Raw genomic sequence first — 72089 nt, 5'->3', positions numbered from 1 at the left:
AGCGAAAAAAAAGTCGCCCTAAAGCTCAAAATGGTTGCCCCCCAAAGGTTCTACAGCTTTATAACCATTCCTGTGAATTTTACTGCTTTTAGAGAATGCAGAAAAGCATCAGAAGGCAGCCGAGGAATTGCTTATCGGATTCGTCGCTTTTACGTTTGCATAGGGAAAAACTCTTTGGAAAAGTTATCTTTGCTAGGGACACCAAAACTCACAGGAATGGTTGAAAACCTACCTACCATCTCTCATGTTTTCCAGTGCGAGCTCTAGGACAAAACTTGGATTTTGAATGATGAAAGTGCTATGAAACAAGGATTACTATTTTAAACATAGTTGCATTCAAACCAAAAGAATCAGTTCAGAAGTTTATTAAATTATTATTTACAAAGACATTTCGAGTTTGACCTTTAAATCATTTGTATCTATCGCGTTACTATTACCTGCAATATTATCTGTATAAATGAATGCATCAAGATTTTAGTTTTTAACATTTTTGATTTTCTCATCATTGTCGGTTTATCGATATCTGAATACCTACGTTACTCTTCGCCGACCAGGTAAGCACCTTGCGATCAGCTACTGAAGGGTACTTCGTTAGCGTACGCTCCAACGTTTCAAATCATTGTAATGGTATGTTTCAGAAACATTTATTTTATTTTTCGAAATTTCGCGAAATTTAGAGACCAATTTCGTTTCGTCTCGAGAACTCGAAATCCACCTTGATTTCGTTTCGACTAATTTGGCGAAACCGAAATTAAGGGTTAATTTCGTTTCGTTTCGTTTCGACACCAGAAAAGCCAGTTTCGCACACCCCTACGTGCCACTCGTGTTAATCCCCGCTCTCCTAATGACACCTTCCAGGGCAATGTTGAACAGTAGGCACGAGAGACCATCACCTTGCCTCAGCCCTCTTCGGGTTTCGAAGGGGCTCGAGAGTACCCCCGAAACACGAACTACACACATCACTCGATCCATCGTCGCTTTGACCAACCGCGTCAGTTTGTCCGGAAAACCGTAGTCGTGCATAATTTGCCATAGCTTGTCCGCCGCATCATACCATGCGGATATTGAAAAAAATATCGCTTCATAAAATATTGCAGAGAAAATTTTCCTTGGTGTATTAACTGCTCGCCAAAATAACTTTTGCACTGGGGAGGGGCATGGTTATGTGAAATAAGCAAAATAAAACACAAGGGATCCGCATCCGCGAATACGGAACATCCGCATGAAAATTGACATCCTCATCAACATTTGCATCCGTAATCACATATCCGCATCCGCATCCGCATCAGCAGATGTTTGAAAAATCCGTAACATCCCTGAACTATAATATTGAAAATTGTCAATCCTCGTTAAAACGCAAATTTTGATTGATCTGATTGGCCGTTATATGATTGCTTTCCCAAGCACGGTCGACAGATTTATAGACCTAGTAATCTGAAATGTACTATTTGGCCTATATAAGAGAACTTTTCAGCTAAAACCTCCAGGTACAGGTAGGTACATTAGCCGACACTTCCTTTTATGAAAAGTTGCCGTATTTTGACAACACACAAACGTTTTGGAATGCTGGCTCTCAAAGTATATGGGCCGTCAAATTTTCAGTGTGAATACAGCTTTTAACTGTGTTGTCAGAATGCCTTAATCTCCTCTGTCAGGGTAGCACATAGATGCGATGAACATTATATCCGATATGAAATTGAACAACAACAGTCCTTATAAGGACAACAAACAAATTATTGAAGATTTAATATTTTCTCGTTTTGCGCTGTGATTAAAAGTAGAATGTTATTTTAATTTGCATGCACTTTGATTGTTGAAACTTGTTTGCGTTATATAATGTTTGTTTCATTCCTGTTCAGTGATGTTTGTGCAAGCTAGAAGTCGATAGCACTTCAACTCCTCTTTTGCACAAAATTTTATATATATTCAATACAAGTAATGTAACAAACAACCTTACGTAGTTCTACGTCAAGCTTGCGGTCGTGGCTTTGCATACAACCCTTGTGATTTTTTTTTAAAATTTTAACCATGCACAATCGAAGTCTTACACGTTCACACTACACCGCATATTTCCTGATATCAGGCGATTCGTGCTATCGAGGCCATATCACCATCCATATTACCTGATATCCCATACAATCGAGCTGTCAAAGGATATCACCTCGGCTACATGCTATCGCGGATATTATGTTCGAAAACCAATAATAACCTCAATTCAAGCAGTTGGCAACACGACCAAAAGACTTTTGACGCAACCCTACAAATTTCGAACTTCGCGTTGCATGTGAGAAAAAAGGAAGGAAACATTTTTGCTATTTCCATCCTGCACATGTTGACAATTGCATATGAAAGTTTGCGTTGGTGCGAGCCAATCGCTGACATCTCTATCCTAATACCACTACTCTTGTTTTCTTGTTTTAGCTTTGACCTGTTTTTGTTGTCTTCTCTTTTCAATTACCAAAGCAAATGTCAAATCATACCAGCTCACTCTAATGTGAACGCTCGAGATGATATCCGATATCATCTGGCGATATCAGATGATATCCGGCGTAGTCTGAACAAGGCATTATAACAACTTTCAAAACTTGTAACAGGATGGAGCAAAATATATTCTAAACTTTTTGGAATAACAAACGTTTGCTCCATTTTTAAATCATATTTTCAATGCAATTTCTACGTTTTACCTACAAATAATATTTTTTGACGTAATATAGATTGAAAATGCTCTTAGTAAACACACCGGTAAGGGTAGCCGTTTTTAAGATATTTCAAAAAAAACATTTCCTTTGCTTGATTCTGCTTCAAGATCTGTTCGCGGTAATGAAACCCATTAATTTGCACATCCAGCACAAAGCACCGAGTTGTATTGTTTGAAAGTACGTCCTGCCCCCGAAAGTGGGTGCCAATGCACCTGCAAGCTCAGCAGCGTAAATTCAGGGTGTTTACGAGATCCACACTTCATTTTTCACAAAGGGAAAAAAAAATAATGTTTTGTTTGTAGAAATTACCTTCGCCGACATCGAAATTAATGCCGCCGGATTATGATTAATGCCATCGGCTGATCACTCGGTGTACAGACTGTTCGGTAATGTCCCTCCCAGTCTTTTCGTTTCGGTTCCATTTCGTTTTCATTTTTCATCTCCTCGCCCAGCTCCGGAGCCACTTGGCTGAACAGACAGAGCATTATTTGGGCAAATAATTAGCACTGTTCCCGGGAACCAGTCGTGCCGCAATGGGATCCGGTAAGAGTTACGGGTCAGCCCTGAGCGGCCGATGGTATGTCGGCCAGGAGTTGGACTTCTTGGGCTAATGAAAATCAGAGAAATCAAACACTTAAATACGTGTTAAATTATATGTTTCAACATCACATTAAAAGCCGGACGGTGCCATAAGCTCTGCTTGTAGTGTGGGATGCCACAAATGAGGAAAACAGAATCGTTTCAGGCAGTACAGATTTTACCACCTGCCAGTAGATGCACTTAATGATGTTGATATATGATTTGCTGTGGAGTGATACGCGAGTTCACACAACGTTAATCATTTTGTACCATCCGAAGGTAACTACATGTATTTATTACGAAAATAAGTTTTTTTTTCACTCGAATTATAGGGTTTTCAAAAGCCCGTTGGTGAAGTAAAATAACCCCAAGCAATTGTACGCAATGTGTAACTGATCACGCGAGCCAGTTTTCAAAATTTCATCCTAAAACATACAAAGCCGGCACGATGTTTGCCAAAGTCATCGGGCTGATTACAAGAACTTACAAACGGTTTATCAGCACAGCCTCGGCCAGATAATGGCAGGATACGAGTGATGAATAGCTGAAGGGAGTTACTTGTCGGAAAGGAGGCAGACATCAAATCCAGGATTTAAGAAAAAAAAAGCTTCCAACAAAATAAAAACAGAACATGCAACAAATCTAGCGATGCAATCTGTTTGTGATTTGAGAGCCGAGAGCCGCTCGCCGGCGTCTGTGTTACTTTTAGCACATCCAGGTATCGAATTTAACACAAGATCTCCCGCTGTGAAGCTGGAAGGAACTTTCCCGAGCTGGCTCCGACAAGAAAAAAAAGTACATAGTCATTTTTGGTTACTTTGGCAGCATCTTGCGTGTGGCGCGTTATTGATTCTAACATGCGAAATTCGACAAAAGGCAACACAAGGCTACAAAGTGCAAAAATTCGTGCTGACTTTAATTAGAGGGTAGAGCTGGCTCAAAAACAAACTTCCAAGGATTTCAATGTTCAGTCCAACCTTGTGATACCTACCAGACACATATCATGTGTGTATCTTAGTAATAAAGAAGTTTATTGCTCGAACAAGCCGCGAACCTTTGCTGCAGTCGCTCGAATAAATAATGGAGAGTGATTAATTCTAAGTAATTTCTCATTTCATTTTTAAATTATAGGTTTTCGAGCGTGTGAGGCAAATTTTACGACATTTACCAATTTGCTACGCGATTTTCCATTAGTGTCGGTAGCCAAATTTGTCCTCCCGAATGGAATGCGCGACTGAACATGGCAAAGGCGTTGCTGCCCTGCTGCTGCTGTCGTGCAAATAGATTGGCCCGACGATGTCCTGCCATGATCGAATTTGCCAAATTTGGTTATAAATTAGTTTGCTGCCAACGGAATGGGGCGAGTTAACAACAACAACAACAAAAAAACACACGATCAAGCTTCCAGTGCCTGAAGGCTGGAAACCGACGCGGTGATGGCGATGACAAAATTTGTAAAGTAAATATGTGAGCCGAAAAGGGACGATGAAAATATCTAGATTTATCACCGAACGGGGTGCAAGTCATTAGTGATTACGATGGCCCGATTCGTTGGGTATGGCGAGAGCAGGTCGAAAATTTACCACGAAGTTGAATCGATGTCACATCTGGTGTACCTCAAGGGAGCATCCTGGGGCCTCTAACCTTTATCCTGAATATAAACGTCCTCGTTGACCGTTTGTCATCAGGAAAGCTATTTTTGCAGACGCGTTCTAAATCTTCCTAGTAGATCAGTGTCTGATGTTAGAACGAGTACAAAAGCGTTTTATACAATTCGCGCTTCGCCAGCTCCCATGGGCCACGAAGCAGACGACCAGCGACTGGTTGGACGGGCTCATTTTCAGAGTCTATAAAAAGGGACACTCCTCAATTATTTCATATATTTCTTCGCGTCCTGTTTCATAGACTGAGGTCGTTGCAGGAAGCCTTTGTCGAAGACTACCAGTAAGGTTTCTGGGAAGGGCGATGTTCACTTTACCAATATTCCTCTTCCCTTCCCATGGATAGGGGTATCTAAGGTATCTATAAAGTACCACCCAGTTATAACAAGGGAGGGAGATAGGTTTCATGATTCATTCGCCAGAGGCGGCCTCTCGCGGTCTCCACCGCGACCAGCTCATTCTCAAGACTGATTGGTCTAAGTACGCTGAAGTCTTAAAGGCCAAAGGAGGCGATGCCTCCGCAAAGAGGCAGGCAAAGAGTAAGGGTTCTACCTATAAAACGGTAGACCGAAGGGTACTTGGCGAGGGTGTGTTAAGCTCGGGCGCTCACCCTGGAGGTGACTCTCCAGCCTAAGAACCTGGACTAAATTACCGAAGGGTGCGACATTGCACATACCTTCGACAAGCTGTTTGGAGTGGTGGTCACCACCTAGGCTATCCGCCGCCATAAAAGCCCAGTATGGGCCCAGGTAGCCACCATAGAGCTCCCACTAGATGAGGGAAACAAAGTCTTGAAGATGGCCTGACTGAAGTTCGGCTGGTCGGTATGCCCCTGGATACCTTCAAGCTCCTTTGAGGTGCTTTGAGAGTGGGCATAAATCCTGGTTGTGCAAAGAGCTTAACCGGTCTAAGCTTTGCAGAAGATGCGGTGGTGCAGGCCATGTAGCGAGAGGTTGCAAGGAGCCTTCCAAGTGTTTTGTATGTACCGGGAACGAGACGATAAATACACCACAGGGAGCAAGCAAGCCGGTCGCAACACCTCAGGCTTGAGGGTGATTCAGTTGAACCTGAAGTCAAAATTTCTTGGCCTCCAGCTGTTGAACCACCACAAACTGCGGGTGACGGTAGGCGTGCAGAGGTTGAGGAGGCGGTAAAGTTACGAATAGAAACTCTTTGATATCGCAAACTCGTTGAAAGCAGACGGAGCGCCGGGACTACACGTAATGCTGAGTCTGGCCATTAAAACGACCATAAAGGTAGCCCCTGGATTGTTCAGGGCGGTTATGCGAAAATGCTTAGATGATTGCCTCTTCCCGAATAAGTGAAAGCGACAGACACTGGTCCTGCTGCCGAAGGCCGGGAAACCACAGACCAACCTATTTGCTAGACACGACGGGCAAGGTGCCTGAGAAAATTGTCCTCAATAGACCTATGAGATTCACGGAGTAGGTCTACGATGGATGCTTTGATCTCTGTCACCAAGACAGCCGAGGTAGGACTCCAACATAAAAGTAGGGGCATCCGCTATTGCGCCATCGTCACACTCGACGTGAAAAACGCGTTTATTAGCGTCAGTTGGAACTCTATAGCTCTCGCGTTACATAGTCTTAACGTACCGGTGACATTGTATAAGATTTTGAAAAACTACGTGTTTACAACACATACAAGGGTAAGAGATGCGAAAATCCCCTCCGGAGTGGTGGTTGTTGGCTTTGTGGACAACATAACTCTTGAAGTCTATGGCGAGGCCAGAAACGAAACTGAGGTGAAAGCTGTACTTTCGATCGAAGTCGTAGAAGACTGGATGCGCTTCATAAAACTCGAGCTAGCGCACCACGAGACGGAGGTCATTGTGGTAAACAACCGCAAATCGGAGCAGCAGGCAAAAGTTAGTAGCCTCAAAACGATCTTCGAAATCCCTAGGAATGATGGTCGACGACAAGTTCACCTTTTAGAGCCACGTTGACTACGCCTGCAAGAGGGCAACGGCCACTGCGGAAAAATAGCTCAACGGGATACGGCAGTAAGGAAACATGCATGAATGACGTAGCATCCGAGGGGGGACGGGAGGTTTGCAGTTTTGAGACGAAATGTGACGAGGGGGAGGGTGGGGGTCAAGCCAACCTACGTAGCAAATATGAAATTAAGAAATACTACAAGGTATACAGCCCTAGAGGTTGTATGAAATGGTGACGTAGGACTTAATGTATGTATTATATGCTGCGATAAACTGTTCGTAGGCAACACTGCCATTTTTATTTGATGGTCGTTATTGTGAAACTAACGATGCATGAATACATGAAAATTTTACACTAGTAGTAGTTGCGAAAATTCTCATAACTCTCATCTTCAAGCATCTATAGCTTTGAAAAAAAAAACCGATTCCATAATCTTCAGCTCGAAATGTGTGCTACAGAACGCTGATGATCGCACCACCACCATATTTTGTTGGCCGCGCATAAAATTTGCTCTCCGCTGTACCCTCCAGCAGATGTGCCAGCAAAATATCCTGCAGCGTACGATGGTAACTGTTGCTGCCGTGTGCAAAATAAAGGTAACATGCTCCGCGGTGCCTGGAAGTTGACTCGTATGCAGCTCTCGTTTCTCAATGTCGCGTACCTCAAAAGCTATACTCCACTCGCTGTTGTGTGAAAAACTAGACTGAAGCTGAATTTTCTTCACGCAGTATTTTGTATCGAGTTCAGCGTAGATTCTTGCCATTAAGGCGGGGCCACACAGCTTAGAGAAAGAGGAACAAACCAAAACACTTTTTTGAGTCAAAATATGTAGGCAGTGGAATTTATTTCGTCCATGTTATTGTTATCTGTGCTCGGGAAGCAAACAATAACGAGGGAAATATATGGGAAAGCTTGACCGTGGAACTTTTCACCTTTTTCCACCATTAAGCAGTAAAGCAACAATGTTGAACATTATATCAAGAAATTGTTACACTTTTTATCTATCACCGACATATAAATGACTAAAATGCATTAAGTTGTTCGCTCGCTATAATCGTTTGAAATCTGACGCAACATTTGCCAGTTTCATTCTCAATTTCACAAAGTGTAATCTAGTATAGAAAACAAAGACGTAGTCCTACGTCAAAGAAATTGGACTTTTCCTTATTGTTTTTTTTATTACTGTTTTGTCTGTTTAGGGTCATTTTTATTACTTCCTTGTCTTTTCTTGTTCATTTATGACATCTGGAATGTTTTTGATAATAAAATTTGCTAAAAAAATAATCATGTGAGGGGGTGGAGTTGTTAAATTTTCCTTACAAAATTATAACATTCAAGTTCTTGAAGTTATGGAAAAAATAAGCTAAAATGTGATATAACTTTATAAGCAATAGTCCTGGAGATGTATAATCTTCGGCAAAAATGTGAGCTTTGTGTGCCCTAACAATTCCTCCGAACAACACTTTCGTGTAAAATGCAACTAACTAAATTTAAGTACAAAAAAACTAAGTTTTAAATAAGTTCCATATACTATACTTTATAACTTTGTACCTAACGAAGATAGGATTTCCATTTGTTCAACAAAGCTTCATATTTTCGATTTTTCTACAACTTTCCTAAATAAACCATTTCTCCATCTCTTAACACAAAAAAGTTAGTGATTTTATTTTAAGTGTTGTAAACTTTTTATAATTTTTGGCACTTTGCGATTATGCGGGTCATTCATACAAACAGCATAAGTTCCACTTATTGCCTTATCGGACCACTGCACATAGGAGTATTTCAGTCAAAAACCTGGACAAAATACGAAAACAAAAATATCAGTGTACCTCGTGCTAATGATCCTTTTTGCATTCTCTGATACTTACCACGTTGTATGCTGGCCATCTTGAATTTATCTGCATTGTTTACAAACGACTGTAGCTATCATAACCTTGGTGTTACTAAGAGCGCATGAATAAGTCACAAATTGTTCTACGAAAAATAAAAACTTCCACTGATGTTATTATAACTATAAAATTGATATGGGCGGTGACAATAAAGGTATGTTAAGTAAATTTATACTGGTAAAGTGTTGTATATGTTGGAAAAATTGCAGCGAAACAAGGCCTTGCCATACACGTGTTTTTCAGTCTGTGTTGCTTAACAAAATTTCCACAAACAGGGATTTTTGTTTGGATTCCCAGCAAGTCCTAGCAAAAATTCACCCACCATTGGAAAGGTTATGTGTTTCTGAATAAGAACCAGGAAGAAAATCTGCCCCAACCTCACCCATTCGTAATTGCGATCAATGTGAAGTTAGAACGTTCAGATTTGCTGATTTTTTTCTATTTAATGAGTGCATTTATCATGCCTTTGACATACATCGATTGTAAAAGTTTTTGTTTTTTTTTATATTGTGTGATAACTTGCCGTGCTTTCTTCAGAAATACCCTATTGGGGTTGATAAAGCACTCTAACATTCGATTAATAAATGGTTTCTGTTTCTTGAGGAAAAACTTGAAGAAACACTCAAATATTACCACAAGATATAAAAACTGATTCGCTTCAAAAGTTAGTTTAAACAAACATTGACAGCTTCGCAGAACGAAAAAAATTGTTGAGCCCAACCATAAATTTGTAAAGTTGGTCAGAAGCTTCGCATTCATGTCGTCCAAGCAAAGCATTGATTACAGTGACCGATTGCGTCTCTTGAGCAGAACGCAAATGCTAAGAGAAAATGTACCATTGGATGAATTGTGTTACGCAGTTTCCAATGGGAACTTTTCAAGACTCAAAGATCTGCTGGGAGTACCTACTACAATTTCCATCATTATCCAGAGCATATCAGACGATCCTTCCAAAGCGAATGATTCAAAAGACGCTTTAAGAGCAGCATAATCTATTACTAGCAAAAAAGTATACACCAGGACTAGCTCTTACTATATTTGTTGAACCTTTTTTTTTAATTCCAGAGTAATAGAGGAAAATTCTTATATCACCGCTAGGTGATCTAACTTGATGAAATTTTGTTAATAATAAGATTTTTTTTGTCTAAATATATAGCTAAAATATAACCACTTTTCGACGCATTTGCTATCTGAAAACTCATTAGAATAATTTTGGCCAAGTTTTTGTTTTACGTACTCCTATGTGCAAGCTCAGAGAGGGAAAAAACTGCAAGCGGTAGACCAACTAAAATGCAGTAAAAAACAGGGATACCAGGTTTACAGATTTATCTGTGAAATGCAGGTTTTCTGAGTCCTTGGGCGATTTTGTTTTTTCAATTTGCAAATATTTGTTGTTACTTTTTGCATAGCTTGCAAACTTTTTTCGAATCTGTTTATATTTGCGAATTTTTTTTCCAAAATGTGTGCAGGTTTTTGCTTGTTTAAACAAAATTGCTTGTTTAAATAAAGACATCGACCAACATACATCAGTGAAAAATACTTCGATGCAAATAAAACCGACGAAATAAGGCACATTGAGTTTACAATAACAAAAGCAAGCAACATTTTGTTAAACGATGAAAAATCTAATTTGCTGTCAACACTTGCGACTCAGACAACAACAACACTTGCGACTTTTCTCTCTTCCGATAATCATCGTCTCGCGATTCTTCTCTTTTGTTTTGATACCCCAGTAAGAATTGTCGGGCCGATGTCGGACTAATTCGCGTCCGATTCTCCGATAGATCGGTCCGACAACGGGTGGACATTTGGCTCAACATCGGTCCGATATCGTGCTCAAATGCAACAAAAATGTCGGACCAGGGTTCATTCGCTCCTAGGGGTTCATTCGTCTTCGTGCGTCGCGGGCGAGAGGGAAGTTTAGTTGTGTTTGTTTTGAAGCAAGTCCGGTGCGGCTGGCATGCGGACTTGGTCAAAACAAACACAACCAAACTTCTCCTGCCGCAAAGAGATCACGATGGCGGGGTGTGCGATTCAATCTTCATTGTATGCGACGCAGCAACGGCGGTGTGCAGGTTGCTTTGTTTTGATTATTTTGATAGCGCGGTTTTGGATTAGAGCGCTTCATTTATTTTAGGATGGTGCATGATTAATTATTTTTATCCACTATATAAAAATGGATTTACGTAACGCAGATTTTATTGATATTATTCCCGCCGTTACTGAGGTGCACAATAAGCACCATCATTTTAAATCGTTTTAAATCAAAAAAGTAAGTAAATAACGTTTTATTGCAAGAAAATATTTGTAGAGTTTGAAGCAATACATTTGTGAAACATTTAGGGTTTTTTAATAATGAAAACTGTGATATCATTCACATAATGTAAAACGTGGCGGCGGGGCTGTGCGATTCATGCCTAGTGGGGTGCGACGCAGCAGCGGCGGTGTACAGATTGCTTTGTTTTGATTATTTTGATAGCGCAGTATTAACCCTCCAGTGCCCAATACCGCCATTTGGCGGGCTTCAGTCGAAGTTTTGAAAAGCTCCAATATGTACTTAAAAAGTGTTTATAATGATTCATAGTGATTTTAGCGGGCCCGTTTAGAAATTAACTTGGGCACTAGAGGTTTAAATTAGAGGGCTTCATTCATACGTTGATTCATGATTAATTATTTTTATCTACTATATCAAAATGGAATTCCGTAACGCAGATCTTATTGATATCATTCCCTCCATTTCTGAGGTGCAATGGTAATGGTAATTACTTTAAATCGCTCTTAATTATAAAAGTAAGCTGTTACATGTACGTTTTATTGCAAGAAAATTTTCGTAGAGTTCGAAGCAATATATTTGTAAAACATTTAGGGTTTTTTAATAATGAAAATTGTGATATCATTCACATAACGTAAAACGTGGTGGCGGGGCTGTGTGATATAAACCTCATCGTGTGCGATGCAACAACGGTAATATGCAGGTTGCTTTGTTTTGATTATTTTGATAGCGCAGTATTGGATTGGAGCGCTTCATTTATAGGATGGTGCATGATTAATAATTTTTATCCACTATATAAAAATGGATTGACGTAACGCAGATCTTATTGATATTATTCCCGCCGTTACTGCGGTGCACAACAAGCATCATCATTTTAAATCGTTTTAAATCAAGAAAGGAAGCGGTTACATGTACGTTTTATTGCAATAAAATATTCGGAGAGTTCGAAGTAATATATTTATGAAACATTTAGGGTTTCTTAATAATGAAAACTGTGATATCATTCACATAATCTAAAACATAAATTAAACCTGACTTTTTTTCGTTCAACCTTCAATGTTCACCCTATAATTCGAGATTCAAAGCGATGGCATGTGTTTTTTTTCATATTGATATTCAAAAGAGACATTTGAGGAGAAATAATAGGTATTTCGTTACTAAAAATATAATTCACAGGTCTTCGAAAAACATGAAAAATCATGACTTTTCATGCTTGATTTACCTCTAAATCAAAATCTGAAGCGATGGTATATGTTTTTTTTTTCTATAATAAAATGTTTGTTATTGTTTCGGATAGACATGTGTGGGAAAGTTATGGTATTTTTTTTCTTTACTGAGCTTATCATGCAAAATCATATCTTTTTATGCTCAATTTTCTTTAAAATGAAAGTTCATAGATATGAAGATGATATGTGTTTTTTTTTCTACATTAAAATGTTCGGAGGGATATTTGAGGAGAAATATGGTACACGCATGTTTCACGTAGTTTTGTGATAAATGACTTTTAATGCTCAATTTACCTCTAAATCAAAATTCAAAGCGATGATATGTGATTTTTTTTTCAATAAGTGTTTGTTGATGTTTAGAAAAGACATTTGAAGAGAAACAACAGGTACCTGATTACTAAAAATTGAGATATTATTCACTACATAAAACATTTATAATGATGAAATTTAATGCGTAATTCGCCTCTAACGCAAAATTCAAAGCGATGGCTTTTGCTTTGAATTTCGCGTGCTTTTTTACATTAAAATGTTAGATAATGCTTAGGAATGGAATTTGAGGATATCTGGCAAATGAAGAGAATATGGAAATATATTGCAAATAACTCAATCTGATAAATAAATAAAAAATGAGATATTTTTCTTAAAACTACGTAGACATGTAAAATCATGAATGTTAGTAGCCCCAAAATTGATAAATTTCAATCACATCAATACGTTTAATTCAAATGTGCGTGCGATGTGATGTTTTTGAATATATACGCACCGATCAGGTTATTTTTTCGCGTTTTTTCACGAATTTTTTTACGCGGATTTTCGGATTCATGTGGTTTTTCATAAGGTAAAAAAATCTAATGTCGCAAGTCGTTGTTTTTGAGTTTCAGCTGGAACGGTATAATATATGACAAATAAATGTGTGACGCCAATGTCAGACACATGAAGCTATTTTCATCAAATACGTAACTACAAACATTGTAGCAATCGTGGTTGATCTTGCAGATTATTAGACCTAAACTCAAAAATAATAAAAACAAAACAACCCTAAATGGTCATCCCATATCAACTCCAGCTGCCATATTTAATTTTGTGATGGTAATTTCCGGTTTCTGGCGAACATCCCATGGTGGTCAAATACAATCCAATCTTAGGATTTTCAGAAACATGATTATGCCCAGAGGCCAGAAATTATTCCCAATAGTAATTTTAAACTCCAAGATGACGACTCCGGTGTCAGGAACATAGCCTAAAGTGGTATTTGGCCAATAATTCAAATACTTTCAAAAGTGAAACCCCAGACGTCTTTTTAAAGTCCAGAATAGCAACTTCCAGTTTCTGTAGAATAGCCCTTATCGCAAAATAAAACTGAATATGAGTATTTCAGCTCTGTGCGTTCTAATAATATTGATGTTACATTTAAAATGACGATGAAACTATCAAAGGTGAAATGTGACGTAAAATTTCTGACGTGAGTTGCGCTAATGGGGCAGAGAAATATAAAAAGGTGATTCTTAATTTTGAATCTATCCCGAGCATCGCCGGGAACGATCAACTAATTATTAATGTTGATGTAATTGTTTTTTTTTAATAAATTGGTTTTGAACTGATTATAACGCGTATTTATTAGAAACAATTGATTTTTCTGAAAGTTCAAACAATTTACATTGTTCGCCACTTCATTTTATTTTTGAGTAATTAGAAAGTGTGTATCAATGTCACAAAATGGCAGGTATTTGAGTTCATGAATGAGGAGAATCTAATGATTTTGATTTTTTATTCATTCTTCAGGTAATCAGGGTGTACAAGTTTCATCATATCGGAGCCGAAACACGACGAAACTTCTCCAGGGAATTATAATTGGTGTTATCTGGCAGGAGGAACAAGGCTCGGTATAGTAGAACAGTAAGCGTGTAAGAGGAGCGTGTAAGCGTGTGCGGGATACAGTAGATACCCGAGCATATCTTACAATAGATAAATGATTCTGGTCGCAGTTAGAAAGTCCATATAGGAAAAATAAAAAGATTAAACAAAAGCTAAAATAGTCATGACAAATTCAACCTTGATTGTTTTGTCTGCAAAGTCTACAGCGAATCGCTGGACCTGCGATTTTCGAATGTATAGCAGCATAGTTCCAGTTCATAATTCATAAAAAAAATCCGCTCTTTTATAATTGTGTAGGTCATTCGCATACACAGGCGCGGCCGCCGAAGTGGTAAAGTGTCTCAAATTAATAATAAAGCTCTATTTCGAACGTATTTATACCAAAGCGCCGTGCAATGTCCGGGTAGTGCCATGTTGCCGCCGTGCGAATAAAAAATATCGTTGCCGACGATATTTTGTACTTCCCGGGTAGTGCACGGCAGAAACTTAGATGTTACTCTCAGGATGTGACTGTGTGTTAAATATTTTTGTTTGTTTTTTTTTTTTTTTTTTTTTGCATTCTCGCCATGGACCGGATAGTGCCCGGAAGCAGTGGAAGTTGCGCTTGACAGTGTTATTGTTATTCGCATATTTCTTGAAAAGATATGAATAACCGAAAGAGCAGTTTTAAAAATAGGCCTGACCAGAGTGAATAGAGTGGCGCAGAGTCTGAAAAACTAAACGAACCGTCAAACGCTGAACCAAACGAGCAAAGTACATAAGCACTGCTGTTGGCTAGAATTTTTGGAAATGGTTTTGTAATCATATAAAAAAAAGTTTACAACAAATTGAGCTTTTATTCATTTTTTTATTTTGATCATTTTATCATGTATAAAATTACAAAATTGTACAATGTTTATTTTGTATGGACTAGTAATATTTTCAAAATTTACTTCCCAAATTTCTAGTAGAGTAGAATGGAAACATATGATTTTTTTTTCTGATTTCCTTTAATTACTTAATTTAATTGTTCCTGGTAACGACAAAACACGTATATGAACGCAGCGTTTAAGTTGTGTAGGCTTGCTTGTCCGAACGATGTCGCAACTGCTGAACTATTGGTATCTGTCTAAGAAGTAAAATAAAGCAAAAACATAAGCATTCATTCTCGTAACGAAAACATTAAATTTTACCTTGGCTTTCCCGCTGAAGTAAGTCTGACGATCCCTTTAAACCTTTCTGAACCTTTCAGTTGATCGTTGAACCATGCTGTAATAGTTTTCACGGAAGTGCTTGGAGGAAACAATTTATGGTCGGCAGCAATGCCAGCAGCAGTAGCAAGAGTCCCATCAACAACAGTAATCCCAGGAGCAGCAGTAGTCCCAGCAGCAGTAGTAGTCCAGAAGCAGCAGCAGTAACAACGTCAGAAGCAGTCTCTGGATAAGGATTAACTCTGGTCAAGATAACATACAAAAACACACACACAAAGTTAGACAAACCTCTTCCATGCTGGTTTGTTTTTATTTAAGTTCGGCATTGGAAACCTTGAGGTGCACCAGGTATAGTTCTCAGCTTCCCGTTGGGTGCGGCCACGTACAGATCCAGCTCGTAATTCACATGAAGCTATTCAAAATGGAAAAAAAATCATTTTATCCATCACTCGCAATCATTTTCTAATTTACTTACACTGCAAAATCGGGTGTTTCCGGTGGTAAAATAGTATGCCCGCAAACAGCACAAGTCCATCCACAGTTTCCCCAAAATCGGATTCTTTGGAAACCGTATCGTATCGCAAGAGTGTCGTATACAAATTACGTAACGCTGAAATCCAGATTTTTGATCCCCCCCCCCTATGTAACGATAAGTAACGTTTTCAATATGACTTCCCCACCACCCCTAAAATTACGTAACGCTAAACCCCCGAAAAATTTTCGATTTCGAAGAAAAATCACAGTCACGTAACTGTATCAACAATCCCCACTCCTACATACGTAACAATAAGTAACGCAAACTCAACCTCCCTTCCCCCCTCCCTTCTTGCGTTACGTTATTTGTGTACGACGCCTAATCTCCAGAAAAGTGCATTGTGAACGAGTGTATATACCTCTACATCGTCCGATACACAAACCCGAAAAAGTAGTTTAGAATTGTGCCAGCATTTCCTTCAGCCGACGACACGTACCTTCCAACAAAATACTTACCGTCAGAGCTATTCAGAATATTTTTTTTACTTCAAACACCAATTTCTAATGCATGGAACTGCATCAAGTCAAGCACCCGTGAAGGAGCTACGTAGCTGCAAAGATATAGAGTCCGCATTGACAAGCGGGTGGTCGTTGGTTCGAATCTTAGTAGAATAATGCCATTCGGTTGTACCCTTCCTTTAAACTGAATGTCTACAATCCCCTGCTAGCTTTTCTCCTAACAAAAGTAAGTCCCTCTTACAATAAAACTGAACTGAGTAACGTAAGATTGTTCTCTTCAGGAAATTGTAATTAGACGATGTTGCACACTTAAAATTTATTACCGGGTCTCGGTAATTTTTGCCGAGAACGGCACCACTGAGTGCTCGGTTTAAAAAAGAATGACAGCTGTCACATTTTTTCGTGAATCTCGGTTTTCCTAACTGAAATTTCAGCACAAGATATCCGTAATCTCGGCAGTGATAGCTCTGTAATATTTTGTGCCGAAATCTCAGTTAGGTTGAACCGAAATTTACGAAAAAATGTGACAGCTGTCATTATTTTTTTAACCGAGCATGGTGCCGTTCTCGGCAAAAATTACCGAGACCCGGCAATAAATTTTAAGTGTGTGGTATGATGAAGAGGCTCGGTATAGAGCAGTGAGCTTGAAACGGAAACGTAAAACTCACACACAAGCACGGATATAAATGATAAGCGTATCTCTTATTTCAATATGATACTGCGAATAATATTAAATACGAAGTACAGGAAACACCTGGGCATTATCACAATAAATCAAATGTCTCTGGTTGCAGTGATGAATCCACACAGGAAAAATAAAGAAGGCGTACATGTGTCAAATACAATCTTCTTATTTTGTACCCTTTTTTTGTACCACTGCGCCCAGTAGTTTTTTTTAACTTATGTCACATTGTCCGAACGATTTTGCTGTATGCAGATGGCTTGCTTCCCGAGCACAGATAACAATAACATGGACGAAATAAATTCCACTTCCTACATATTTTGACTCAACGAAGTGTTTTGGTTTGTTCCTCTTTCTCCTAGCTATGTGGCCACGCCCTAATGGCAAGAATCTACGCTGAACTCGATAAAAAAGACTGCGTGTAGAAAATTCTGCTTCAGTTTAGTTTGTCACACAATAGCGAGTGCGGTGCAGCTGTTAAAGGTACGCGACATTGAGAAACGAGAGCTGCATACGAGTCAACTTCCAGGCAGTGCGGAGCACCTTTATTTTTCATACGGCAGCAACAGTTACGGCAGCAACATACGGCAGCAACAGTACGCTGCAGGATATTTTGCTGGCACAGCTACTGGAGGGCACAGGGGAGAGCAAATTTTTTTTGCGCGGCCGACAAAATATTCAACACTACCGGTGGTGGTGCGATTATCAGCGTTCTGTAGCACGATGAAATTCTGAGGAGTTATGGAAACTGATCTTTCCAGAACTGTAGATGCTTGAAGATAAGAGTTATGAAGAGTTTCTCAATGCCGCGTACCTTTAATTTTCACAACTACTACTAGGGTAACATTTTCATGTATTCATCGTTAGTTTTACAATAACGACCATCAAATATAAACGCCTATGAACAGTTTATCACAGCATATAATATATACATTTAGTCCTACGTCACCATTTCATACAACCCCTAGGGCTGTATACCTTGTAGTATTTGTTTAATAGATACACATTATACTCTAAATATGTAAACGCATATTTTTTTATACAAGTTACGGAGACCTGCACATGCACCGACATGATGTCGCGACCCAGTGCAGAAGGCATATTTTTTGCAGCAGTCAGCGCATCAGCCAGGTACTAGGGTACTAGGGGTTAGCATATTTTAGGTGCGATCGTGGGATCGCTAAAGTTAATTTTAGTGGTGGGCACCATTCCGCTAATTCGCTAATTAGCGACGCTAAAATTCAGTTAGCGATTTAGCGATTTCGCTAATTTTTGAGCTGGTTAGCGAAACTGTTAGCGTCGCTAAAATTTTGGCCTTCGAAACGCTTATCGCTAATTCGCTAAAGTTTTAGAGAAGCGACAGTAGAAATATTTAGAAAAACTGTGAATTGCTGATGGCGTACGTAAATTGCTTCGAAAGATGAACATACTTTACTGCGAAAGTTACTTTTGTCAGTTTTTTTACCTTAGAATGGAGTTCCAGTTATCGTACAAGCCACAGGAGCATTTTAATGAACAAGCACAAGGTCTAGATTGAATTTTCGGCACACCAAGAACTTTGGTAAATTGCAATGCGCTTGAAATTATGACAACTTTGGTTCTACTTTTTCGATTCAGATGATAATTGAATTTTTATGAAAACATTCCTAAGAGTATCTATTTTCAATGCAAGCTAAATAACTTTTGTTATTCTTGTTTTTACAAAATCAAATATGAATACCGTTTCGTGAACCTCTTACTGTAAATAGCTTTAAAAAGTAATTGTTTTCGTTTGTTTAACCAAAACAGATCAAAGCGGTCCAAATCTTACAAAGCACGAGCAATAAAAATAGCGGCATGACTATTTACATATTAAAAAGTTAGCGATTAGCGGAAGTTCCGCTCATGTGGGTTTAGCGTTTAGCGTTTAGCGATTATCGAGCTAAATTTTCCGGTTAGCGACTTAGCGATTAGCGTCGCTAAATTTTCGGTTAGCGGTGCCCACCACTGCTTAATTTTTATCAATATAGACAGTTCCATTTTATAACTCTAATCACGCAGTTCATGTTTTTTCAACGTATCGCTGTCCGCGCGTATATAACTTACATAACATGAGATCATGAGATGTAGGTTATACCGCAGACTAGTGTTCGACATCGGAACGAAAACGTTGGGTCCGTGTTCTGTTCCGGTCTGGTCTGGGAAATAATCGGATTTTGAAGGTTCCGGTCCGATCGGACTTTGGACCGGACTTTTACCGGACCCTACCCGGTCCGATGTCGAACACTACCGCAGACAGACGTTCAAGCTGAGTTCCAAACTTGTGTTAAAGTTTTTAGTACTAGCAATATGTAACCAAATAGCGCTACCAGTGACGCCAGCCTCGTACACCTGCAAAAAAATATACATTGCAGCAATAAGGTCACTAAGCGACGCTAGTGTACAAGTGATTCATAACGCATTCCGCTTTGTAAATTTCAATTTACGATTAATGTTGTTCTTCCTTGAATGTCTGTGTGTGGTTATACCTTAACGCTTCACGTGAACGGAGAATTTTGCAAAATTACCCTTTTTTCGCAAAAAAGCTGATCGTTCGTCTAAAATATTTCGTCAAAAGTCTTGCAGCAAGAGAAAAAAATTGGCTTGAAATTAAAATTTCTTCGTTTACGAGCAGGCTAGCAAAGCATTGAGTGCTACATTCCGATTCGAAACTTGATCTTCTGTTTATTATAAACAGACCTCGCAGTCAACTGTTCAGTGTACTGGATAATTACGGGGCTAGCGCTACGATCCTTCCGACACTTAATGGTTTTCCGAGGTCCTGGGCACGCTACTATCATTATAAACAAGCCTGCAAAAAATCGGCTTGATCGAGTGAACGATTCTTTAGAAACCATACTAACCACAAGCACACTTCTATGAAAAAATAGGTTCGAGATAATCGCTCTTGAAGTGTGACACGCTATAGCAGATTACACGCTTACAAAAAATTTTCGAAAAAGATACTCTAGTTGAAAAAATCAAAATATTTTTATTGCATTTTCTGGAAGTACATATCTTTTCAGAAAATGCAATAAAAACGATTTCGATTTTACATGGAAAATGTGTCGAAACAATATTGGTAATGATTTTTTTCAAATTGAAAAACCCAAATTTATCAACCTAACAGTGAGACCCAGCGACTTCAATTTTTAGAAATAAATACATCTTCCAAAAACAAGATGTTGGACATCAAAATCAATTGTAAATTTCAAGCAATAATCCAAACTTTCGCATACGAAAATGACCGATAATAAAGTAAATAGTTTCAAAGATTTCAAGAAACAAATTTATAGTCCCCTTGATCATTGAAAAAATACTTTTGATATTTTCAAGATTTTTGCTCGTTGAAGAAATGGAACCAATTGCATTAGCACACTGATAGTAATTTTTATGTTCCCAAGTTAGCTATTAGATGTTTTTGGGAAGTTTAAAATGGTAAAAAGATCATCATAATAAATTTAGGAGCTGAAATCTAAAAAATTTAGTGGCAAAGAAAAACAAAACATGCAATTTTTCCCATATTTAGGCTTTGCTACAGCTTAGAAAGCTAATCGATTGAAAGTTTAGTAAAGCGGGCAATGTATGTAGTTTCGCGGGAATGCGAAGTTGAACGGGAATAGAAGGTGTGACTAGAATTAGAAAAAATTTTTTCCCTCGTCCAGACGAAAATTTTTCTAATTCTAGTCACACCTTCTATTCCCGTTCAACTTCGCATTCCCGCGAAACTACATACATTGCCCGCTTTACAAAACTTAAAATGTAAGTCAATATGACAAAAAATGAAATTAGTTCGTAAAGTAATCGATTGAAGTTTATTAAACCTATCTGTTTTATTAAACATATCTGTTTGATAATTTATACAAGCATTAACACAGGCTTTGGTTTTTGTGAACTATGTTTTTGTATGTTTTTTTTTTTAATATTTAATTATTGTGAGTGCAAGACAAAATTGTAACATTTATTTTTAAAACTGAGCGCTGATAAACGAGAAAAACAGAAATCTAGTAACGATAAACCACGACAGTCTAAAAGTTTAGAAACATTCTAGAGCGCAAGTTGAAATAAAAAAAATACATTAAGCTCATACTGGCATGTAGCCAATTTTGAACATCACTTAAACTTAGCATGGTCTGGGCCTGTTGAGAATTGCCGTTTTTCACAAGTGCTACTGTGTTAAACTAATATTAAAAATCTTGAAACATTCGCTACTCGCTAGATCAGTTCAGTAGTAAAAAATAATAAAGTTCTGAATCCAAACACGCTGCATGCTCAGAAAACCCTGTGTACAAAGTTGCACTGTTATTGGGGTAGAAGATTTCAATTTTACAGAAAATAAATTTAATTGACATAAAAAAAAACTGGACAAAGAAGTTTCCAGTTCAGTCGATCAAGTCTAAGTTTCTAAGTCAAAGTTTCTAAGTTTCTAAGTCTAAGTCTAATTGTGAAGAAAAAAAAAAGTCTAAGTTTCGTGAAGCTTCAATGATTGAGAGATCATCCCTTTTGAGAATCATTACTCCTCGTTAACTACGTAAAACAAAAAAAAAATCAGATTCGATCAACTAATCACATTTTTTCTACAACAAAACTTGGCCAAATAACAACCATTTTTGCAAGTTTTCATTTATACGAAGATTTTATTAAACGCAATTTATAAATTTCAAAGCAAAATAATTTTTGTTTTCATATATATATTGTCCACGGAGGGGAAGGGGTGGGGGTCAAAGTCTTTAAAAATCTGTCCACGTGGTATGTGGATGGCCCCTGTTGAGAAATAGGTTTTCACGCATCCTTCAGTAACAGTTTTCACAGTCGTGCAACAAAAAAAATTTTTTTTGCTTGTTGAAATTTTCTTTGAATGGGCATAAGCAAGATTTAAATATCAGTCTTGTTATCAGGTGATGGAAAATAGGTTTTCGCGCATCTTTGAGCAACCATCAACAACAGCAACATATATATATATATATATATATATATATATATATATATATATATATATATATATATATATATATATATATATATATATATATATATATATATATATATATATATATATATATATATATATATATATATATATATATATATATATATATATATATGTATATATATGTATATATATGTATATATATATATATATATATATATATATATATATATATATATATATATATATATATATATATATATATATATATATATATATATATATATTGTCAGCTACTTATTATATACAAAAACGGATTTCTCAATAATTTTTATGAATTGTTCCAAAATAAAATTAAACAACGACAATCAGTGGCTAGAAAACGTGTCACACTGAAATTCACAACAAAACTTGAATGCAAAGTTTTAATTTGATCAATCTGTTTCCAGCATATGCATATGAGAGCAGTCGGGAAAAAGAAACCAACTCAAAAAACCAACTCAAATTTCATTCAAATTATTGTTGTGGTTTGAATTCTAAATTTGGCTAAAACACTAACCTGGCGAGTGCAATTCCACTTGTTGCAGAAGAGTTAACACCAACACACACAACACACTTGCTGGTTACCAACCAGCATTTTTTATCTAGCTCGTATCACATCTTTTTTTAATCCGCTAGATTTTCAACTGCACTGCACTGACCGATGATATCCACCGCACTTCACCTTTTACCACCTAAGTTTTACGGTTTTATTCACAAAAAATATTTTCACATTGCTGCATTTCAGCAAATTTATCATCGAAAAAACCACGCACTAGCCGGACAAACACTTTAAACACTTTTGAAACCGCCGCGACAGTCTTGTTATTTTTTAAACACGCGAAACTATTTTTTAGCCGCCCGCGAAATAATCTAACTTTTATTACCAACTCGATTCAAAATAAAAACTGCGCTACGTTTGCTATCGATGAGAATAAAGAAAGTTTAACACACACACCAATACAATAAACCGTGCATCTGTTTGCGCGACGTTGCTATCGGTGAGAATAAGCTCTGCGTCAAAGCGAGAAAAAAACCGAAAGAATGCCCGGCGCCAAAAGAGAAAGATGAAAAAACAGAAATAGAGCGTCCAGCGCACACACCAATGCGAGAGATCGTGTATTTCGAGCGAATTTCGTTCAACCCGCATGAATTTTGAGAGAAGCGGGTCGGATGGTCCGAATCGCGTTCCATGAAATTCTGACTGGGACTTCAATTCTATCAGCGAAGAGTAAATCATTGGTTTGTAGAGCTATTTCTCGCGTAATTTTTCAAAAGGACCTATCTAACATTGAGAGACTCTCTTTGTTTACTTTCTCTTTGATCCAATAACTATGTTATATTTTCCATATTTCATAACACTCAATGCATAGTAAGCAAGACAGTATTACAATCTCTCGATTAAGGGGAAGAAAGCTTGGAAAATATATATATATAATGACGACGTAATTAACGAAACAAAGAAAGAGAGGAGAGAATCTCTCATTGTTACTTAGGTCCTTTTGAAAAACCACGCGAGATTTGAAATTCAATCTCTGAGAGAGAATAAATTATCTCAGCGAATTTCCTAATTGGTTCACTCGGACTGGCAAGGCGATGGTAACAATTCGCGTTGACGGTGTTGCTGATATTTGTTTGGTTTTTGCATGCAAAAAAGAAGGAAGGAAATATTTTTGCTTTTGTCATCACGCACATTTTGACAATCACATATGAGTGTTCACGTAGGTGCGAACAGCCTTCAAAATCTCTTTCAACGCGAATAACCCGAATTGTCCCTGACGACTCTGTTGATATTGTTTTGGTTTTTACTAGCAATACTCAGAGGGAGAGATATGCGAAAAGAGTGTTGTAAGCCAAACGAACATGTCAAAATTCGAGCCAAACGAACAAGAAAGGTAACACATTGAAAGGTATTGCAATAAGGTTCAATAAAAAATATATTTATTTTTACGCGTTTTTCATGTTTTATTGCTAAAACATGAATTGAGAATGCTCCAAAGTTGCTTCATCACAGTGATTTTTAACTGGTATTCACAAACCCTTTGTATGGTCTACAGAATAATGATGAAAGTATATACAATTAAACATAAACCTAAAATTTAACACCGAGAAGCGACTTGGCACCTCTGATATGTGAAACCTAGTTGCCAAATTAGCGGTTTTTTCATCGCTTATCTCTCCCTCTGAGGATCTCTAGTTTTTACTTGCGATAGTGAAGGAGGGAAATATTTTTGCTTTTGTTTTCACACATAAATTGACAATTGCATATGAGAATTCGCGTAGATGCGAACAGCCTCAAAAATCTCTTTTACTTGTGTCAGGGCCAATAGACCTTACTATCTGCGCTAGTATTAGTGGTCGATTTCACTAATACAAGTTTAATTTTGGTTGCGAATAATCAACACGCTGGTAGTTACAAAAAATTTCCTCCTGCCCCGAGCTTTTATTCAAGTTGTAAGCCGATTTTTAGTTTTATTTCATCTGATTTTCCACTAAAACAAAGTTTGTTAAAACAGATAACACTAATGAACTAGGATTCATAAGTGCAATATTTTTCGAAATTGAATTTCAGCTGATTTTTTGGTTGAAAACAAATCGATTTTATTAGGATACAGACTAATCCTGTATTGGTGAGATCTGGCGTAGAAAGCTCTATTATCGAACCCATCGTCTGAGAGACTAAGTTGACTTACACGCTGGAAAAGATCGAATGTTTATCTTCGATTTTATCGCCGATCACCATCATTGCTAAGGGGTCTTACAATTTTGGAAACAAATCATTTCACTACATTTTTTTCAATATTTACATAAAATAACAAAATTACACATTTTGTTGTCTATTTACAAATTTTAATTTTGTTCTTTGTCTTGTGGCTTTTTAAAGCACATAACTGTGTATTTAGTGTAATTTGGTAGTGTTTACAGTGATGGTTTCGGCTGAATTTGGAAAAAAATTATGGGGTTCGGTCTGTTATTTGTGGTTAAAGTTTAATATCTTTCACTGTTTATCAGTCGTTGGGAAATACGGAACAGAAGGATATAGCTTACCTGTTGTGTGCTATCGGAACAACTTTGGAGCTGCTGCTGGATACGCCATTCGGTTTCTGCTGGCAGAACGGTGTTTTCGTTGAAATGTGTTTCCCCGGAATGAGTTGTGGAGGTAGTTAAATTTTTTAAAAAGCTACAGAGCAAAAGCAAAGCCTTGGTGCTAAATTACGATTAGGAACTTGACCTTTTGTTTATTTATACACAGACTTCGCAGCCGACTGTTTAGTGTACAGGACAATTGCGGGCGCTACTATCTTACTGACAATAACAGTCTCTCCCGAGTCGAGACTCGAACCTACGACAGCTGGCTTGTTAGGCCAGCATCGAACTTCGAGACCATCTGGGAGAGCTACGGAGCAAGGAACAAAAGAAGAATTTGCCAGTATACAAAGTAAAGTTTTGTTAAAAGATGCAAATTATTGGAATAATATAGTTTCCCTGAGGAAGCCACCAACCTGTGTCGAAACGTTGGATGACATTAAATTTTTTTTTTTTTTTCAAAATTGCAAGACTGCTTAACCGAAATAGCCTGATAATATGATATATTATAATATGCTGTAATTTTTGTTGAGATTACTATGAAAACATTTCACTTAAAACAAAGTTTATTCTCATCTTTATAAGGTTATGGCAAAAGCAATAATTTTTATTTTGAGCAGTACTTTAATGCAGAGTTGATGATAAAAAGATGAACTAACGGCCTTTTTTGGCCGGGTTATATGTCCGGCGGCGGTGTAACAGGCCGGAGATCAGAAGTTGTGGGTTCGACTCCCACCTGCTGAACTATATTTTTTGAAATTTCTAATATTCTATTTCTCCAGTTTGATCATTTTAAATCGTCAACCCCAGATTTACTGCTCAACATAAAAATTGAAAATAAAGCATGACTTGTCATAAAGTCAATAAAATGAGCAAGATAAAAACAATAATAAAAATGATGATGACAGAGTTTTATGCAAATTATGTTCAAATTTTCTAAAACAATATTGAAAGGTATATGTAACTTTTCGATACTGGAGTACTGCATCGTTTTGAATACTGCATCACACTCGGGGAACATGCACTGACTCTGTGGAATCAGGTTTCCCCCTTTTGCTCACGGCAAAACAAACACTCTCGAATGGATACATGCATGCAAGATTACGGTTGATAACGTTGTGATCATGATGCAGAATAAAAAAAAATCACCAAAACATAAGTGACAATGGGTGCACGTTGTACCGTTGATGAAGCATGCCCCTTTCGGTTACTACCATCAGTGGCGAAATCCACAAACCAGATTTGCTTTCAACCAAAGCCTCTGAGGTTGTATGTATTCCGAGGATTTATGGCAAACCAATTTTTTCGTGCAAATGCTGCACACCCGAGAAGCCACGCTTCAAGTGACCGCCACGAACCCAGGATTTATAACATTTTCTTTCATAAACCTGGCGGCGTGCTGCCGTTCGTCCGATCATCCTAAAAAGATGGATTTAGCTGCTTCTTCCTTCTAAAAAAAGCGATGCTTTGTATGTACTTCTCTCAAAATTGGGAGAATACGAACAGCGCCTAAAACAAATAACTATGCACACACGACTGGTCAATTTAGGGAAACCATAATGAAATGCTTTGTGGGCTCGTCCGTCTTCTTCGGCGCGGCAAAGTGCACAAAGATTACCGTCCAGCCGTTTTCGGCGTTTGATTAATATTGAGCCAGTTTTGGTATTTTGACTCTCAGGGGTTTTGAAAAGTTCTGCGAACTTATTTGCTCAAGTAACTCAATTCACGGCGGCTTTTTGAGCAGTTATCTCTTGCACTCTTTTTATTCTCGAAGAAAAACCGGCGAAGACGAATGGCTTCAGAAATTTACATAATAATACAGCAGCGAGACAAACAAAAAAAACTATTGCCACTTGCTTTGGTGATATTTTCTGCGCCTCCGAGAAGGTGCCACAGCGCCGTGAATTGCTTCTTACATAAAATGCACCATCTTTTGGTGTTACTGTGCGAATTTTGTGCTTAGTTCGGGTGCGCACTTCCGAACCAGATAATTAACGATCGCAATACGGAGGCGCTTTGAACTGAACTGGATACTTCCTCAGCTTCATCGAAGAACACTGTTATTAGGAAGCGACCGGGTCGAAGAAACTGCTATGATTTGTTCGCGCTGGCAGTTCTGCCTCGACGTCTTACTAAACAATGACGTAGCCAGCAAGAGAGTTAGGGAGTTTTCAACATGTCGTTGCATTGGAAAGCAACAAGCTTCTGGAAATATGAGGATATGTTGTTATACTTTTGATAGTACTTTTTTTATTGTTTTGTTGAGAATTGATGCTTACTACACAGACTGAAAAGTCTTTAACCTCACACAGAGATGGCGTTGCAAATAAAAAATCTTAAGTTTTGCTCGATTGTACCAATTTGAATTTTTTATTCAATAGGTATGTGAAATTCCATGTCAATTTTTAAGACATGTGCACCCTATGCCTTATCAGTCTTCCCGTCCCGAGAATCATTTTCAGGAAAAAAAGGCGTCAGTATTCTATCGGTACTAACCAAACCCGAGTCTGCACCGGATGTGGGATGATTCTTCCTTGCGATGTGGTGCACCCTGTTTGACCTTGCAACTCACAGCAGTTGCCATTGCAGTTGAAAGAACTCAAAGTCGAAAGAACAGCACTCGAAAGACGGATGGTTTGTTTGCGCAAACTATCTTGCAGCATCATTAATCAATAACACTAGCCGAAAGTATGGGAAGAGAACAAACAGAAATCATACCTTAGAGACGCAGCTTCTTTCTTAGAAGCGGCATGACCTGGCTAGCAGGTTCAGAAAGACATGAGCCTGACTGCTGGCCACAGTTCAAACAACTTCTGTTTGTTGATTTAAACTTACCGCCGCCTTTCGGTACGGAAAATGGGTGTACCGAAACAAAGCATTATCCTGCAAGTGCAGGTTCCGTCCGCAAAGCCGCAATATAAGTTATAATTAATGGTCCAATTGCTCAGCCTTAAAATTGTTGTCTAAAAATCCTCGCTGCATTCTGCGCCCGTTTTATTGGCCAATTTATTTTTTCCCCCAAAAGTGCCTAACTTTCACAAGTGTACCTTGGAATCTATGTATCCCTCGGATGCGCCGGCACTCGTAAGAGAAATTGGCTTCCCCTCCCAGCTATGGTTTACAATTAACCTAAAGTTATTACCGAAGCAACACACCTTTTCCGTTCAAATTTATCAATTTTCATGGTGCAGAAAAAATACGACCCCACATTGCCGTGCAACTGAACCAACGCAAAAAGTGTTGGATGTTGAAAATATCTCCTTTTTACTGTCGGATAACTTGAATCGGTTCCTTCGACAAACATGGGTTAATCCTAATTTTGGAATTTTGAACGGTTTTAAATCTCTTTGTTCTTTCGTCGAATGCAATTAAAGCGGAGAGCGGTTTCCGCTGTAAACCTGGTCGCTGTGCTAATTGGCAAAGCCCAACGGCGATCTCTGGAGTGTGAAAAAAAATCATTGTTTCGAAGTTTTGCCCGCTGGGCTCCAGTAATGGGTGAAAACGCATATAAAATTAACCTAAATAGGTACTGACGAGCTGTCCGTGCAGAGAAACTTGAGCGATTGTTGAAATCTAAAAAAGAGCTGTTTCCGGAATGCTGAAAACCGCGGATGTAGCATTTTGCAATGGTTAGTGGTAATTGTTTGAAATTTTTATGTTAGAGAACCTGGGAATAAATGGTAACATCATTATTAAATATTAACGTTTTCGACCTGCAGAAAACATGTGAAAAGTCTCATAGAAAGCTTATAGAACAATCATCAAAAAAATTAAGCTGCTCCATTCACAATAACAAGCTGTTGGTTTGCTGAAATCAACCCACTTTATTGAAAAAAAAAAATTCTTGTACAATGCAAAACTGAGAGCGTTCTTCAAACAAAACCGACAAAAGTTACAGAAAATGTCCTTCAGCCTTCAAGCATCGGGTTCTTCAGCAAACCTGTTTCGGTTTGCCATCCGCCGAGTGTCCTAGCATACCGGATATCGGGTCGTTAATTGATTTACGACTTGATCCGCAACCGATGTTGAACCAAAGGCATTGGAAAATAAATAGCTTCCTTTCATTTTCTAAAGAGTCCTTCCGAAGTGTCGCTTTCAACTGTCCCGAGAGGGCACGCTTAGTGTGGATTATATCTTTCTCGTTCGTTACAGCGCTATGTGGAGAAATTTGAAAGAACAAATAATTGAATGTCAGGCAGCATCTCGTATTTCAGCGATCGGTTACATTGTCCAGCCATTGAGAGAACTTGAAAGAAGGTAAATTTTCACTTCCTCCCGTGTACATTTTTTTTTCATCAGATAAATGACGATTTTTTCTCTATTATTTATTATCTAATGAACCGGACAGCGCAAATAATTACCCTCAAAGCTGATTTTAGAAACGCAACGAGAATAAAGCCCGAGTGTGTTTTTCAAGTAATTGATTAATGAACCGCATATCCCATGTTCAGTTGAGTGCATAAAAAAAACTTTCCTTCGCATGGGGATAGCAGCCCTAATTAAAATGAAGATGGTAATAATATTTTTATAGTACGAAATCCAATCCGCCCTTGCAAGTAACCACAAAAATTCAAAATAAACCCTCAAAGTCCAATTTTACTCACTGATGGACTATAAATATTTGTGTATATTACTTTCGCTTTTTATTGCCGTAAAATAAAACTAAAGCCATAGGAACGTCTTTTGCACCAGTAAGGCCATCGCAACAAATTGGTGCAGCGGAATTTGGGCTCAATTACCGGTGTCTCGCGCGCGATGCCAAAAAATTGCAAATGATCCATGCAAGTCGCACGCAAAGTAAATTAGAGATAAATATTTGAACAACATAAAATCTACTTCGAGCGATTTCTTGTCATCGTTGTCGTCATTGTTTCCACGTTGATAGCCGTGAGATGGAATATGTTCTGGTATTGACGCCGAGAGGTGCAATAATCTTCGTAAAACCGTTTCATTTTAATACATATTCAGGGCTAGCACTTTTGTCGATTGCTCTTAAATGGTTCAACTACCCTAGCATATCGACTATGGTTATGTTGATGAATAAACAGAATTTTTAGATTCAATGAGAAAAAATTTAATAAGCATCAATTTATTTGCTCAAACTACATCGTTTGAGCAAATAAAAATTTTCAATACAAAACCCGAAAGTGTTGCGTATATTTCAGCTAGGAAATTTGTTGGCCAGTACCTCATAATAATGTAATCATTTATTTCTGGCCCTAGCCGTAGTTTCACGTTCGACCTCTATGATTTGACAGGAAATATCGAGAATCACTATAAGATGGCATCCTGTTACGGTTCTCCTTGGTTCAGTTTAGCCTTTACGAATAGACTTGAATTATTGAGAACTGGAGCAGAGGGTCCAAAGCCCCCGTAAAGGAGGATGGTTGCAACAGCTCTTAACCATGGCTGTTGCGTGAAATACAATGGTTAAAACCCCTAGGCTAAGGTGTTATGCGACCCGTGCCGATGGATGACGTGGTGGTGGGGGGGTTTAACAAATACTCAGCTTCTAACGAAGCCTGTGGAGCACTAGGGCACCCTTCACAGTAATTAGCCCTTACTGCATCACGCGTGTCACTGATGCAGCGGACTCTTCTTTACCCAGCGACTCGTGAGAATTTTATAGATAACATCAATTCACAAAATTCGGCCACCGGCAGCCTTTCTTTGCCTGAACCCATGGACTTATCGGAGCGCAGTCCCATAAAAATAAACGCACCGGGCAGAACGGAGGAGATGGAGCGAACTCTCCCGGCAGAACTCAGTTTTTCTGTTTTGGGTGCCCGTACATTGCGGAGTCGAGGGTAATGAACAAGCTGACTACCTAGCAAGACAGGGATCAGCTCAGCGGTTTATTGGCCCCGAGCCATTTCTGGGTACGTCCAATTCCGCTATCAAAAGCGAACTACTAACTTGGGAAAGGCTAGAAATAGCATCCCAATGGCAACAGGTACAGAGTTGTAGACAAGCTAAAAAGTTAATCTATTCGAACCCCGGAGCCGCCAGAATGTTACTTAGTCTAAATCATAATGAACTACGGATAATCACGGGACTCCTTACCGGACACTGTCCCGCTTTTTATCATTTAAAGAAAATCGGTGTAGTGTTGAACGACACCTGCCGATTCTGCAAATTTTGCTTCTTCTGCTTCTTCTAGATATAACTTCTTAGGAAGCTACTTTTTAACTCCATACCAATTATGGAGCTCTAATCCCAAGCAGGTCATTAGTTTCATCAACTATGTTGTTCCTAATTGGGGTACAGGTTTACAACAAACAGTTCTACTCCATCAATGAGTACGAGCACTCCGTAACCTGTGCACAGCAATCGGGGCCAGCCACAAAAGACAATCAGCAAGACTGTCGCAGAGGCATTTCAGGACCCAGTGCCCTTTAGGCATAAAGGATAGAAAAAAATAGTATTTTTTCTAATAACCGGTGAACCAGTGTATCATCCTAGGCAGTAGTGAAGCCAGGGTTTTTGACGAGAAATGTGAGTTTTGAGAATTTTGACAGAGAGACAATTCGGAAGACTAACTTAAGGGGTAATGTCCACCAAATGCTCAAAAAACAAGGCTTTTTTCATGAATTTTTCTAAAGGGCATTTGAGATGTAAAGTATATAAATAATATATCATTGGATTGAGCAACTCTTGTAGAACAGAAAAAAAATTATTGCTACTTTTTTTACAAAATGGCGGTTGTGCAGCGATTGCCGCAAACCGCTTTTATTAAAAGTTCTTCCGCGGCGAGCAGTAGAAGTCGTGCCCAACTCCCCCTATAATCGAAATAAAAATTTTTTCATTATCTACATGAGTATCGGTAGTGAGGTACACATGATTATATTTTTAGAGTTTTTCTTCTCAAAATGGCAACGGTTTTGGAAAAAAATTGCTTTTCGACAAAAAAAATCGACTTTAATTGTTTATAACTTTTGTTGTTGTTAATCAATCGCTAAAATCGTGTGTACTTCACTAGATAATCTAATGAAGAAGCTACAGTTAAAATTTCAAGTCAATCGGATGTAAACCTTTTCAGTTCTACTGCTCGTCGATTTTGAAAACATGGTTATGAGAAAAACGCGTTTAAAGTGCCAAAATGCTATAAATCTCTACCATCGCAATGATAAAGCCCTTTATATTTTTTTACCTTCAGTCAGCTATTCCTGGGCTTTATTTTCCTCTTCTTCCTTTTTTCTATCTGATGTAATGTAATGCTCAGCAACTTCGACGCGGTTGGCGTCCGATCCCGCGCAAAACTCAAACTTATCACTCATGTTTAAGTACTTTTGAGTATAACTCACATATCTATACTTCAAATATGAAACCAGAGTTGCCAATAAAATTTTGAAAAAAGCAGAAAAAAATGATTTTGAGAGAGCTTTTCTGTTATGGGGACTGAATACAGTGTCAGTTTTGAATACAACAACTTAAGAGATAAACTTAGCACATACATCGCCTCAAAAAAACGATCATTTCAAATTTCCAATCGAATAACAGTCATCGCGCGATAACTCCGTCTGGGGCGCTATCCTGCAATCTCATACATATTTTGTAGTTCCCAATTTGACACGTGCACGTACGCTAGCGCTGATGTCGGACTGTGTGGTTTTAGCATTCTTTAAGCCAATAAAAAAAATGACAAGAAAAAAATTTTTTGGTGGATATTACCCCTTGAATCAACGTTCATATGTAGAAAAATAACGTGGGTTGCATGCCACGATCGCAAGGTTGACGTAGAACTACATAAGGTTGTTTGTTGCATTACTTGTACTGAATATGCTGAAAATTTTGTGCAAAAGAGGAGTTGAAGCGCTACCGAATTTTAGTTTGCACATACATCACTGAACAGGAATGAATCAAACACTATAAACAAGTTTCAACAGTCAAAGTGCATGCAGATTAAAATAACATTTTACTTTAAATCCCAGCGCAAAACGAGAAAATATTGAATCTTAAATAATTTGTTTGTTGTCCTTATAAGGACTGTTGTTGTTCAATTTCATATCAGATATAATGTTGATCGCATCTGTGTGCTACCCCGACAGAGAAGATAAAGACACACTTGAAAGCTGTTTTCACACTGAAAATTTGACGGCCGATTGTGTGTTGTCAAAATACGGCAACTTTTCATTAGAGTAAGTGCCGGCTAATGTACCTACTACTGATACTGCTCGCTACTGCACAAAGGCAGCTTTTACTAGAGGAAGTGCCACTGCTCCAGCTGGCCACAATATCGCTGCTGATACCACTGCTGCTGCTGATGCTGGTAAGTAAGGTTTGTTGTAACCGCTGTCTAGAACTAATATGAGCAGTTTCGGCTGAAACAGGCTCTTATATAGGCCAAATAGTACAATCCGACTTACTAGGTCTATAGTTCTGTCGACCTTGCCAGGGAAAGCAATCATATAACGGCCAATCAGATCAATCGAAATTTGCGTCTCAACAAGGATTGACCATTTCAATAATATAGTTGCTTGTCATATTAGGCTTGACAATTTTTAAGGTTTTATTATGCGATAACCAAATTTTTATGCAGATGATAAAAACTGCTCGGGCGTTTTGCTTTTTACTGAAGGAAAAGATAATTCAGTACGTTCTGAAACATGGAGATGAAGTGAAATTTATAACTGTTCCAACATTTAAAGGTGTAAATTAATTTAGGAGAAAATATTACCTCTTCAATTAGGTATTTATTTAATCCTGAAAAGGACAGTTTGCTGTTTAACTGATTATCGGATAAGACGCGATATCACTGACAGTGCGAATAAGGTATTCCTTGTGAGATAACACAGTGAAAAGCTGTTACACTCAAAACTAGACGGCTCTTGTTTTTCGAACGCCAGCTTTCCAGAACGTTGGTGTGTTGTCAAAATGCTGCCATTGGTATCTGCCGCACTGCTGCTTGGGGGGACTGGTGTTGTCGCTGTCTAGAACTAATATGAGCGGTTTCAGCTGAAACAGGCTCTTATATAGGCCAAATGGCACATTTCAAATTACTAGGTCTATAATTCTGTCGACCGTACTTGGGAAGCAATCATATAACGACCAATCAGAGGTCGAATTTTGCGTTTTGACAAGGCTTGACAATTTTCAATAGTACAATAGTTCTAATAATTAAAGCATAATTTTCTGCATTTGCGAGGAATCTTAGAAGATTTTCCAATTTGTTACTGCTAGAACGAAGGAAATCCATCGAAAACTAACCGATTTATTAGCATTCGAAATTCGACATATTTTTCACTTTTTCCGGTTTTAGATTTCCATTTTACATCCCCATGTGGCCGAGTATGTAGCCGAACTTCCTGAAAGACGTAGCTCTACGTCAGAAATGTTCCTTGAAAGAGTTCCAGTTGGTTTTCATTGGATTCCTAAAAGGTTCTTCTCTAAGAGGAGTACCTTCGATGTCAAATCTGATCTGGTAGATCTAAGTCGTTGGGATTCCCACCGCAATGGAAACCAAATGGGGTCCTAAAGTTTTAAACGATTTTCTGATTTTTATATATTAGCTGGAAGAGTGTAATTTTTTGAGCAAAACGTGATTTTAAAAAAATGTTTATCATTTTCCTTTGATTTTCAAATGAAGGATAAAAATCTGCTCGAAATGCCTAAAATGACAGTTCTCTCATATACCGTACATGGGCGAAACGTCAACTTAGACCTTTCGAGCAGTTTTTTTATTATTCATTTAAAAATCGAAGGAAAACGATAAACGTTTTTTAAAAATCACGTTTTGCTCAGAAAACGCGGCCTTTTCGAATGATATATAAGATCCGGTATAGCTTTAGGACCCTATTGGATGAATTTGGTAATGGGAACAAAATTGATGCTTCTGTTGAACAGAATTGCAATCCTAGGATTTGACTGTTGGCTGCAGTAGATCAACTTACCGTTTGGGTTGGCTAAGCCAATAATCCTGGTGTCGTACGCTTATGGTTCTTGGATCAGCGCGACAGATAGCTGATCTTTGGTGGGCCTCCGACAAAAAACACTAGATGCGCCCTTTGCATGATTAAGATTCATTTGAACGCAGCGTATGCTGCTCACGTACACTCATAGAGTTAAGCATTTCGGCAATTGCATTTGCCTATAAAAGCAATGAATTTTCAATATAGAATAAATAATTATTGTTTAGCATTCCGAAGCGACTGGTCTACTCCAGTTCGGCTCACCGGATTAGCTTGAAGGACAAAAGGGTCTTGTCAATGCGAACGGTTTTGACTTTCGTCAACTCCGTGACCGCTAAATGAGAAACCTCCCGTCGTAGTTCTCCCAAAAATCCGCCGATCGTTCTTAAATAGTACAGTGCATCGTTTTAAATAGTAATTGCAATAACATCGTTTTTAAATAGTACAATAGTGCTTGTAAATAATACACGCTATTAGGTTAGCAGACTGTTGGTCTAGCTCCACCATCAGTTCTAGTTTCTTAAGTGACATTGCGATGACATACTAGGCAGTCTGATGAGTACCTGAAAAATGAAACTCGACGTTTTTTTGGCCAAAGTCGGATTTATTTTTCAACATATTCTCCTTTTAGGTCGATACAGCGAGTACGCTTACCGGTGAGCCATCTCTCCAGGTTAGGGAACAAATAATAGTCGCTGGGGGCCAGTTCTAATGAATACGGTGGCTGAGGAACCAATTCGAAGCCGATCTCATGCAATTTTGCTTGTGCAAAAATAAACAAAGCCTTGGTGCTACATTCCGATTCGGAGCTCGACCTTCTGTTTATTCATACACAGCCTTTGCAGCCAACGGTTTAGTGTACAGGACAATTGCGGGGCTAGCGCTACGATACCTACGACTACTGGCTTGCTAGGCCAGCATCGTACCTCGAGACTAGCTGGGAGGGTTTGCTTGTGCAACTAAGCATGAATGAACACGCGCATTGTCGTGATGATAAAATGGTTTTATTTTCTTCAAATGCGTTCTTTTTTCCGCGATTTTGATTTTCAATCGGTTCAATAATGATGAATAGTATGCTCCGATTAAGGTTTTACCTGTTTTTAAGATAATCCACGAATATTATGTCTTGTGCATCACAAAATACGGAGGCCATAACCTTTCCGGCCCATTGTTGCGTTTTTAGACTTTTCGGAGCACTTTGGCCCGGTAAAACCCACTGTTTTGCCTGTTGCGTTGACTCAGGAGAGAAGTAAAGGATCCAGGTTTCATCCATGGTTATGAATCGGCGTAAAAACTCTGTCGGCTTACGGGAACATTATGCCAAATTCTGCTGGAAAGTCGTCATACGACCAAATTCGTTTTTGGTTCACTGTGAGCAAACGCGGTACCCATCGCGCACAGAGCTTCTTCATGCTCAGAACTGAATGCACAATATTGCCCACGCGTTGCAATGACATGCCTACAGCATAAGCTACCTCACAATTTCAATTTGGGATCATTTAACAGCATATCATGGATTTTGACGTAGGACTACGTCTAACCGCACTATATCGAGATACATTCTGCGGAAAACTAAAACCAAGGTGTAACGTTGGAATGAAAGATTTCAAACGGTGATATTGATGTAACCACATGATGGATCATAGTAATCAATATGCCATTGGAATGATAAAATGATGGACAATTTTGTGATTCTTCGTATATCATGGTTACTTGATTGTTAAATAGTGAAAATTGATGAAAAGTTTCAAGGTCGTATTTTCACGAACAATGTACCAATCACATGCGAGCACGCCTGGCACAGACTTCATGAGTGGATACCAACTGCCTGCTATGACAACCTCTACATCAGTGGCAAAAAAAAATTTGACAGAATCTCCCCGTCCCAACAGGTCAACTAATATTTGCTTCTATGAACCTAGACTACTTTGATGTCTTGAAAGTGAAGCTTTTTCGGAATGTTCGTAACAACCTCCTTTATCAGACAATTAAACGATCTGCTGTGAGAATGTTATTAAAACTGATGTCTTGAAGGAAAACACGCTGGCACAGGCAACAGTACTGCACCGAGCCATGTATGAGAAGACGGTCGCTCGTCGTCAGTGCAGTAGCACTCGATTGCCATTTGTGTGCAGTCAAGCCAAGTGGAAACAATGTAGCTGCTGTCGACGTACAGTGGTGCGTGTTCGTAGTGTGCGCTGTGCGGCCGGGGATAAAATAATTCTGTACGCAAGAGTATATCACGATGTTGGATGTTGCATCCAGTATGTGATTACAACTGAACGGATTTTGACCACCAATGCTCTGATCGAACGACGAAGGTTGCCAAAGCTTGTGATACAATAATTGGCATATTATTGAATAGTAGATTAGTAAAAAGTTCAGTTGAAATTCACTTTTTCTAGTTCAGTTTTGCAGATGTTTCCTCATCGTTTTAAAGTGGTTATTGTATTACTACCCCTGAACAGATATCAAACACCGATGTCTTAATCGACAAGTAGAATATTGCGAAAGATTGTAATAGTATAATAATTAAAATATCTTTTCAACAAAAGTTGGGTTAAAAATCGAGTAGATGGCATTTGAACTGCAACCGTAGTGATTTTCATGTCCATGTTTAATAACTTCTTTCAAATTCCTAAAATTTAAAGTTGCATTGGGTTGCTGTCTTTTAGAATTTTACACTCTGGTTTTTCTCAGATAAATTCGAATGGCCAATAGGCTATTTAAAAGACAATAGAAAACCAATATGCTTCGTTAAGATTTTTAAACAGATAGTCCAGATAGCTCGTTTAAGCTGTACTGATGGTTATATTTTTCCAAATAAATAAATTTAATTAAATATGACAATCCTAGTTGCATTACCCGGTTGTGGTATAGAGAAAAACCAAGTTATATACATCTTGACGTTAGGTTTTAAACATTCATATTCATATTTTTCAATTACAAAAGTATTACATCAGCATCTGCAAGAAACTATTTAGATACTAAAAATATAAACACAACCTTTCATTGCCGGACTTGTAATTGAACAACATTATGCAAACATCAGTTGGAGAGGTAAATGTTGTTTATCAAACCGAGCTAGGTTTATTTTTGAAGTAAACCGATGACTTTCAAATATGGCATTTTGTTGTTTGTTTTTTTTTCTTATTGGTATCTTAAAACTGATTTTTTTTTTGGTTCTGCTTAATGAATAAACGTTTCAATTGGCCTAAAATGAAAAAAAAAAAAGAATGTTAACATGTTCATAAATTTCAATGTCAATTTCAAAATTTTTGTAAATCTAGATTTTCCACTTAAAATTGCAACTCTTTATCGTTACTTTTCCAACTAACTTGTAAATACAGGATTATTTTATGTGACATCTTTGCTAAACAGTTGTAAGAAACTGACAATGATGCTGCTTTGGAATCGGTGAGTGAGCTATCTTTCACAAGCGCAATTGAAGATGAAAGGAAATTTACTTCCTACTCAATCGTTCTTAATTAAGACCTATAAAGAAAATTGCCTTTTCGCGTGTTGAAGAAAATTGACTGCATTAGTATGAAAGGTATTCATTAATGTTAAAAACAGTATTTTTTTTTTCTTCTCAAATAGAGGTCTGCAAATGAATAATCAGCATTTTCTCAGTTGTCAAAATCGAACCATGTTAAAAATAAACGCTTTTCTTTTTATGACTTTCTGGTGGCATACGACCCTAACAATATGTGGCCACCAATGAACTAGTTTTAGAATTGTAAATCGTAAAAGGCTTGATGGATTTAGGCTCAAAATCTGGAAGTATCCGGAACGCAAAGGGGACAGGTCCGCATGAAGCCTTTAGCGACCTAGACACTTGATATGACCCTTCCGAGTAATTGGAGGTATAGCACGGTACTAAGTACTGCTTTGATCATGTCTATTTTATTACCGGAACTTGTTCCGGTCATATCTCCAGAACCGTCTTACTGGTTCCGGTATTCCGTTTCGGCAACATAATGGACAAAATGCCTTTCTTTTGGTGGTTGTTGAGCTTGAATTGGTTAAAAGCAAAACAAGAAAACTATAAATTATGATTAAACATAACCGCTCGTTTTTGGCTTATGTGTGCCAAAGTCGAACCGTACCAAAATTGAACCGTGCCGAACAGAGTCTTAATTCTCAAAATGAAATATAAAACTATCGTAGTCCTACGTCAAACATGCGGTCGTGTCTTGGATACCACCCTCGTATTTTTTTAAGTTTTCTGGTGTAGTGACCTCCGTCCAGATCGTTCGTGTAGTGGCGTCCAGATCGTTCAGCATTAACTGTGCTCGTACGGCCACAACGAAACTCGGTGAGCCCGAAACTTATCGACGGTGCAGAATCTGGGTAATACTTATCCAACTTAGCCTTGGTCTCAGATATCGTTTGTGTCGTTATCTATAAACTGATTGCGGTTGATTCCTGGTCCGCAATGCAGTCCAGAACGGCGTCACGAACAGTTTTCGACGTAGAACTAGGAAGTTCGGCTACATAAGGTTGTAAATTGAATATCTAAAAACGGAAAAGTGAAAAATATGTCCAATTTTAAATGCTAATAAGTCGGTTAGTTTTTCTTCGTTCTTGCCGCAATTTATTGGAAAATCATCTATGCATCCGTTCAAAAGCAGAAAATTGTAATCTGATTATTCGAACTATTATATTATTGATGATTATCAAGCTTTGTTGAAACATAGATTTCAACCTCGAACGTTTGCTTGATGCTTGCTTTCTCTAGCACGGTCGACATAATTATATGCCTAGTAAACCCGGAATGCACTCTTTGGGTTATATAAGAACCTGTTTCCGCTCAAACCAATCAGTTTACTAGTTGATGGCCATTAGGAAGATCCTAGCTAAACAGCAACGGGTAGCAGCAGAAGCAGTTTGTTTCAACACTTGCATTGCTGCATTCGGGAGTGATCGCGAATTTTTGAATGATTTTCAAGGGTTGTTACTTCCAAAAAAGATCAACACAATCTGAAGGCGAAGGTATGAAGCAATCCAGCTGATTGAAGCCACAAACAAACTTCCATACCTCAATGGTTCATACATTTTGTCAAGTGTATTTCGGAATAGAGTAAGTAATAAGTAATCAACACTGTTTGCTCGGTTCAAAAATAAATCTTTTCCATTACTAGATTTGTTTTATTCCTTTGCTCGCAATGAAAACTCCACTACATAAAACTTGTTGGTATTTTCCTTTCTCGCCCGGATTTTCCTTTCCTGCGCACAAACCAGTATTCTAGTGAAACTGATGATTACACTACTAACTGCAGACGGTTGATTTCTACCATCAGCGAGCGTACGTTCATATATTTCGTTTAACCACTGTTATACTATTGGTTACTGCTGGTTGCAACCGTTGCATTTTCCTTATTTTTCCATCTACGGAGATTTGCTTGTTTGGCGCACGGAGTTTCTACAGTTACCGAATCGCTAGGTGCATCGCACTACGTTTGCATTTTTTTTTCGCAAAAAGCGTCAAGGAAATAGAACAGAAGTAAAATATGGGTATTCAATGTATGTTTGTTTCCTTCTTTGCTTTTTTTTATTAAATATTTAACAACGCCATTTTAATTACCTTCACTCTATCTTCTAGCGATGACATGCTGCGTGTTTGATTGATCCACAATTAAACAACTAAACGTTTTTCAGGTCGTGTGGCAGGGTATCGTTCCAAATTGGAGTTTACTTTAGTGTCTCTGGATGCAATTATACAGATTTTTGTTTCCACCGAAACTGAAAAGTCTGCTTTTTATACACAGTATGCAGAAATGTTGACGGCAGGGTAAATAAACAACCAAGAAAACATACTTCTTCGAAATTTATGGATTTCCTTTAACCATCAAAAGTTTGCGTCATAGATTTTCTTTTGTTATTTAACAATTAAACTGACACATCTATAAGATATAAGATTAGTACAAGTGCGAACAGGTTTTATAATTTTGTGTGTACTCCTAGACTTTCTCGCTTAAATAAATAATAGCTTTTGTTTTGTTCATATATCGTGGTGAGCAAAAAGAGTTACCACGTTATTTCATACATCCAAAATAGTACGCATGATTTCTGGGGGAACAAAATCACAATCACATTTCTGTTTCGTTTCGTTATTTCGTAGTTATGGAATTTTCTGACTGTAGTTGACTTTTTGCTTCGAATTTAAACATTTCGCAATATTCCATAACGAATGATTATTTGTTTGATTCGAAGTTCCCTTAACCTTTAATTTTTCTTCTTCTCCGGACTCTTGAGTTTTCAATTCCAATGCTGCATTGATAAATAGTACGCATGGGGCAAATTTTCTAGATGTCAAACTACACCAAAAGCAAAAAAAAATGTAACACCAAGTTTCCGTCGAAACATTGCCTGCTGTTTCACAGCCCGGATTGGTTGCAACAATTTCTAATTTTCGATACTTTGGAGAAAGCTCAAGAGCCCACTCTTTGCACACATCTAGTTTGATAATAATTCGGTAATTATGTTTTATTTCATGCGTCTACAATAAAGTACGTGTATAAATAGTAAAATTTCTTGAAATTTAGATGCGCAAAAAAATAAAATAATAACAAAAATACTACCACTTTCAAATACCCGCTTTTGTGGAAAGTTTTCCCTGCACTCACTACCGTTCTAGCTTTCTCTCTCTCTATCACTCGGCATTTAGTCCATTTTTTACAAAATTAATTCCATTTGCTGCTGCCTTGGTCTAGCTAGAGTCAAAAGCTAAAACAAACGAAAACTATCAAAGTTTGTTCCAACGAGAAATTGCAACCACATGTTTGCTTTTTTTTTTCATTATTTTTGAAAGTGTTTAATAGATACATAGATATTCGAAATAGATTTTTCTTTGTCTGTTTTATAAGAATTATTTTCTTTCTTGTTTTGTGAAGCTTAATAATTTCAAGAGCGTCAAAAATTGAAAAACTATCGCTTTAGCTGTCGTTGATATGCGCACACAGATCTGACCCCTTTTCGCAAAACCTTCAGCAATACTTTCCTCACCGGGAGTGAAGATTGCGTTGTTTCTTTTTTTTTTTGTTATTTTGTTAATCTAGCGTTGGGGTCGACACAGCGCATATTGTCCCGAGCGATTGCGCTAAACTAAACAACATTCTAACAATTGCTGTTACAACTATGACCACTAAATAAAGTGCTATTTACTACCTCAACCTGCCGTAATTTAGTTGATCGCCTGTTCGGTCATTTGCAAGCAGAGGAACTCCAGCCGAGTGTTGATATCCCCGATACTGTTATTCTGGCTTTTGCTACTGAGCAAATCGGCCGGCGACACCGAGCTCGGCTTCTGTTGGTCTTTGATTCCGGCTGATTCAACTGGTTGACTTGATTTGATGTTTGTGTTCGAAGCAGATGGACCACCCATCGAAGTTAAGTAAATCGAGGGTAGAATCGGCGATTGCTGCTGCTGTTGATTCTGCAGCTGCTGCAGAAACTGTTGCTGATGCTGGTGGCCGGAGATATTGTTCAACGAATGCCGGTGGTACATGAAGTTGCCATGAGTAACGTGCGTTTGCTGTGGAAGTGGTTGCAACTGCGGTTGCTGTTGATGCTGTTGTTGTTGCCCCGGCGGGGGATGCGGCTGGGAATGATGCTTAATATTACCACCGGAAGCGCCGGCACCGGTGCCACTGCCGCCACCACTGCTACTGGACAAGTTGGAAGCAAAGTTCGGATAGGACGAACTTTTGTTGTAGTTGTTGTTATGACCGGTACCAACGTTGGCCCCGTGACTACCGTGGCCGGCTCCGCCAGCAGCGTAGTACTGATGTGGAATTGCTTGAAGATGACTGTGGGACGAAGACGTGTTTGCTTGTTGTTGCTGTTGTTGCTGCGGAGGTGCTTGAGTTTGCTGTTGCTGCTGTTGTTGTTGTTGTTGCTGCTGCTGCTGCTGCATCGGCGAGGTGAAGTATTGCAACGAACTCTTGCGATGAGGTGTCTTCTGGTGCAGCAGCTCGTTAGAGTTGTTCGGTTTATGCTTGTTCACTACGGTCCACCTGTAGGAGAAAATCGAAAAGGGTTATATAGTTTATTTATTTGTTCTATTCACCAACAGACAACTGTAAATGTAACTCAAAGCTAACAATAAAAATTTCTTTAGAGTGTCAATACATATAACACGACACGGGAATACAAGAATATTACTTTTAAACTAGTCAGATCTTAAAAAAATAAACGATATCGCCGACGAAAAGGCATTCGAGATAAAGTAAAATCAAACAGAGCGGATACTCTGTGAAATAGTCTTTGGAGACCGAGTATTGCGCCAAAAATGCTGTAGTTAGCTCGTTCAGAAAGTAATCGTAGCATCGAATAATTTGGTAGGGCAGGATGTTGCACGTTAAAATTCACTTGCTCCAAGGGAGCGTCCTTGCAAAAGGTCTGTGGTAAATAATAAAAATAATGCATGACCAACGGGAGAGCAACTTGGCGCAGGTAAAACTCGGTCTTTCGGAAGAAAAAGCGCCAGCATGAAGATCAAGATCGTGAGGCGATGGAAGAACTGTACGAATGACACACGAAAGTTCTACAAGAAGCTGAACAGTTTCCGCAAAGGCTACGTACAACAAGCCGGGGACCTTCTCAGGAACAAGTTTGAGTTGATTGAAAGGTACTACGACGAGAACCTTAACGACGATGTAGCAGAGGACGACGAGGAAGTGGCAGCGCATCGCCTACAGGAGGTTAAGAGGAGATCGACCGGCTGAGAAACAAGAAAGCAGCTGGAACTGACCAACTCCCCAGCGAGCTATTGAAACACGGCAGCGAAGCACTGGCTAAGACTGGGTTGTTGCCTAGATTCGGAAGGAGGAGGTACCGTGTGCCCCATCTACAAGTTGAATTGCTGCAACTACCGTGCAATCACGCTCCTCAGCGCCGCCTACAAGATACACTAAAGTCGCTTTTTACGCGGGGGATACGTGCCGCGTAAAAAAAACCGCGTAAATTCCGGAATCCGCGTAAAAAGAAACCCGCGTAAAAAAAACCGCGTAAAAAGCGACCTTAGTGTACTCTTTTTTATACTAGGCGTGATTTATGGCTGTCCACGCTACCACGGACCAAATATTCGCGATGCGGCAGGTCCTACAAAAATGCCGTGGCAAATTATGCACGATTACGGTTTCTCGGATAAACTGACACGTTTCGTCAAGGCGACGATGGGTCGGGTGATGTGAATAGGTTGAGTCCCTTCGAATCTCGAAGAGCATTACGGCAAGGTAATGGACTATCGTGCTTTTTATTTCATACCGCTTTGGTAGGTGTCATACAAAGGGCGGGTTTCGACACGAGTGCCACGATAATCAAGAGATCCGTTCAGATTGTTGGTTTTGCCAAAAATATCGACGTCGTAGCACGGACCCTTAAGAAGATAACGGAGACATATATCAGTCTGGAGGCTGAAGCCGGACAAATTGGACCGGCCATAATCATAGAAACGTTCGACTTCGGCTGCCTACGAATGGAAGTGTTTGTCCAGTTGGATTCCATGTTCAAAATTTCCCATTTTTTCAGTTCTATTCTAAGGGAAGAAGCGGGGAGCTCCGTAGCCGCAAGGTTGCAGAGTCCGCTTTGGTAAGCTAGTGTTCGTGGGTTCGAATCTTAATAGAATCAGGCCGTCTGGTTGTCAAAAGGACTTTAGCATTGGTTTATTCTCAGATTCCCCATCACGTACCCTTACTTCAATCTAAATTCTACAGTACCCCTGTTGACTCTCCTTCTAACAAAAGTAAGTCCCTATTATAATAAAACTGGTGTGAGTAACGTATGAAATTTCTCTGCGGGGAATTGTAATTAGGCGATATTTTCAGGATGGACAGAGGCTCGGTATCGTAGAGTAGTAAGCTTGAAACGGAAAGGTAAAAATCTTACACACGAGCACGGATATGAATGATAACCGTATCATTTACTTCAATAGTGATACTGCCAATAATATGAAGTGCAAAGTACAGAAAAACACCTGGGCAATATCGCAATAGAACTAAGCTCTGGGCGCAGTGATGAGTCCACACAGAAGAAAGGGAAGAAGCGAATAGAACACAGAAATGTTCTGGCTCTACAAGCTGATGAGACGATCCAACTCTTGCCAGTTCATCGACTCTTTCGTTTCCATCGATGCCACAGTGACCAGGAACCGAACATAAATTTACTTAGATATTACAACCCAATGTTTCCCAAACAAGTTGCGATATGTATGTCGCAGACTTCAAAGCCTTTAAAGCTGCTTGACTGTCGGACATAATGCAAATGTTTGAGCGTCTGTATTTCCTGCGTAGGCATATAACAAAACATTCTAGTATTGCTTGGAAGACAGTTGGCCATGTGATGTGGGACAATTCCACTGAAATAAATAGGTCTACCCCAGGGTCAGTTATCTCTGCTTTTACTCGATTGTTCATGTTCGAACCATCTGTGTAGAAAATAATTGATTCTAGACGGGGAAAGGGACCACCGCGTTCCCAGACATCGCGCTCAGATTCAAGTATTCGGAGTCGTTTTTCTCCATCCAGTCTTCGTTGTTGACTACTAGAGGGTTTATACGAATAGTCCACACCAGTCCACATAAGCACTGATGATGGTTGTACGCAGCAACTGAAATAAGTATCTGTACGGACTAGTAATATTTTCAATATTAACTTCTCAAATTTAGTAGAGTTTAATGGAAACATATAATTCTTTTTTTCTGATTTCTTATTTCATTCTACTAAGACGCTGAGGAAAACATTTTCAAATTTGATACGAACAGTTTTTAAAATATTTAGATGACCTGTTAGGTCACCCTCGAAGAGTTTTAAAGATCTTTTGATCGGTCTTTTCTGCTTCTAATTGTATGAATTGATGTAAAGAAAGCATGAAGAGTAAAGCCCTGGTAGCTGTGCTTCTCATTGCGCCCGTATTAAGAGATTGGCTAGCCGTTGGAGTTTTTCCAACTTATTTGACCACCTCTCTCCTTTCTTTTTGGCCACCAGACCAGTGAAGCATAGGTAATTCTGGGTCTCACACCAGTCGAATATATTCAACGGTCCATTCTCGGTTTGAGTTTTTTTGTATATCCATAGAGTATTTGTGACTTTTGTTATTGCCTGCTCTAGATGTATATTCCAGTTAAGTTTTTGTCAAGAAATACTTCGAGGTATTTGACGTTGTCTGAGAGTTCCTCAGCTTAGTTTTTAGTGATTTTGATGTTAGTGCAAAATAAATTCCTCCTTTGACCAGAATTGCTGCTATCGCTTTTTTCGACACCGTTGTCGTGTATAAGTTTATTAGTTTGTGTAAAGATTCTAAGAACTGACCTATCATGGTTCTTGTACAAGCGATACGCAAGCGTTTTTCTATAATTTTTTGGTAAATTTTATGTTTTCTTTCACCATTTGTTTTTTTATTTATTTATTAATTTTTCCTTTACTGGTTGTCTGGATATTTTTATGTTTGGTGTAAGATCCTTTTACTCATTTTCTGGTCCTTAGACGGTTTGAAATTCTTCTAATCCTTTAAAGGCTCAGAACTGTCCGGTCTTTGGAGGCCCGGAGTTGTTGCGGTCCTTGGAAAACCCAAAGTTATTTTGTTCTCTCGGTGGAGCGGGAGTTGCTCTCGTACAATGGCTGAGGTCCTATTTTATTACTCGGCCGCTGTACGTTAAAATCGAATCAGAACATTCTGCACACTTTTCGAATCTATCGGGCGTTCCGCAAAGCAGTAATGTAGAACCACTGCTTTTCGCACTGTACATAAATGACGCATCCTTATTACTGCCAGATATCGCCAGAGTATCGCAGACTGTCACGAACTCCAACGGCTCATCGACATTTTTCATAAGTGATGCTCGAATAGCTTGCTTACCATTAGTATCCAGATATGTTGTGTAATATCTTTCCATAGAAAAAATGATCCTATAAAATTCAGCTCCACCATGTTCAACCAAACATTAACGAAAGTCAACCAAATTCGAGATTTGGGTGATACTTAAGACGCATCGCTATCATTCAGGGCACACTATAACGAGATTAATGCAAAGGCGGATCGACAACTTGAATTTATTTTTAACTAACTAAGCACGCTTCATCTGGGCTTCGTTTTACCTGTTCGCGCGCTAACTGGGACAATTCCCAGTTGAAAATACATCAAACAACAAAAATCAAAACAAACTGAACTGAAAGCATGTGAATGGAGAACGAGGAGGCTGCTACTCCTCGATGGTTTTGCGGTAAATTCACTCGAAAAAATCATGTTCCGACATAACAATGTCATTCCTAGGTTATGTTCAGATCCAAACTCAGGAAAATTTTCAAAGAGTAATTCAAAACTAGAAATTCGATTGCTGTAGAGATATAAACAGCCAAAGCACCAACCGCACCTGTTCACAAAAACTTACCTCGGTTTGTTGATGCTCCCGTTTAGGTTCGCGTTTTTCGCATAATGTGCCTTCGGAGTGAACTGCATTTTGATCTTATTCGCCTTATACTTATATTCCTTGATCTGCGCCGCGTGCGGTGCAAATGCGTCATTATGCAGAGCTCGTTCCAGCACCCAGATAAAGATGTTCAAGTATTCCTCATCCTGAGCTCCACAAACCGGTCTCACCAGTAGAAACGATGCAACTAAAAGAAAAACAGAACATATTTTAATCAAAACCATCTAACCCCTTCACAGCAATCGCCACTAACTCAAATCCAACAGCTTTATAAACTGCCCCGCAATATCCTCTTTCGGGTCGAGCCCAGCCGGTCTCATCGGAGTCAGCACGATATTGGTCAGTTCGTCAAACACGGAACCCAGCTGACTCTTGGCTCCTCCGGTAGACAGCAGTTCTTTCTCCATTCGTACTAAGGTCCCATAGCGTTCCTTTAACTTCTGAATACAGATGACCAGCTTGTGACGAGCCCCCTTAGTCACACCCAAGCTAGCTAAATACTCTTCGGTCATTTCCATCATCTGCTCGTAGGTTAAATTGGAGAATAGCCACACGTACTTGTGCAGCCGTAAACTTTTCAACCAATGCGCGATACTAGACATGCCAACATTTGGTTGACCGTACATTTTGACCATCTGATGCTGCTTAAAATCATCCAGGCGTGTTTCCGATCCACTGGAAGTTAGTGACGACCGAGGACTCTCCATCGTCAACGAGAAGCTTCGCGGTTTATTCTGCAATAACTGCAAATTGGTCAGATTTTCCGCCGACAGACATTCGTTGCTCTGTTTTTGCTGATGCAGCTCTCCCATCGAAAGTCCGCACACACTGCTAACAGTAGTGGTTAAACTGTTGGATCGACGAGTTTTTAGCAGGCCACTTCCGTCACAGTCAAAATCACCGATCGCAATCGGAGGCACCCGCAAATAATCACTAATATTAGCATCGAAGGAGACACGATTTTTGCTGACAGCAGTCCCGGGGGTAATCGCGGAACCAGCCGCGATTTGCACCCCAGAAACCGTACCATTATTGTTGGAAGCTGTTCCAGCCGTAGAAGCAGCCGCCACGGCTGCTGCCCGTGCCAAATAGTTGAACTCTTCCTCATTATCGTAATCACAATCGTAGTCGAAAATTTCTGTTCCATTTTTGCTGAAACTCAGATGATTATCATCACTGGAGTCGAGATCCGTCAGGACCACAGTACCATGACTCATGCTTCCGTTAAGATTTAAACCGCCGTTGCCATTGGTGGTATTAGTGCTGACGCTGCTGCTGCCCAAAAAACCTCCCTGGGGCTGTTGACTAGAAGAAGCGATCAGAGTGTGGTGTTTGAGGGCATTACTATTGCTGCCACTATTGTTGCTGCTACTACTGGTATTGTTACTGGTACTGTTACTTCCTACGGCCGGCTTGTTAGCACCGTTACCCGTTGCCGATGAGTGAAACCCAAATGTGACCTGTGGAAAGTGTGATACGTAATGAATGTATTTTTCAATATGAGTCAAAGTTTGTCTCACCGGCACAAACTCTTTAATCGTGACATTGTCCATGCTTCCTGCTGAGCCTGAACTGCCGTTACCAACTCCTCCTCCCCCACCGTCCTCGGCTCCGGCAGCCTCCGGTGTCCATTCTAGATTGACCAGCATGTTGGTCGATTTCAGAAGTTGTGAAACGGTGCTATCAAGACAGGAACTAGAACTGGAACTACTGCTACTGCTAGTCTGATTCAAACTCTGCTGAGATTTAGACAACAGTGACGAGTTAGAAATGCTAAACGACTGTGCTGGCTGCTGGCCTGACAGTTTCTTGCAACCTCCAGTGCTACCAGTACTGCTTGGAAGTTGCTGCTGCTGAGGCGGCTGTTGCGGTTGCTGTTGCGGTTGATGCGCTAGATGATGCCAGGAGCCAGCTGCGAGGAATTGTAGCGATTGTTGGCTGCCAGTTTTGGCAGCCGGGTTGTTGTTGGATCCACCAACAAATTGCTGCTGCTGTTGCTGATGATGCTGGCTGTGTGTGGCCGCTCCGGCTGCAGCAGGAGGAAGAATAAAATAATTGCTATTGCTTGAAGCGTTGTTGCTCTTGTTGCCACCGGTGGCCGTTGCTGCTACCGTCGTTGAGGTAAGCGTTGTCGGGATGTATGAGGAAGCGATGTGTTCCTCCAGGTGGCGCAGCCAGTAGCTTAGAGATCTGCAAAACACAACCAGAGTAACGCCGAAATTATCTAGTGAACAATTTTAATTTTATTGGAGTGATAATGATAACAAGAAATTATGATAACAGAAGAGGCATTTTTTTCACTCAGTAATAGAATGACAGTTGTTATCCTTTCATGGAGGATAGTGGAAATGTGGTGATCAAGTAATGAATGGGAAAACCCAATGATTATTACGATGCAGCAGGTTTTTAGAAATAATAACATGACTTTTTAAGAGAGAAAACAAACAAACATGGGATTGTAATGTAAATGAAAATCGACTACGAACCGCAAGAAAATGCATGAGGGGAGAAATTCTTGGTACGTGACGTCGCGGCCAGAAGTAGTAAGCTCTTCTTACCTGCGATCATCGTTATTCACCGCAGGGTGAATCAACAAGTAGGATAGTATGTGCTGTACCAGCTCGGTTGGTACCGTCTGCTGGCAGGCGTCCTCTACGGCGGCCGGAATGAGCGACATGTACACACTCTTCACGTCATCGTTGCCGGGTTTCAGAAGCGGCAGGTACGTCAGCATATCGTTAAGGATGTCCTTCTTGGTTTCGGCCAGTTTGTTTTTGGCGAGTGTCGCTTTGTCCATCTTGTTGCTGTTCACAGGTGTGGCCGTTTGAGGTGCCACCAGCATCGCCTGGGACGGGGTGGAACCGCATGACATGCCAGAAGTTGACGAGCATGAAGACGAGGATGTGGACGACAGATCGAAGTTGGAATTTTTCTTCTCTAAGTCCGAGTACCCGGAATCGGATGGAGTCAAATTGTTGTTGGCAATGTTGCTGTTGTTATTGTTGTGATTACTAGTAACGCTTGCGCCCCCATCCCCGGTACCCGGTATCACCCCGCAGCAGGTAGTCTGATATCGTTGAACGAGTTTGTTCAGAAAATTTGCATTGTTGGCATGCGTCTCCAGCAGCTGTAGCTTACTCTGAGAGCTGTAGTTTTGGGCAAGATTATAATCGATCGATAATTGCAGGAACTTCAAGTTTGCAAATGGTACCCGCTTAAGAAGTGCGTAGAGAACGACTGTCCGTTCGCAGTCGTTCCACTGTTCGAAAAAAGACGTCACCGTTCCCACCTGCTCGCAAAATAGCAATGGATTTCCACCGGAAAATTTCATGTTGTGTTGTCTCGCTTTTGGCTGTGTCAGGATTACTGTTTTTTGTTTGATTTATTCTCCCGTCTTATCTCCGGAAGGATTCACGCGCTTAGCGTTCACCTAATACTTGCCGTCCGCTATAAATGGATATCGACTGTTGTTGCAATCGCTTTCTTTTTGCTTGAACAACATTTGCGTCGTTGTGGCTTGCCTTTTTATTGCATTACATGTTATTAATTAGTCAAGCGGCTGCAAAGAGAGACAGAAGAGAAAAATCAATTTTTTTACAGTCGTTTTCACAAATTTCTGAAGATAATTCTTTAGCGGATCAGCAGAATAATAAAACAGTTTTGGAGTGTAATCCAACGTTGAAAGGAAACGTTTCTGTGCGGATTGTGTAAATGAAGCGTACTAATTTTCTGTTTTCACACCTGCAACACTGGCACCGATTGGGTTCAGAGCATTCTCTTCAAATTGGAACGATATCATGCTGTATTAGCCCCAAATAATCCATAGAATAACCAAAAAACTCTAGAAAAATGCAGCTCAAAGTGGCGAAAACAAGTCATTAGCACGTAACTTTAACATACGTACATAACATATACACGCAGCATTTTGGAGACTTTCGTTTCCTGGATCCGATATAGAAGCCGACGAAATTAACTATACCACCACGCTAGCAAATGTCTATCCCAGCTGTGTATTTGCTAAAGCTGAACTGATAATCGACGACGTGACCGATCTGTTATCAGGCAAACTGACCAGATCTCACATGAAACTGTTTTGATTCGGTGCGAAGGTGAGCGCGCCTGCTGATAATACTGGCGATAAGTGCGCTCCGCACGGCTTATAGCGCCTATAATTGCCAATATTAAGCCTCAACCGCGCTAGCAAACGCTCACAAACTCGCGCGTATAGCAGGAGCGATTCCGAAACACGTGCTCATTTTGCGCAGACTTGCCGAGAAACCAATTGCAGTTTCGGAATGTACGATAGGTCGAATTTGATTTTCACATTTTTTTTTTGTTTTTTTCTGTGATCTGTGAATTATGTTGAATACCACTAGGACCGATTGTAAGTCGCGAGTGAGTTAGAATCTGCTTCTGTTCTCTGCTCATTTTACAAAATGGTCGATCATAAAAATTTTTCAGCAGTAATTTGTTTTGAGTTTTTTTTTTCAAGGGTACAATTTTAGTTCGGTGTTTTGTTTGAAGAAAGTTTGAAAAATATTGAATTTGGACTTTCATATTGAAAATTCACTAGTGTATGCAAATGCCAAGTTTTTTTTAACAAAATTAGCAACATTCTTTGACGTTTTTCCAATGCTTGAATTCTGAAAAGGAAATGTCAGCTCAGAAACAGATACCCTTATTTATTTTTTTAATTTGGACATACGGAGGTATTTTGGTATGGATTAGGTACTTCCGTATGGACAAAATTAAAAAAAATAAGGATATCTATCTCTGAGCTGACATTTTCTTTTCAGAATTCAAGCATTGGAAAACCGTCGAAGAATGTTGCTTATTTTGTTAAAAAAAAACTTGGCATTTGCATACACTAGTGACATAACAATTATTTTCGGAAAAAATCAATTTTTTCTATATATTATGTTTTCCAAATAATGCATGGTGCCGTAAATATAAATGCTATTCGTACTTTTTAATGAAAAATCAAAAATCGTTTCGATTTTGTACATCTTTTGAGAAAAAAACATAAAAAACGCCGAAAAACAAAAAGAAACTAATTTTTTCACCCACGCCCAAGTCTTTAAGAGACTGCAAGAACCTAGTGAAACCACCTGGGGAAGCTAGTACTAATCTCCGTCTTCCAAGTGAAGACTGTTGTTTTTGCAGCTTTTTGCAGCTTCTCGAGAAATTTTATTTTGAAAAAGTGCATTTTTTTTATCTAAAATGTCCTAAACCCTATGAAAAAGTCGAAAATTTTCCCAAGGTATGTTCGGCCGAATGATGTATTTTTTAAATATGAAAAAATGTCTAGAACATAGTAGGCCTCTAAAATCACTTCGGAAAAAGTAATTTGGTATTTTTCGATTTTCAGAAACATTTAGGATGTCTGTGTATAAAACTACCTGTATGTGGTCGATTTTCAAGAGATAGAACCAAAGTGTCTTCAGAAAAGTTTTTCTACATAAGATTGTTTACAACTTTGCTGAAGACTTCGTTTTGATTTGATTAGTAAATAAAAAAATAAAATTTTTATCTCACTTTTAGGTGAATTAATCGAAATTTCATTTACATCAAAAGATGCCCCTTAACATCTACAAAAACTTTGTCGAATATACTGTAGCATTTAAATGCCATTTTTATACTCAAAAGGCTGACGATCACGTTTTTCGCGTTTTAAACCACTGTGCATCCCCATGAAAATTGACATCCACATCCACATCCACATCTGCAGATGTCTAAAAAATCACATCCGTAACATGGTTGGTTCTCATACAAGACAATGTTCAATGTTGTTGTGTTGTTTGTCATACACTTTCACAAAACTTAGGGATAACTTCGAGTGAAAAGATCACTTATCACATATTTGCTTACAAGAGGCCACTGCTCCAACCGCGGGTCGGCAACCGACTTGGGCAGTGAATATTCCAGCTCTCAAATTTACGAATTGGAGTCATTTAATGCTCGAACGCACTCTTCATTTTAGTGCAGTGTTCCTGGTTGTCGGTTTTAAAGAATTCTGAAATATTTTTTTTCAGTGCTGAAAAAATTGTAACGATTCATATTGTTTAGAAAAGTTAGCTAGCTTAGCTTAGGTAGACTGCCCCTAGCTACATTTCGAAATTGATCGAACCAACAAAATTGCAAATGAAAACAAATGATGATGGACTCATTTTGTGAAAAAATATATATGAAGCTAATTTTGGACACCCACTTTGAAGAAATTGAAATGGGTTTAATCGACCGTGTGCAAACAATTTCGTGAGCGGTATACTATCAACTGGCAGAATCATAGCGACCGTCGTAATGAAATTGACGTGCCCTGAAGTTGTACAATAAACTTTTCACGAAATACGCAGAATGCAGACGACGGAAGGTACGAGAAGGTCGAGGTGATGTTTTCGCAAGTTCAAATTCGTTTTCAAGGTTATACAGGAGATAGACATAATGATTGAGACAAGCAAAATTTTGTCATTTTTAAAATGGCCATAAGTTTGCGGAACTTTGACGCAACAGGTGTATTTCACTAGAAGAGTTTTAATATTTTTTGCAAACTAAACGATGGATTTTAAGAGTGTGTGTCATACAAAATGTACACTCTTACAACGAGTGGAACTTTTTCTAACATCTTGTCTTTTCTTAGGTTTATATGCTGCTAATAAACTAGAATCCGTCAAGTTCATTGATACCCAATGATAAATTTGTCTAGGAACCATCGAGATATAAATTATTCAAGTATGGGTGTTGTTTTTGGAAGTTTTTTTACTGTTGAGTACATATTACACATAAAAGTTAAAAAAAAAATTTTTTCTTAAGAGTGCCTACTTTGGTGTGTTATAAAGAGTTTTAGGTAACTAAGTTGTGTATCTAAAAAACCTTATTTTGAAAAAAAAAATTGAGATGAACGATATTTTAAACCAATTTCGAAATCACTTTTTGTTTCACAATGTTTTTTTTTCGGTGTAGGATCTCAAATTAAATTCTCTAACATATTTAGATGAAAGTTAACATTATTTTCTAGAAGTTTACCATTGACAACCTTTTCCTATCTCTCCGTCATTATTTAGATATGGGTTATTTCATACCAAGTTATCAGGTGCAGCGACAGAGATCCTCTTCGATTCGCCCCAAAATGAATAAAACACCTTGGTTTTGGTCGAAACTAAAAACCCCAAAGTTTTCGGTCAATCAGACAACCCCCCGGCAATTGTGGGACCCTGGATTTTCCCATTTTTTGAAGAAACATTATTTTCTCATGTTGTTGAGAAACATCATATTTCAGAGACAGTGAGGCGACATCCATAAATAACGTAACGCAAAAAAATGATTTTTGGACCACCAAAATGTGTAACATAACGTAACGCCAACACCTACCCCCCCATAAAAATTACACAACGCTGTAGAAGGATTTGCTTGATGAAAGTGCTCGTTTTTGGAGGGTCTCTCCAAAGATTTTTTGTTACGTAATGCTGAACTCACATTCCCCTCCCCTGTGTAACAAATCGTAACGCTCAAGGATACCCCCTCCCCCCTATGAGCGTTACGTAATTTATGGATGCCGCCTGAGAGCTATAGGCAATAGTAAAAATTCTTTCTGAAGGTTTTTGAATTTCCTATCGAATGACAACATCAGATTCTGCGTACAGTGTTGCCAATATTGACATTTTTGCGCCGTTATGAAGACGTTCAACTTTTAAGGGTAACGAGTTTGTTAAATTCAAGTGATATCTCACTAAACCGCATTCGAAACGCTTCAAATCTCAATCCTTTGTTTCTCATGATCTACTTGACGATATGTGATTAACAACAATTAAAGTAGAACTTTTGATTCATAACCTGCATCTGATGATGTAGATTTGACAACATTTTGAAATGGTGTCTAACATCGTCTAGAGGGGGCTCTTACTGTCTCTGAGATATTTTTTTTTCGTGAAACATGAAAAATGATGTTTTGTCAAAAAATGGGAAAATTGAGGGCCCAGCAATCGTCGGAGATTTGTCCAATTGACCCATAACTTTGGATTTTAAAGTTTTGATCTAAAAAAAGTCATTTCATTTATTTTATAGCGAACCAGAGAAGATCGTAGTATTTGTCTAAATACTTGGTATGGAATAACCATATTGGTTTAAATACTCACCTTTTCAAGAATTGGTCCAAATAAATTTTTGAAAACAAGTTCGCAAAGTTGCTTGGTTTAGTAAGACCCACACACCCACGAAGTTTCATTGAGTTCTGCGAGGGTGATGTCAGCAGTTGCTTCAAAATAGTCTCATTCTCCGTAAAGTTATGGCCATTTTAAAATTGACAAAATGTTGCTTGTCTCAATCATTTTGTTCAACCCGCTTTGACAAGCTTTGTGTGTGTGTCCGCTTTGACAAGCGAATGGCCATAAATTCGTTTTTTAATGGTATCGGACCGTGCGGTGTCAGAGAAAGTTTCACGTATGGCTTTATTTTCAGGCTCCTTCTCATCCCCCACTTTGACCTTTCTCCCTCGCTAAATTCCAAAAAAATCAGACCTGACGACAGTTGATTGAATACAACTTTCCAGGCAAATACCACAAAAATACTTTTCTTTTTCGATAAGTCATTGAAGACCATAAAGACGTAGCCAGCGCCGTTATCGATCTTTACAAAGCGAAAGCTATTGAACTGTACATTAAAGATGGTGAATTAATCCCAAATAGCCATCTATATGTGGTGCTTTGGGCATCTTCACTAGCTCAGATCCATCACGGTGGAGCAACTACAAAATGTGCGGGCGTTAAACTCAAGCTTTAATTTTATTATACTAAGACGCCAAATAAGAAATATGTTTTTCAAATGGGAATAATTTTTATTTTGACGTGGATAACGTATGACTTCCTATTTTGGTAGTGTGAGACCAAGCGTTGTCATACTGCAAGCTCATTTGCTCACAACTGACTCCTAGTAGTGAAGCTGATTATATTTAGCGATTATATTTATATCATATTTATCGAGAAGTCTCTTCATGCAATACCTCTAATATATTTAATATATTTTGAATCCTTCGCAATCGTCTCCTAATTACTGCTATAGCCATCTACATGGTCAAATTAAAGTACCGTAAAACGGGGTAACATTGATCATTTTTTTCACTTTTTCGTGAGTATTATATATTTTACAACTGATATTACAGGTTTCATATTTTTAAAACCAGTACTGGCATCCTGATAACTTGAGAAGTTAGTTTTTAAAGGCCTTCGAAAATCTTGAACATTAAAAACATTTTTTTTCGTCCTTGTTTCAACTTTCCTTATTTGGGGTAACTTTGATCAGTTTCAATTTCAAATAGTTTTGAAACCTTTTTGAACTAAAAATGTTAGATAATGCTTTGATAACATGGTAAGAGACGCTTCCCGGATTGACATCACGTTCTCCTTGACTGTAATTTTACCTTTCGACGATGGAAAACGTAAAAGTTGGTCGCGAAATGTGCCAGAAGTATTTTGTAAGTCAGCAATCGTTGTAAAATGTTTGTGTTTAGGAAACGTATGTTGATCATATATGCAAGGCCTTTCCAACAACGGAAGTATCAATAGGCCTATACTCTAGCTAAGACAACATCCTGGCGTAGGTCAGAATGATGTCTTGGCTAGACCATAAAACTGAACTTTCTCAACAAATATAAATTAATTAACTGTAAATGTAATCAATTTGACTAAATTTTCTTCTTCTTGATTGAGTAAATTAAATAACGGATTTGAAAAACATGTCAATGAAAACTAAATGTTCAATATTCGACTAGTATAAAGTGCTCTTTGGCGCTTACTGAGAGTAAGAAATATAACGGTCAAATTAATTTTAAAATTTGGTCATCAAAACAATATAAAATTTCAACCAATGCAATATTGTTCAGACCTCGAATGACACAAGACTAAGATGTTAAACTTGAGGCCTTTCGTGATATCTTGTCTTTAACAACAGCGAACAGCAACAACGAACCATAACCAGCAACTGAACCCCGCACAATACTTCCAGGACCCGAGGATTACAAGCCCCTGTCTCTGCTCATAACAACGTGGCTTAGCAGAACAAATCCATACATGCTGCATATTTATGGCCATTCGATGATCATCAAACGACTATTCAACTACAAAACATTGATTGAAAAATATATGCTAGTTCTAAGAGAGACTTAATTTCAGCTCGTAGTCGGCAGCGAGGATAAAAAATTTGCTTAAAGATTTTAAGTCATCAGATATAATTGGCGCCGTTAAACATTAAATTGTATTTGTACCGTGTCAAATGAACGATAGGTGAAGAAAAAAAAATAAGATGTTAAAAAAACTGATAAAACTGATCAATGTTACCCCGCTAATCAATGATACCCCGTTTTACGGTACAGAATGCAAAACTAATTTTTGTACTTCAGAAAAATTTTTGATGGTGACTTCTGGTTTATTGAAAACGTTCTAAAATGGTCAGATACCATCACATAAAGGTGTTTCCGAAACCAGGATCCAGTGTAAAATGTTCAAAAAACATCTGCAGAACCGGACAACATTTAGAGGTCATAAATTAACCAAAACGTGTTCAAATTCAAGATGTCTTGTTCTGGTATCTGGAAAACAGTCTAAAATGACCAAAAACTGCCCAATAATGGAATTCCCGGAAATAAAATGATGTTCAGACCCAAAAAATCAACTCCAAATGCTTTTTCGAAAGCCAAGATGGTAAATTCCGGCGACCATTTACCATCCAATATAGGTATTTTCGATGGATGCTCAAAGATCAAAAACCGACCCCAGATACCATTTTAAAACCCAACATGGCGAACTCATCATGCCACTCAATAATGTTCAGAAGCCGAAAATCAACCTTAGACGCAATTCTGAAGTCCAGGATGGCGATTTCTGGTTTTTGGAAAATGGGAACGGGAGGATGTTCGAAGGCCGGAAATCGATTCCAGACGCCGTTTTAAAATGCAAGATTGGTAAATGAGCTGAGAAATTTCAACACAAAATTCTCAGCTTGGGTCCGAACAACGTCTGGTACATCTGTGCACTTAAGCACTTCTACTTTTAGACTGAATTCCCTGCTCAGAGAAAAAAACAGCTTACTGACGATTCTAAAATTTTCAGTTTTTTTATTCAGATGCATCAGGGGGTTGGAGAAAACTGAGAAGAGATCACAAACAGCTTGAAAAATGAATTGATGCGCAATCAATTCTCACATTGGCAAAGGGAAACATTTTTACGAAACTGAGTAATAATTTTTCATCGCCATCCGTGGAAAGTGTGTGTGATCGAAAGAAATATAAATAACTCATTATGACATTTATGCAGTATTTTTCCTTGCTATCTCAGCTGGTCTTGTGGCAAGAAGCCGGCCTTACAAACCAGTTGTCGTAGGGTCGAGTCTCGGCTCGCGAGAGACTGTGTCAGTAGGATCCTGGCGCTAGTCCCGCAATTGTCCTGTACACAAAACAGGTGGCTGCGAAATCTGTGTATGAAAACCGAAGGTCAAATTCCGAATCGGAATGTAGCACCAAGGCAGTAATTTTCCTTTCCCTGAGGAAATGCACTTTTCACTATCCACGCAACCAGGTACATTTTTTTGATTTAATCTACTTGACAAAACGAAAATATCGCCCGCTCTTGATCCCGATCAGCAAACTATTCAGCGTTCAGTTGTGGAAGACTATCAGATGGCAAATTGGCACGTTATTTGGGAAATGAGCCCCATGAAGTACGACGCTCTAGTTTAAAACATTAAGTGTCCTATAGAGTTTCGAATCTATTGTTCCTATCGTATACCGATACTAGCCCACACTCAATTCCTATTGTTTTCTTTTTTTTTTTTGAAGCTGTCATATTTAGAACGATAAATGAATTTTCACAGTAAAAGTAACAAAATAATCCTCGAAATGTGTAAAAAATATCCTTTGCTTCCGAAAACAGAGACTTTACGAAAACACGCCACCGGTACACACGGTGGATGTCTCGAAACGTATCGAAATGCTAGGTAAAGGTTAAAATATTGATAATTAAGCCGAAAAATTCGCCACACCACGATAAGCAGTGGAAGCTTTCACGAAAACAATTGCAGCTGTAGGACGGAACGGCAACGAGCGATGGCTCCGTCGCGCTTCGTAACCGTTTCCAGGCTGCTCGCTGCTCCGCTGGTATTCGGTGGTATTCGCGGAAAACAAGAAAAAGGGCCAAGCGAACGAAGAAAAGGAAAGGAAAAATCAGGTCAACTGGAAAAGATGCGGAAGCGGTGGCCGATGAAAACGAAAAGACCTGACGTGACACGCAGGCAAGAAAGCAAGAGAGCAGTGCTGGAGTCGCGATGTCCCTTGAGCTGGAAGTACAAAGTCAGCAGAACAAAGAGTTAATAGCATGGAAATTTAGTGCTCATTCGATGCTCATTTAATGCCATATCGCCGAATTTAATGCTCCATCATTTCTTTGAAAAATGCTCTTGTTTGCTAGCTTAGGAAAATAGCTAGCAGACAATATAAGATAATAGCATTTTTAGTCACAAAACAGTTCTATAACGGTCAAAAACATTTAATGCTCTTGAAAAAACTGGATTTTCAGGATAATTTTATTGATTTTGTATAAATTTTTCAATAAGATGATAATAACATGATAATACATGAATAGCTTCAATTTTTTCAAACATTTCCTCTGCAAACAATCCGAATCCTTTTGATACGATTAGATACCAATTAAATGCTTTCATATGCGAGCTTTTTCAATGACTAAGGTGCATTTTTCATTAAATAATTTTTTTTTCAAAAATATTGTTCTGCTAGCTTAAGAAAAAACTTTCTGCTAATTAGCCAGAAACAGCATTTTTAAGCAATAAACTGTTGTAGAATGGTCATAATAATTAAATGCTCATTAAATGCTCTTGAAAAAACCTGATTTTCATGATAATTTTATTGGTTTTGTATAAATTTTTCAATAATATGATAATAACATGATAAGCTGAAAAGAAATTGATTAGCTTCAATTTTTTCAAACATTTCCTCTGCAAACAATCCGAATCCTTTTGATACGATTAGATACCAATTAAATGCTTCCATATGCGACCAGTTTCAATAAATTAAATGCATTTTTTTTTTTCAAATATATAGCACATCAAATTCAGTACCGAATACCGAATTACGGGTTGAAACCCTTATTTCGTACCCTTTTCTATAACAGTAGCTTCTCTGGCTATTTTCTAGCAACTGTTGGTCCCTTTTTTCGATTTGTTGGGTACTATTTGGTCACGTTTTACATCAACTAGTCACCAAAATAACTGTTTCTGACATCGTTGACCACTACCAGCCCTGCTGCTTAGGCAAGGTTCAACTATTAGAATATCAGTGAGATGTTTTGCAACTGATTTTTAAGTTTTGCATTATTCATTATTTTTTAAACCTTGCGGTTTTGTCGAATCTCGCTATCCCTTTTTGTAAACGTTTATAAGATGTTTAAATACTTCCCTCTCTCACTAAATCCTTGCGTAATTGTGCACACGTTGCATACACAACATGCTGAAGTGATGAACACACACTCTAACGTCAGTGTCAGCTTCAAATGACCAAATGTCCTAAAAAATATTACTCTTATAATATTACTTTTTTTATTACTCGTACTGGTGAGCAAGTTGCATAAAATCTCCTGTCTTTATCCTTCTGCGCAAAATCAATTTCTCTCTTACCATCGCAAAGCATGATAAGTGACGGGCTCACGAGAATTTTGCGCGCGAGTTATCTCATGTACGCGACGCCCATGCACCTCATTTGTTTTGTCAAAAACGAGAGATATCTTTGTGTACGTCGCAAAAGAATTCCCATTTCCATGTGACGCGCAGTGGCGTAGGGTCCACCTGTGCAACATGTGCACTGCACAGGTACTCTGTTACCTAATATCTAAACTCATGCAATTATCGAAGAATAATAATAATTTAAAAAAAAAAACAAGTGAGCATGCTAGTGAGGCCTTTTAATTCAAAGTATGGAACGCTTTTGTTTTTTTTTTTTGATTTTCTTCTTTAATTTACGGAAAAAGAACTTAAGTTAATGTTTGTGTACATGTAGCAAAATCAGCCTCGCGACGCCTTTGGTTGCGCGACAAGGCTCGTAGGCCGAAAACATACTGGCGCGTCCTGCCGCGGGTTGATATACAGCTCTACTACTCCGCGGCGTGCGTCGCGCCGGTGTGTTTTCGGCCTACGAGCCTTGTCGCGTCACCAGAGGCGTCGCGTGGCTGATTTTGCTACATGTACACAAACATTACTTAAGTTGTTTATTATTCATGTATTATCATATTATTATCATATTATTGAAAAATTTCTATAAAATCAATGAAGTTATCATGAAAATCAGTTTTTTTCAAAAGCATTTAATGAGCAATAAATTATTATGACCATTGTACAACAGTTTATTGCTTAAAAATGCTGTTTCTGGCCAATGCTCTGCTAAGTTTGGCTAAGCTAGCTTAATAGCAGAACAATATTTTTGAAAAAAAAAATATATTTATTGAAAAATGCACCTAAAGTATTGAAACTGCTCGCATATGGAAGCATTTAATTGGTATCTAATCGTATCAAAAGGATTCTGATTGTTTTCAGAGGAAATGTTTGAAAAAATTGAAGCTATTCATGTATTGTCATATTATTATCATATTATTGAAAAATTTATACAAAATCAGTAAAATTATCATAAAAATACAACAGTTTATTGCTTAAAAATGCTGTTTCTGGCCAATGTTCTGCTAACTTTTTTCTTAAGCTAGCAGAACAATATTTTTGAAAAAAATATATTTAATGAAAAATGCACCTAAATTATTGAAACTGCTCGCATATGGAAGCATTTAATTGGTATCGAATCGTAGCAAGAGGATTCGGATTGTTTTTAGAGAAAAATGTTTGAAAAAGTTGAAACTATTCATGTATTATCATATTATTATCATATTATTGAGAAATTTATACAAAATCAATGAAATTATCATGATCATCAGGTTTTTTCAAGAGCATTAAATGAGCATTAAATGTTTATGACCGTTATAGAACTGGTTGGTGACTAAAAATGCTATTTTCGTATATTGTCTGCTAGCTATTTTCTTAAGCTAGCAAACAAGTGCATTTTTCAAAGAAAAAATTGAGCATTAAATTCGGCGATATGGCATTAAATGAGCATCGAATGAGCACTAAATTTTCATGCTATTAACTTTTTGTTCTGCTGACTTTGTACTTCCAGCTTGAGGGACATGGAGTCGCGGTCGATTCGATTTGATTCGACCGGTGGAGAACGTGTTTCATAATGAATTTCCCGAACCGGTTGTAACCGTACGGCAGCGGCACGTGGAGGACCGTTTGCGCTTTCTGGTGGTAACCGGCAGTCCGAGTGAATGAACGATGGCAAAGTGGAAAACATCGAAAAATAAAATTAAAAACAACATGACGCGTGCATGGCATGGCATTTTTGTCGCGTCTTTGCGTTTCTACTGCCACAGCTCGTCCGTCCGTCGTCGAGAAGCGGCTAAAAACAGTCGCCAAAAAGGCGAAACGGGACATTCGTACGGACGTCAATCGATGGCAGAAATAAAACAACAACCGCTCCCCAAGTCAGCCGAGGAAAAAGTTTGAAAATACAAAATATTTTCCTACACAACAAAGGGGAATCTTAACTTGTTAGATCTATATAATGTAAATAAAAGATAATCGCCTGCTGACTGCGGCTGTCTATTGGACTTCACGAATGATACACAAATCTTGCGACGAACGTTGTGTAATACACAAGTGTAAAATCGCAATACGCTTGCAGACGGAAAAAATAACAGTTGAAGTATCGCACTAAAAAAGTGGTCAGTAGATTTGCCCTGATTACATCTTACATCTCTCCATTGGAAACTTTCAAGATCCTGATGGTGCAGAAGGAATTTTCTACCAAAAAATTTAAGTGTAACTTTTGCTTCATTCTCGCGACGGGTTTTAAAAGTTTCCGAAGTTCCAAACGTGGTTAAAATTTAAAATACAGTCGTCGTTCGATAACTGCAAGACAACGCTTTTTTACTGCAAGACCGATAACTGCAACAACTTTGCAGTTATCGCACCGCCATCCATCAAATCTGATGTCAAAGTCATATTTGACATTGGAGTGACAGATCTCGCGGGGGGATTCTAAATGCATTCGAAAATGAAAATTGTTCAATCTCTTGAAACATTTTAAAAGGACTCTTCCATTTCTCTCGATTTTTTTCGATTTCGTTTACTTGTTGTCTCTTCATTCTAGATAGGATATTATAGATCTCCACTATTAATCAATAAAGCAAAATCATCATGTTATGTGGTTCACTTTCCGTAGCTATCATAAGAGAAAAAAAATATTCCTTGTGTACTGTTTGGCTAGCTTTCACTACTCAGCGAGGCAGTGCATAGTAGATCACAAACAATATTTTGTGACCTAGCGTTAAATAGACCATTTTACGAACTGACCCCGAATAAAGTAAGATAACAGCTCTCAGGGCATCTGAATAACAAATCATGGCGTTTTTGGATTCATTTTGTTTTTCTCTGTTATCTAAATATAAGATATCATGTTATAGGATTTGGCTTACTTGATAACAAGGCATCACATCATGTTATCGTTTTGTTGTTCAACTTTACTCGGGACAGGTGTCACGGATCCTGCTGACATTGATGTTGCTTCTACTTGCGATATGTCAGCGGTTCCGATTTTTCTGTCAAAATTTCATTCATGAATTGAGTTCAGAAACGTCTCGTAAAATGGTCTTTTGTAGTGATGAACTTTATCTTCGCATACATATTTGTTATGTAAAGAAGTTACTGAAACACAATAAATTATGATGCGGAAATATGAACATCAAATTGATAAATCGAAAAGCTTGCCTATTTTAGTTTTCTGCTGTTTTTTGCCGCTGCTGTTTTTTTTCCAATAAAAAAATACATTTCGACATCATTGAAAACTAAAATTGTAGTGACGGACCCCCTCAAAATTTTGGCATGTGTCAAGTGTTGCAGTTATCGAACGGCATTCCATAACTGCAATGTAAACATGTTGCAGTTATCGAACGACGACTGTAATAATCAAAAGTAAAAAGAAACTTAACCTTTAATTTTTTTAAAAAGCCACCGTCCAGTTTCACGTTAAGTTTTAATTTCATAAATTTGCTTTTTCTTTTCTGTTCAAGCGCCATATTGTTTTCAAATAAATCCTCGAATCCCTCATCACAACCGATTCTTCTAAATTAATTAGAACATAGCATATCATAAACCAAACCAGCTTATCATGGCATTCATCTGCCTATGTTACGATCGTCAAGTTTTATGTTATCCACATTCACAACCTTTAGTTTCATTAGTAACATCAGAGTGACTATCTTAAAACTTCATACTTATGATGGTTAGCGTATAGTAGTAAAGAGTATTTGCGGAGCATATTTTATGACTATTAAATAAAACTAAAATATAATCAAAGGCCTCAGTACAAGGCATCGTAAATCGAAAACAAAATAAGCCTAAGTGTTTGGAGCATTTTGATTGTTGCTTGGGATGTGTCAGGCATGGTTTTTTCGCTAATTAAACTACCGGAAAGGTAATTTCCCCTGAAACCAATATTGAAACACCCTCTACTATTATGCCCCGTTTCTAGCACGCCTCGATCAACCACACCCCTTTCTTGTGGGAGTTATTTTTGTAACTGAGAGCTTATGTGACTGCAAGTGGTCTCTCGTGTTTTGAGAAATGAATATTCACTCTCTGTGAAAAGAGTAAAGGCTCTGCAAATACTCTCTGAGGAAGAACAAAATGACAGAGAGAAAATGTTGAAAACGAAAGGAAGAGAAAAAATAGTGTGAGCAAATGTGTCAAAGTCAATGACGTCGACACTGAGGAAGAAAACGTAATATCTGAAGAGTTTAATGAATATTTTGTAGATAGTGTACAAGTAATTCACGATAGTATTGAGAACGTTCAGGATAACTCCGAGCAGAATGATATAACAGAAGGTGGGATATTTTCAAGCCAGGTAACAAGGAAAGTCTCAAGAAAACTCTTAACCAGTTGAAGAATTTTTTAGGATTGAATGACGTAAACGTGCAAATTCTGAAAAAAAATCCTACTGCGAGTTGTAAATTAGTCTTTTGAAACTGGAGAGTCTCTACGATCTTGGAAGCAATCTGTTGTTGTTCTGATAAAGAAAGTTTCTGCTACTTCCTGTGTATGAAAAAGTTTTAGAGTTTGTTGTTCGCTTCCTAGTTTTGACTCGTTTTTTTTTGAAACCATTTCGCGCCCTATATTGTTGAGAATATTATCAGGTTTCGAGGAAAAGTCCTCACATAGCTTAAATCAAACTTAACGGTTATTGTCATTTGAGAGTTACGTTTGCAGAATATTACATATATGTATAGAAAAAGTTTTCAAAAACAAATATTTCTCATTCCTTGATTTGATTCATTTTTCAAAAATTATGGATGTCTGTTTCAGCCCCTAAACCTAGATAAAAAATCATGAAAATTTAATTGAATAAATGTACTTTGAAACTGTATGTGAAGAAGTATTTAAAACATAAGAAGTGGTTAGGAACAGTATGCGGGAGGATGCTAAGAGACTTTCTTCGAATTTAAAAAAAAAACATAGACATACTTCAACGCACTTCTTGTGCTTTAAAACAAAATGAAAAATATTTAGATAAACCATTCCAACTTGCGGAAAATATTTTGAAAAGTATATCATCTTCCAAAGATCAAGATGTTCCGGCTACACCAAAGCTAGACACTGAATTGACATCAAACGTGGCAAAACGCAGTACATTTTTTTCGTCAAATCCGTAGGGCATCCTAAAAAGCATTTTCATAATTCAAGCATAGAACGAAAACGTCAGATTGACCGCCGTCAAGCCGCTGGAGTAAGTAACTGTGAGCTAGTTTTTCTAGAATCCGTCAAAAACGCAGCACATAATCACAAAAATTATTTCTAAATGACATTTGAAAACGATTGAAAATATATACACAAAAGTATTAATTACGAAAGAAGCATTGAATTTGCTCATAGGCGAAAAATTGAGTAAAGCTACATACATGAGAATAAGGAAAGAAACAAAAGAGAAGAATGTTGACATTTTTCCGTCCTATGAGTAGGTAATTGATTAAAGTATTTGAGTTTGCGAATATTTTTTTATTGCGCAAATTTTGTTCAGGAGTACCGCAGGGCAGTAATCTTGGGCCACTGTTATTTTCCATCTTTATTAATAATGCGGCACTGCTGCTCAATTCCCGAGGAAAATGTTTTTTGCTGACGACTTGAAAATATTCTCAGTTGTCAGATGCCATGAGGACTACAAGGAGTTGCAAAACTTATTAAACTTGTTCAGTGACTGGTGCTCTCGAAACAGCTTGATATTGAGTATTGAGAAATGCTATGTTATTGGCTACAGGCGTACAAAAAATGCTGTGTCCTACGATTACGTGATGGAAAATTGAAAAGAGGTGTAATACTGGATGAAAACTCTCGTTCAAACCCCAAATCACTGCTACTATTGACAAAGCAAATCGTCTAGATAAACAGACTAGAAAGTGTCCAACGCAAATTCGTTCGGTATGCTTTGCGGAATCTTGCTTGGAATGATCCACTGAATTTGCTTCCTTACGAAGACCGCTGCCGCCTGTTGGGCAGAGAAACTCTGTATCAACGTCGTCGAGTGTCACAAGCCGTATTTGTCTGGAAGTTGGTAACTGCTGAATATGATGCTCCTGACCTTTCAGCAGAAATCGGGTTCTATGCACCATCCAGAACACTACGACCCAGAGCTATGCTACAGGTGGAGTTCCAACCAACACAGTACGCTGCAAACTCTCCAATCACATCGATGATTCGCCAATTCAACGACTTCAGCGAATTGTTCAATTTCGATGAATCTTCATTCGTGTACCGCCGTAGATTACTTTCTAATAATTTGTGAAATGATTCCACCAAGCTGCCATAAGTCTTAAAGTTGATTGATTTGTGATCTAATGGTAAATATTGGATTTATTCTCCAGTAACGAAGCGAATCAGAGTTTGATCCGTGCCTTAAAGCGGTCAATTTTTCATTTTTTTGCCCGATGAAAAAAATGCAAACTAGTTCAGGAAATTTTCGATACCGAGAAAAACATTATTTTTTTTGATGCCGAATGTCTTAGAAATGCAGAACACGTCAAGATCTGGTGTTATCTAAAAAAATGGGAAAAAACGACTTTCTGGGACTTAGACATTTTTGAGCTGGGAAACAATCTCATATCACTTGTCCTATTCTCAATTTCACTTCACTGTCAATCTCACTCCACGGAGGTGATTTTTGTCACCTCACTTGAGGTGGAATCGGGAATAGGTCTAAAAAAGTGAAGTGAGCGTGAGAGTGAAATATATTCCACCGTGAAGTGACTCCCGTAATAAGCACCCTTGTTACTGGAAAGTAAATCCCATATATATTATCACTAGATTACAAATCAATCGATTTTTAAACTTCCCTATCTACGTGAAATCATTTCACCGTTCAAAATGGTCGTGAAATAATTCCACGCGAAACGTCGCTTTTTCCGTTTCCACTTCACTCATATGACACTCATAATAACCCAGATTTCACGGCAGATGTCACCTTGCGACGTTTTTCTCACTTACGTGATTCCCGTAATAGGACTTCATTCACTTCACTTTGATTTCACCGTGAAGTGACTCCCGTAATAAGCACCTATATACAGAAAAGTACGACCTTTCAGATGCAATTAATAGTTTTAGTTTGTGTTTGCTATTTAACTAGATACAAACATTTGAAAAGGGCGTATTTTGAAAGGGAGAAACCTAAGACCAAATTTTGATAGTATCAATAATAAAAGTTACATCGCAAAAACTAGATTTTTCAGCGACACCCTAACTTGCTATCTTAAATTTATCATACCGCGAAAAGTATGCAAGATAGAGACTAGCTTTCTTCGGTAAAGTGGTTTAGAATAAATGGATCTACAACTCCTCTGAATTAAAAAGAACTGTATCTTTATCAGCAGAATAGTTAGTTTTGCTAAAAATGGAGCCACCCTAATTTTTATTTTCTAAAAAGAAGCGCTTTTCCAAACACAAAATATTTCGCAAATACACTACAAACCTAACAACAGCTGTTATTGCACAAAAAATTAAATACCGCTAAATCGACGATCTGGACCACTGGGCAATGTTGCCCAATTTAAAATTCCCTGGAGTGAGACTACACCTAACGTTCGACTTTGGCCAGGTTAATCCTAGGAGGGACTTATTTTGTCAAGAGGAAGGAGTCTTATCGAAACCTCGTTCCTCCTACCAACAACGCGTAACAATAACAATTCCCTGAAGAGGACTTAATGCTTCTCCTCTGGTCAGTTTTATTTCAAAAGTCGCAATAGAACAAGAAGAATCTGTGGTGTTTAACGAAGAACTCTATTCGAATAAAAAGAGTTTCCCATTTTTTCAGTTTTTCCATGGGTAACCCAACATAATATATAAAAGGTAAAAACGACCCTCTAATTTCTAATTTTCTTGAAGTAGGTCTACGGTTAATTGAAATGAACATATCAAAACACTATGTTTTTTTTCCTAAACTAAACGTCTCCGGGAACAGCATGCCTTTTAATTTTTTTTGTGAGCTCGTTGATTTCGTTTTTCGGTCTGATCGCACACTGACCAATTGTTTGTTTACTTGATATGTTACCATTTTCATTTCTATTTTTGACATTCTTACATCCCTGACGCAAACTTTTTTATTTATGAACGTTGAATTAAAAAAAAACCGAACATGAGAGTACAAAAGCATACATTATGAGCAATATTTCATAAGTGGTAATTATTGTCACGCCGCCGCCGATAAAAGCCAACGGCGTCACGCCGGCACGCCGAGGTAAAATGTCTTCTACGCCGCCGCCGCCGATGATATGGTCGGCTCACAGGTCTAATTCATGTAAAATAAATAAAAAACTTTTTTCTCTATTATTCGATTATATATAAAATTAGATTATATATAGTGAAAAAAAAATCGGCGACTATATATAATCGAGTCCGACCTGTACTTTGAGAATTATTTCAAGAGATTTGAAAAAAAAATGATTAATTTTCCTTCTCGAAAATGAAACAATCCTCTGTAACACGCTGCTCACGGGACAAATAAAAATGAAAATACCCCGAAAATTTAATACTGTAACGAAGGAATTTTTTTTCTTGTTTTGCTTTTACACCTGCTCTCTTTACACAACATATGAGCTATATGAGTACCTAATATGAACGTATAATTAAATTCCGAATGCAGTAGTTTTTTGTTAATTCTTTAAACATTAAAAGGCTGAATTTTATAGAATCGACATTTCGAAAAATTACGCAGTCCGCGAAAAATATTTATTCAATATTTGTGTCGATTCGCAAGAAGTTATTTCAGAGTACTGTAAAAATGGTTAAAATATTGTAAAAGTAGAAGTGTTAAATGAAAATCTCTACTTGAATAATTTTATGATTTCCAGTAAAATATGTTATATATGGTTCAACAAAGGCTATTGTTAAAATAGACAGCAAAACCGTATTGAAACCACACCGCCATTGTTATAAGTTCGACTCCCGTGCTCACGCGTTCAGCTTCAACAAGGCACATCGATGCCAATGGCAACAGGGGCAAACGGGGCGGGCGAAATGCGAAAATACTCGCGTAAACGAAGTGTTGATCAACCAACGAGGAGGACAGAAAAGAAGGCGTAGGGGGGGGAGGGGGGGTCTAGGGAGTGTTAACAGCTACCTCGAATCTAGTATGCGTCAAGAATAGGCTAACTTTACTTTGTTTGAATCAAAACAGTTCAGCGGCGTTCTGCGAATCTTGCCCCGTGTGCGTTGGCAGAATCAAAAGAGAAAAATTTGCGAATTAGTACTAAACATCCTTGAACTGGCTGAGGAGAGGTTAGCGGGGCAAAGAAATTTGATCGTCAGCTCCCTGTCTGTCTGCGTCTGCTGACCGTTAATCGAGCATGGATGTGCGCGGTGGGAAATGAGGGAAAAGCAGAGGCGACGAGCGAACGACAGGGGATGATAATTAAGACGGTTCGAAATTCGACTTTCGAGAAAATGGAGTCTTTTCATTCCCGCAAACAACATTTCAACGCACACTAGAAAAGTGCGACTCTTCGCCCATAACCAAAAATTTCTGCACCGTTTTGCTAAATCAGCTTTTTTGCTGGCTGGATCAGAGAAAAACCCTCCACGGTAGGTACTACGGATAGCGAGCAGCGTCTGCCACGGTGTTAAATCCAAGAAGAAACGTACGTTTAAAGCAAAGAAGAAAAGATCAATTGAATGTATGTCAGAGCATTCACATTTTCGGTGGTTCCGTCTAGATGACGGACCATCCCTCGCCATACGGTTCGATACGCAACGGTTCGAGATAAAACAATTAAAGCAATGCGAGAAAAAAAGAAACTTACCTCGCACACGCAATATTTCCACCTTCACACTGAATGCTTTCGGGTGAGGAATCCTCTTACGCGTAGTTTATTTCAACTTCCGAAAATAGACGATTTTTTCAAGTTCGACCGCGTCCCGACGCCTGGCCGTGCAAACAAAAGCCAGCCAGGCAGCCAGCCCGTGAACTACGCCGTCAATTCCTATCGCCTGACCGAGTCCCGAATAGCGGTCCCCTTTGTTCCGTCTGCCGTACTGGAGGCTCTTTGCAGGAGAAAAAACGTGACGGAAAAATCCAACGGGAAATGACTGCAGCGGAACGAATTAAACTTAAAATGCGGACATTTCCACCCGAAACCACGAACGCGAGTAGCAAAAATTCCTCTTTCTTCCGATGGTGGTGGCCTTTTCTTCTGCTCTTCTCTGCACACTACACAGCACACATTTTCTATTTTTTTGTCTGCTCTTCTCTTCAGTTTTGACAGTTCACACACGTACGCGCGCACATCACTTTCGCACACACCGATAAAAATAAAATAAAAACGCACAGAAATAAAACGAAGAAAAGCTTTTTCCGTTCGCACAAAGATGGTCGAATTGCACAAAACAGGCGCTCCCTATTGTTTCCTTCGGGCTAGCGGTAACGAACAATAGCTTTCACGATGGCGTCCACAAGAGATAGTAGGATATCAGCAAATACAAAAAAAAATCCTTTTCACTGCGTGTGTGTCGACAACTGCTGCGATGGAAGCAAGCACACAGCTCACAAATCGACGACGACGACGTTTCCTGTACTCAACTTCGCTCCAACTGCGAAACGAGAACGAACGACGTTGATGGCAGCTGTCATCGAAGCGAGCGCGCGGTGGAAATTTTTCGACCCAAGCAAAGGGCAAACATGCGACTGTCATTTGACGGGTACGATGGTCGTTCGCAAGGGCGCGTTTAGTAAACCCGTCAGACTGGGTGTGAAAATGTATTCAGTAAATTACACATATCCGATTTAAATGTAAAAAATAGTTTAACGATTCTCTCTGTTAGTTTGTCTCAATGCTGATAGTTTTGTAAACTTCAGAAAAAATTCTATGTAGCCCGAAACGTTATTTCGAATCCAAATTCAATACATAGACAATTTTTTCAAAAAGAGGTTATTCTAGGGGCTCGACACCTTTATATTAATGAAATATATTTCGATAATATTACTCGATATCGGTAGATATATCTTAATATTTATC

The 72089-nt window shown here is 38.4% G+C and overlaps 1 protein-coding gene and 1 long non-coding RNA gene across 2 annotated transcripts; both read right to left on the bottom strand.

Annotated features, from left to right (window-relative positions):
- Window positions 1-15142: 15142 nt before the first annotated feature.
- On the bottom strand, window positions 15143-15933 carry LOC129725579 (uncharacterized). Its single transcript, XR_008728114.1, has 3 exons — window positions 15638-15933; window positions 15332-15574; window positions 15143-15267 (listed from the first exon to the last, which is right to left on the bottom strand). It is a non-coding gene; the product is annotated as an uncharacterized LOC129725579 (long non-coding RNA).
- A 24186-nt stretch (window positions 15934-40119) lies between these two features.
- Window positions 40120-71688, bottom strand: LOC129722568 (protein Smaug-like). Its single transcript, XM_055676142.1, has 6 exons — window positions 70878-71688; window positions 49995-50995; window positions 48957-49626; window positions 47690-48896; window positions 47398-47623; window positions 40120-43024 (listed from the first exon to the last, which is right to left on the bottom strand). The coding sequence occupies exons 2-6, from the start codon at window positions 50765-50767 to the stop codon at window positions 42193-42195; spliced, it is 3708 nt and encodes a 1235-aa protein (XP_055532117.1). The 5' UTR covers window positions 50768-50995; window positions 70878-71688; the 3' UTR covers window positions 40120-42192.
- Window positions 71689-72089: the final 401 nt, after the last annotated feature.

The sequence above is a fragment of the Wyeomyia smithii genome, chromosome 2, assembly GCF_029784165.1.
Source record: "Wyeomyia smithii strain HCP4-BCI-WySm-NY-G18 chromosome 2, ASM2978416v1, whole genome shotgun sequence".
In the NCBI taxonomy this organism is placed as follows: Eukaryota; Metazoa; Arthropoda; class Insecta; order Diptera; family Culicidae; genus Wyeomyia; species Wyeomyia smithii.
Note: the sequence above shows the minus strand (reverse complement) of the source record. Positions and strands in the feature narration are given on the sequence as shown.

Coding starts and splice junctions, on each gene's coding strand:
- LOC129722568 (XM_055676142.1), bottom strand. CDS start 50,767: ATGAAATTTTCCGGTGGAAATCCATTGCTATTTTGCGAGCAGGTGGGA. Junction 48,897..48,956: donor CGATTAAAGAGTTTGTGCCG/GTGAGACAAACT, acceptor CACTTTCCACAG/GTCACATTTGGGTTTCACTC. Junction 43,025..47,397: donor GGGAGCATCAACAAACCGAG/GTAAGTTTTTGT, acceptor TTTCTCCTACAG/GTGGACCGTAGTGAACAAGC.